This window comes from Strongylocentrotus purpuratus, unplaced genomic scaffold, assembly GCF_000002235.5.
Source record: "Strongylocentrotus purpuratus isolate Spur 01 unplaced genomic scaffold, Spur_5.0 spur5_scaffold_9, whole genome shotgun sequence".
Lineage (NCBI taxonomy): Eukaryota > Metazoa > Echinodermata > Echinoidea > Camarodonta > Strongylocentrotidae > Strongylocentrotus > Strongylocentrotus purpuratus.
Window position 1 is genome coordinate 8,743,326 of NW_022145615.1, and position 72,089 is coordinate 8,815,414.

Here is a 72,089-nt window from a genome sequence, read left to right on the forward strand (position 1 = left end):
CTTCGGTCTGATTAGAATCTATTTGGTGGTCTTATTGAGGTGTTAGACCCAGTTACAACGAAACTTACAACAGACCGAAAACAATTACATTACCTTGATTGGTATGGCAAATTAGACTGATGTAATAGCATGCATTCTACCATGGACCTACAACAAACATATCCATCTACTCTTGCGTTTTACCTACGATAGACGTATAGTATCTAGTATAGGGCGGATCTTGGGACACCCCCTTCACGACTGCGTAGCCCTAAACATAAATGACACGTACGAAAATCATAGAATCGAATCTTTAACGGTAGCGTTATGTAGCCTATCTCCCTTCGGCAGCATTGTGACATTTCCCCGTGTCTATGCAACTCTTGATATGCCACTGATTATGTTCTACAATCCGGAGCCTTTTGGAAGAATTGGACCGACCAGACAAACGTCGCCTGGCTGGCAGAAGGGCGTTAGCTCAAATTTCAGGTAAAAATGAAGCGTTAAGCAGAAGGGCGTTATCACTAAATCGCCTCAAACTTTTTATAAAACTGACTTATTTCCGAGAAAAAAAATGTGGCCGTGTTCTACTATAACATTTATATTAGTCTTTTAAGTTTTAAACCAATTTTCGGGACGGAAAGCAGTTTAAATATAAAACAAATCTTTAAATGCGAATAATTCGAAAAGTAGTTTTCGAGTAACTCGCGCGCTAACGCCCTTCTGCCAGCCGGGCGAATAAGAATGACGTTTAAAATGCCACTACGAGCTTACCACGAACTATTACGAGCATGATACGATCTCAGTATGAGGAAAAGGTGGAATAAAGTAACATGATCAAAATTATATCATTACTGTTGCATAGGGAAGACTCCACGAGCTGAATATGTCGATTAATGTCTCTTGTGTTATTACACCGGGAGAGGGTCCCATTTTGGTATGGGCAGCAGAATCAACATTGATTTGATTTACACTCACCCAAGAGAACCTTGGGTTCCGGCAAGTTGTATTCTGTTCTTATCTCTTTTTTGTTTCTTTCGTCTTCTTATTCTCCTTCTTCTATTCTTACTCTCAATCCGCCCCTCCCCCTCCCTGTTGCCGCATGGGTTCCGTTCATCCCGACAGACTCTCTTGAAAAAGCTTTTATTTTTGTCAATTAAGAGTGATCTGTCCCTTAAGCCTGCCTCCCTGTCTCTGTGTTAGCTCATCTTGTTATACCGTCCTCATCCGTGCAAAGGTACCGTCACATATGACTTCTGCTACGACACGAGGCATCCAGTGCATCACTGCACACTCTTACCATGTTCGCGTGGCAAGGAGGGGGCATTGGACCAGCTGCGATGCCTCCGGAACAGGTTGAATGTGTTGTTAGTTCAGCCCATATGTTAACGGGCCTCTCGAGCCTTTTCCCAAGAAGGATAACAATTCATCTGTCAAGCCAAGCACATTATGCGTTCCTATGAGCTCTCGAGGAAGGAGAAGTTGTTACACACTCCTGACGTCATCGACCCCAGACGTTTGTAAGGGAGGTCTTTCATAGCCAACATTGGCGGGTTGGGATGGGGGTAGATGTTGTGACTGGATACCCTTTGATGTTCAAAGAGGCACGAATGAGATGGGGCATGTATGGTGAATGCATACAAGCCCTGAGTGCAACGGAAAGGGGAGATCGATTCTTTCATGACCGTCTGTGAGGGCCAGAGAGTGTGTAAGGAAAGGAATGGAGAGAGAGAGATCAGGGAGACTTCGAGAGGGAGATAGATGAGGGAAAGAAAAGCAGAGTGTAGATTTAAAATTAGGTAAGCGGAGAAAGGGAAGGGGAATGAAAGAAGGATAAAACTTAAACATTACATTACCATGATAACTGACTTAAAACTGACAGAGAGAGGAACAGATACAGCCAAGATACAGAAAGCAAATGAAAAAGAAACTAAAGTCAGTGGGGGCGGGGGAGGATTAAAATTTAAAAAATATGCAGAGACGACAGAATATGTTGGAGAAGAGAGGAGAAGGAAAGCAGAGAAGGTGCACGTGAGACAGAGATAGGGGGTAAGGTTAAGAGCAAGGGAGAGATAGATGGAGAGAGAGAGAGAGAGGGGGGGGGGGGAGGGAGCGAGGGAGAAACAGGAGGAGAGAAGGGAGAGAGATTGAAAGAGATGGATTGATTAGTCGAGATGAAAAATGATCGCCCTCGTGCATTCGACCCTTCCAATGTTTCAAGCTGTCACTGAATGTTTACAATGATTTCTAGAATTTCACGCAAGTTGCGCTTGTAAACGCTGCCAAGCTATCTCCACTTCTAAACGTAACAAAACCTTGCCGCCCAGGGGAAATAATTTCCAATCTCTCATTTGCCTGGAAATGCTCTTCTCGATGTTTCCAAATCTACCGTCAAATACGAAAGGAATTGAAGCAAAGCATGGAAAGTAGTCAAATTTGTGTGCGTTAAACCTACACAAACAGCAAACACAAGAACTTAATGTCATTTATATACGGTACATTTTTGTTGTTGTTCTATAGCATATTAAAAGTTGTAGGTAATTTGTAGCTAAGATGCCTCTTTTAATTATATACACAGTAAAGGAACAGCTGTATGAATCAAACTTAATAGCATCTCATGTCATGATTTGCTTCGTAGTCGTAATCATATAGGTCTCGTATGGTTACTAGTTTAAAAAAAAGAAGAAACACGTTTTTTACAGTCCCAACTACTCCGATTATACTCTTTTCATTCTCTCTGATGGCGTATAGAACCAGACATGGTAAAAATGATAGCGTTGAGACGCTGCTTGGAAATGTTGACTAATTTGTATTTGCCCGTAGCATTTTTCCTTGTCAACTTGTACAAACAGTCGGTCTGAATACACCTAAGGACCTACATTGGTTCGCAAACAATAATCATGATAATTGCCGTGCACATCACATTTCAGTCAATATCTAATTTAAGAATTAATGTCCGATAATTGACATGTTATTACCCAGTTAAGGATGAAATTCCCCAAAGTTGATCGGAAATGATGTGTAACGAACCCATCCTCAATATATCAAACAGAGGTAGAGAGAGAGAGGGTGAGAGAGTGAGAGACGGAGAGAGAGAGAGAAATAAAGCGCCTTTCCGCAATCAGTGGATGGTAATTATCGAGTCAAAATAGGCGCGAAATCAAAAGAAGATGTGAACGTATTGATCGTCTGCGCTAGCTGCATGGAGTAGATATTGTGTCAATGGTTCTGAGAAATGTTATTAATAGATCTATTCAAGATACATCATGTTTGATAATATGATGCACAATAGAGTATACTGATTAAAAGTGATGAAAAGCATTGTCTTGGGGAAAGTGGCATTAGGGTTCGAGGACAAGGCAGTGCATCGTAACCAATCGTATTAAAGGGAATCAGCCTCAGATGTGTAATTCTACCTGCAAGATTAAAGCTGGCAGTACCCCATAGAGTGTACGTAAAAGGATTATGCTTAATTTTCTAGCACTTCGATGTAATTTAAGATCGAATATAAATTGTTATGATTGTAACAGTTTGAGATTAAATCATTGTAATATTTAAATGTTTATATCATGATTTTTCGTTTTACTATACTTATTATTGGTGATTTACCAACAAAATTTAAAAGAAACGCTTGGAAGCAACAGAATATTGACCGTTATATTTAATTGAATTTCCAATGTCTCTCGTACGGAAACGTTTTATCAGAGCTCATTTCAGATGTGTACATTTAGTCATTTTGTGCCGGTCGTTATTCGGCCTATATAGATAAAATCAAATCAACGAGGAATTTTCAATAATCCGTGTGGTAAAAGTCGAAAGACGTCATTGGAATGCTCAAGGATCAATAACCCTTGTTTGTCTTTCCCCGATCAATTTTCCACAGGATGTTCGTTCGAGAAAAAAAAGAGTGTTATCTTCCGTATTTAGCTATCAGTCCATATGGTGCTTTCGTGGCTTATTATCATACTTGTTGCATGTACAGTGTCAGTGCTCATGACTGTGTGCATGCGCTCGTGTGCGTGCGTCTTGCGTTTCGATCCGCGCGCGCTCCGAGGTAGAAATCTGCACGCAAGTCGTTGACTCTATCTACCCCCGATTGCAGTTAATGTCAACCAAATAAAGCAATTTCGCCCCGAGCTTACACGGAGTGAAGGGTAGAGAAACAAGACAAGGTTCTGAAATGCTAAATACCAAATCTCGACTGGTACATACGAACCGAGGACTGTGCTTGAACGGGAAGGCGCTGAAATCCGAAATCTCATTTTCAGGCGCTTCAGCCGACCCGGAGGGTTGTTAATGAAGAGCATGTCTTCTTGTAGGTATGCGTGGGCACATTGAAGAGTTAAGGACCTTTTTCTTCAGTGGCGGATCCAGGGGCGGCCAAAAAAAAAAAAAAAAAAAAAAAAAAAAAGGGAAAAAAAAGAAAAAAAAAAAAGAAAGAAAAAAAGAAAGAAAAAAGAACGCACGCTGGAGAGAAACCCTTTCAAGTGCAAATATTGTGAGAAGATATTCAACTCATCTGGTAACTTAACCAAACACATGATAACTCTGGATATAACTATGTATTAAACTGTTACTTGATTTAAAAAGACGTTATCATGCACTGCTTTTTATGGTCTCCATTGTGTTAATAGATGCCAGGAAAACATCACTTACGGGGTTCAAATAAACACCCCCCAAAAAATCGGCTCGCCGCTTCGCGGCTCGTGGACGATGCTCCGCATCGTCATTATTTTGGTCAACCCCCCCCTTAGCAAAAAGCTAGATCCGCCCCTGTTCTTTTAAATCAGTCTGCTTTCAAGGGAACGATTCATTTCCATTTTTCCCTCTTAGCTTTGTCTCCTTGCCAGTGTGCTGTTAGTGAAGATGAGCGTAGCAATAAAATCTTATTAGCGTATTATGACAGTACACAATTCTCTTTTGCGATGAGATGCTCATATCTTGGTTAATATAATAACGCTTGGTTTAGGATTTGAATGTGATAGTAAATTGGTCCCATACTCACATGACATGGGTAATTCCTTTTTTTAATTCGAACTATAAAGATAATATGAAATTATGATGACATTTCACTGAAAATAGAAGAAGAAAAAATACATAACAACATAAACACACACGGAACAACCGAGAGTACTTTTGGAACGTTTCAATCAAAATTCATTTCCCATATCAGAATTATAAAAAAATAAGATGCAATTGTAGAGGTGTCGTGGTCGAGTGGATATGTCACCGGACTGTGGATCACAAGGTCCGCGGTTCAAGTCCCGCCGTGGCACTAATGTCTTTTGGCAAGACATTGATCTACATTTGCCACTCTCCACCCAGGTGTTAAAATGGGTACCCGGTAGGATGCGAAAGCTAATGTGTTTTGATTAGCAATGGCGCTTGTAAAATTTCGACTGGCTGGAAAATGTGCAAACATTGTGTTGCGGGTAAGCCTAAATCCGATGACCGGGGTAATAATATGTTCCGCGCCTAGAAACAAAGTATTAGGCGCATTATAAATGTGGGCTATTATTATTATTATTATGATCAATCTCACTCATAATATATAATAAATATTAACAAAAAAAAACATGGACAAATTGAGCAGAGGCATGTGATAAGAGGATAATATCAGAAATGATGACAAGGTATTCAATTTTTTTGATACTGGATTTCATTTACCTCTCCATCAATCGATGTAGCGAAAATAATGTCCTATTTAAAACTTGGACACGCACCCATTATTGATTACACCTCTATTTCCCCTCTCAAAATAAACCCAATAGGAAGCTATGACGTATGATGTGTTCTTAAATCTCATTTTATACGTCTCTCTCTCTCAAACAACACAAACACACACACACACACACATACAAATGCTTTTGTTCACAAAAGTCTTTTTTTGTTATATGAAAGCTGTCTTAGGTTCTTGGAAACTCTTAATTCGAGAGTTTCAAGGAGAAAGATGGAATTGTTAATAAAAATTGACCTCTCGTGTATTTACTTGCTTTCTACTGCCTATAATTATATTGAGAGCCTTCAAAATGTAACCGCGCAAATTTTGAGCGACCGACTACGTAATGACTCCACTTATGTGTAAAACTACATTATGCACCTATTGCCGTGTACATCAAAGGTTATTTTGACCCCACAAAACTTGTGGTAACGTAATGAGCCCACGACACGCCCATAAAACCTCAGTTACAATCCGTGAGTGGTCACTAATGACCAAGGCTGTAGTAGGTGTGTCTTTAAGAAAAATTAATGCAATATTTGTTTTTTTCACAACGCATTTATTTACCATCCTTTTATTCGCTTTTCTCTCTCTCACCTTCTTGTTCTCTTTATCGCTATCTCAGTGTCTCTTTCTCCTTCTACCTCTCCTCCCTCCTCTCTCTCTCTCTCTCTCACCTTCTTGTTCTCTTTATCGCTATCTCAATATCTCTTTCTCCTTCTACCTCTCCTCCCTCCTCTCTCTCTCTCTCTCTCTCTCTCTCTCACCTTTTTGTTCTCTTTATCGCTATCTCAATATCTCTTTCTCCTTCTACCTCTCCTCCCTCCTCTCTCTCTCTCTCTCTCTCACCTTCTTGTTCTCTTTATCGCTATCTCAATATCTCTTTCTCCTTCTACCTCTCCTCCCTCCTCTCTCTCTCTCTCACCTTCTTGTTCTCTTTATCGCTATCTCAATATCTCTTTCTCCTTCTACCTCTCCTCCCTCCTCTCTCTCTCTCTCACCTTCTTGTTCTCTTTATCGCTATCTCAATATCTCTTTCTCCTTCTACCTCTCCTCCCTCCTCTCTCTCTCTCTCACCTTCTTGTTCTCTTTATCGCTATCTCAATATCTCTTTCTCCTTCTACCTCTCCTTCCTCATCTCTCTCTCTCTCTCTCTACCTATATACATATACCGTTTACAACTGAATTATTCATACCCTTACAATTTTTTTTAAATTTGCTTAGTATGTGGGGGAAAAAGGATTTTCCTTTTTTTTTTCTTCATGAGAATGTAACAAATTAATGCTTGCATCGACAACTTTTCAAAAAAGGCCCTATTTCTGAATCTACGAAAAACGAAAAAAACAAACATCAAATTTACAACGGGTATGAATAATTTAGTTGTGAACTGAATCTGGCGTAATGTCCCCCTCTGTGCGGATGTATGTCGTTCTCTCCCTTCCTGTTTTTCTGGCAACACATCCTTCAGGCCGGACTAGTCTCCGGAAGTCCTTTGCTCTTCCTTCGCCATCCTTCAAGAGCAATCTCATTGAATAAATCACCACTGCTGCTCCTACTTGTACTTGTTGCTGGTTAGATGACTGCATTAGCTGTCCATAGTCAAACAGGTTGAGCGTTCGAGTATGGAGGAAAGCCGACGGTGTATAATTACTCTTAATATATATACGTTATTTCTGCACTAAGAATTCAGAAATTTGTGACCTGTAATAAAATTTCATACACGGGAACCCATTTATGAAATAAATCTATTCCGTTATCAATAACTAAAAAACTTAAAGTTTGTGAAATTTTCTGTAGAGAGCGAATCAACTTGGAGCGAATACAGAGTTGCCGAGTTGTGTTTAATCGATCGCGACTTCAAAAAATGCATGACTTTTAATTTTTAATCGGATTTTGCTAAAACTTGCACTGACATGTTCTTCTCATTCTTCTGCTTCTATTTTAACCTAATATCAGGATAAACTTCCCCTTTAAAGTAAATAAAAGGGGAATCACATACAGTAAAAAAAAAATACGGGTATGCGAGAGATGACAACCACAAAAATATATATGCTTTTTATCTTACTGAAGTTCTGAAAGAGTGCTACGCATATAGGCTCATTCACAATGACGTGGAAAACATAAACAAACTACAAACAACAATTAAACAAAACAAAAACTGCCGCAAGTTTTTTTTTTGCCGTGTAAATGAAATGCAACTGCTTGCACCAAAGATCCAACGCGACTTTCTAGAGCTAAACCATCATTTAAAAAAGAAGAACCAAATAACACGGCCGCGGTTTACCACTGCATGTCTGGACGAGGTTTGGTAGAGGACATTTTGCAATCAAAGTCTTGCGGAAGCCATAATACCGTATCGGTATATCTCATTCCTATTACACACGATCATTGAGTCGTGCACCATGTTCATTTAACTGGTCATCTGACACATCGTGTTCATTCGGCTTTTAAACCTGGATTAGACCCGATTATGACTTGGCTCCATTTGGGTTTTTATGTAATCCTATTCGCTGTCCATACGGTCTCTTCTTGCCGCGTTACTTTCCAACCTGTCCATACGGTGTGTAATATCTGAGCATTCGTATAGTTTTAAACGCGGCATTAGGACATACAAATTGAGAACAGTGAAGTATTATCGCAAAAAGTGATTTTCGAAGCAGATTTTAACTTAGTAAAGATATAAAATACCGTATGAACAGACTCATGGACACATCCTAACTTTCGATCTTGAGATTGCGAACATTTATGAATAGCGTTTGCTGATTTAGCCTGACTTATCTACCCATCAAGTCAATCTTCTTTTTTTTGGATAGGAATATACATTTCTAATCATGCAGCATACATCTATACGAACATTCTCTATTCTATGAAAACACATGTACATCAACATTAAGGAAAAGCTTGGAAGTACGATATCGATGTGTCATGAGATAGCCTAATGTAATACATACCTTATTTTCCTACACAGAAATATTTTTCAAAGTTCATAATTTACGGTGCAAATGATTACAAAAAGTGGAGGCTGAGAAAAATGGTAATGGTGTAATGCTGAATTTTGAAATTTGTCTGTGGTAAAATAATTTTATAAGCAGAATAAATATTAATATGCATTACAGCGGGTAGATAGTCTACTTATTATCCTTTAACCACAATGACATTTTATTGAGCATGCCTTCTAATTCAAGTTAGAATGTCGATTACATTAAACTAGCCAGAGAATGGTGTGATTATAAATGACTACGAACAAAAATTCTCGTAGCTCTGGTTTTAGTTTCATTAAAACAAACACATGCAACCCCCAACGTAGCTTAGAATTAGACATTGAAAATGTGCACATTTTGACTGAAAAAAAGTATTAATTTATCCATTTCGCATAATGACTATTGCATTCCTCAAACGAGCGGCTTCAATGCTAAACGGGATTCATAAATCCGCTATACTTTCTTACAGAACGTAAATTTATGACACCTTTAGGCTCTGTTCTGCCCTAGTATGACGTCATCGTGCTTCATCATTTACAAGAGGTAAGTGAATATTCCGTTGTCATGGGGATATTCAAGCTTGGAATTGTCTACAAGTGAATTAGCGAGCTTTCGCGCCCGGGGCTCCCAGTCACATCATGTATGTATGCGTTGAATACTGTCATCTGATAACGATTGTATATTAATATTATGCTCGGGATGAATGATGAGTGATTGTGACGTCATAGTACGGTCGAGATGGTTTTGATGGGTAGTACGATTAGTCTGTTGCCGAGCTAGAAATGCACGTTTTCAGTTCGTGTTTCTTGTCTCGAGTACGTACGTTGTGATTCATCACGGTCCATCGTTTCTTTTCATCACTATGTATTAATTTGTTAAAATAAGGCTCGTGTTGGCCTAATTATATAGTATTTATATCATTTTCACTCTTCTTTATCACAATGAAGTCGTACGAACTGGGCCCCGTTGCATAAAACTTTTAACGTAGCGTTAAGCCCCTAATTTAGCGGTAAGTCCAGAAACAGCGTTAAATTTAAAGTTAGCGTTAACTTTCCATTGCATAAAGAGTTAACGTAGTTTTTTAGCGGTAAGCTCTTCAGAAACAGCGGTAACTTTACTACAGCTATGAAGGTAGCGTTAACTACCATCAATCAATTACGGTAAGCTTTCATTCCAAGATGGCAGCCATACTACATGCTATACAGCACGCCGCTGCTCTAAGAAGAGAGAGGGTATTTCGGGACCGGAGGCATCCCTTAGACCTATACGACGACGAACAAATGTTCAAGTTGTATAGGTTTAGCAGGCAGGGATGCCTCCACCTCATTAACAGACTATCCAGAAGGATCCAACATAGAACCCAGAGAAACCACGCGTTACCCCCAAGCTTGCAAGTTTTCGTCGCTCTTCGTTTTTTCGCCACCGGCTCTGTGATGGACTGCACTAGCTGCATCCATGGCATACACATCTCTACTACATCTAGAACGGTGCGGAGAGTTGCTTTAGCCCTCGGCGAGCTCCGGGACGAGGTATTTATTCATTTTGTTAATGTTTTTATGGCATGAATATGATCCATTCTTAGACTTTAAATCCTGAATTAATTATGTGAATGTGATCATTTCACTTTTCATGGTTGAATTGGCAAGAAAATCACACATTTTTACCAATATTCATTCCTTAGAATATATACCCAGTACAGTGTTCATGAGGCAAAACCCCATTTCGGTAGATATATGCCTTAATTCGAGATCTTTTATCCATAAATGAACTTTTTAAATAAGTTCTTTCAAGTCTCGATTTACAAAAAAAAATAGCCCTGTCGTTGCTATGGGGTCCGTCTACCGTCTGCAGCTAGCCCAGCACCCGCGGAGCGATAGCCGACTGGCGTATCGGCTGCGATGGCACCGCAATTTCCCCCATTAACTCTTGGAAGAATCATAATTTTCTCATCCTTATACCAAAAAATATTTAGATGACTAATCTAGATCAATTAAATGGCTTACGGATATATATCAGGGTTACTGAAATCAAATTCACGTAACAGAGATTTTATGCAATTGTTGTTAAAGTCACTGTAGTCTCCACCCAAATGCAACGAAACTTTTTTTTGCGACCAGTCCCACATGTGGAAATTCATGTAAGGCACGAAGATTCTGTACTTACCCGAAGGTTTTGAGTGACCGAGTCACAAACTTCGAGTTGGTTTAACACTATAGCATAATAATTTGTCAACACGGTACTGCAAAAGTACTCTCAAAAGTTTTGAAATATACACGAACGGTTTTTTGTAAAATTGTTCACCTCTGCTGATCGCAGGTAGATCTAGAGGCTTAGCTCTCTTTACATCTTCCGATCCTGCGCCCTGCATCGAATTAAACGTGTAGCGAGAATTATCTAAAGTTAGACACTCAAAATTTTGTTGTGAAAATGAAAGACGGCTGTAGCTATGGTGTTGTCAATTTGTTTTCTTGATCGTGCATATTTTTTTTCATATGATCGTGTCTATACCAGTTGTTTCGAGACGTTTACCAAATGATGAATATAAACACTTTCATACTCCTTACTACCTAAGAAATCCATCTTTTTAAGAACAAATCCAGACGTTTTTTTTTTAATTGATAAAGCAAAATTAAAGAAATGAAACGGCTGATTTGTAATAAAAAATGGGCCATATGATAAAGGATACATAATTAAAAAGTTATTTTGGATTAAAACACGTGATATGGCATCATAGTGGGAGTTTTTTTCTAATTTCATCAAATCAGTGCTGTTTATATAATGTCTTATTCATGAACTATATCAATAATTGAACATGAAACACTTGACTAGCTCCCCCTGAAAAAATTCCCTTATCATAACAATTCGTTATAGTGAATTGACTATGATGAGAAATAGTACTATACAATAAAACATCCATGGTATATCAAATTAGATGAAAAATCATTCACTTTTTTTGTTGTTGAATATTAACGCTATTTACAGTCTATGAATTTGAACATTGCCAAAAGTGTGACATATATGACAACAATTTAACACATATTTACTCTTTACCAACAGGTGATCAAGTTCCCGGAAACCATGGAAGAAGTCAGAACGGCACAGGTCGATTTTTTTAACCTCGCTGGAATGCCCAACGTTGTCGGGGCCGTCGACGGGACTCACGTTGAACTGCATGGGGCTCCCCTCGACGACGAGTACATCTATACGAATCGGAAGGGCAAGCACTCCATAAACGTCCAGCTTATTTGCAATGCGAGGTACAAGATAACCAACGTGTGTGCAAGATGGCCTGGGAGCACTCACGACAGCCGAGTATTGAGGGTATGTGACGGTTTTATCAGCATCTCTGATCACTATTATCATCACTGCCAATATCATGATTACCATCCTACTCATCATTAAAATCATTATCACCATCATCATTATCATCATCAATCATCCATTTAGTCTATATTAATAATTTTAATTTCTTAATTTAAACAAATAAATGTCACATTGATATTAAAGAAATATATTAAAGTACTATGTAATGTCTGACATCTTTCTCAATTTGTTTGCCATGGACTGAGAGAAGCCCAAACTGTATTTGTTTTGTTTTGTTTTGTTAATCACATTTTGCAAAGATAACAATAATGATACATTTCTTCATAATTCAATACACAGAACAGTCGCATTGGAGAGCGTTTCGCAGACGGAGAGCTACCTGGCATCTTGGTTGGAGATTCCGGCTACCCCCTCCAGCCTTGGCTAATCACCCCACTACGGGACCCACAAGGCAATGCTGAAAGAAATTACAACAGGCAAGTACTCAATCCATCACGTTCACTCAAATCTTTAAAGTGTTACTTACAAATAATCAGAGAGCCCTTCAATGATTAAAAGTGATGGAATGTATCAGTTTAATAACATAATACCAACTATATTTGTACAAAGTACATCTCAAAATTTGAACATAGATCATAATACCATACACTTTATATACATTTATAAATTATGTTCATTTGAATATAAATAATGTATAACTTAAAAAAGATAAATAAATATTTAGATCTTATAATAGTATATAATTATATTGGTACAAAATGAATACAATTGTAGTTTGAGTCTTTGTTAATGATGTAATAAAGGAAGAAAAGGTCTTGGCAAGATAATAGCATATATTATATCGATATTTACAAATGCTTTTTCTTAAAGGGTAAGTTGGGTTAATAAAGATCCTGAGAGATGTAGCATGTACCAAAAATTGATTACTACAGTGTTGGATTATTTATTCATTATAATATTTCTGACTACTATGTATACAGGGCACACTGCAGAACACGTGTCACCATAGAACAATTGAATGGGCAATTGAAAAACAAATTCAGGTGCCTGATGGGACAAGGGATCCAGATGTCTGCACCAAGAGCATGCGACATCATAATTGCCTGTGCCGTGCTCTTTAACATCGCCAAAGACCTTAAAGAACCGGAACAAGCCATCGAAGTGGAACCGGATGAAGTGCCACACCACCCCGCAGATCAGAACCAACTGACTGGCATTGCTCTTCGAGCAGAACTCATCAATAATTACTTTTCATAAATGTCATAACTTGTTTGCAAGCACTATACAGTATATTTCAATGTGAATGTATAGATTTAATGCTGTATTTTATAACAACAAAATACAGTGATCATAGTTTTCTGACCTCCTAACTAATTTTAGTTGGTTAAGAAACAAGGTTCTGTCAGGTTAAAGATTGACTTGTACCTAACTGGTCTATGGAATTTGCAAAATAGTGCAATTTACCATCTTCCCTTAAAGGTGGAGTATACATTTAAAGGCTGAAAATATAAACATGTGTAAATCTGAGAGTAATCAAATGATAAAACCATCTAAAAGTTCCTCTTAAAAATATCGGAACTTGGAATTGTCTTTGTGGAAGTGTTTCTACTTAGGTTCTAATATTTCAGATACTTGTACTGCACAGTGGTATGTTTTGTGCCAAGTAAAGACCGATTCATTTTCAGTTTGGTTATTGCAAGAGGTGGAATTACGATGTGCACATATTCAAATGAACTCTTCACATGTATTGTTAACTTTGAAAAAGAATTGAATCATGCACTCAACGGAATCTGACAATAAAGTCTTAAAAATTACCAATATTCTTTGTTTCTTTGTTTCTTTGTTTCATTTGGATTCTAGGTCACTATCAACTTTAAACAGACAGGAATAATCTGACATAATTGAGATTCATGCCGCACATGACAAAATTAGATTTTGTCTGCAAAATGTACAAATTACCTTCTGGTCAAAATCTAAAATACATTGTTTGCTGAGTGGTCCTCTGTCACATCAGCTTATCTGCTATATGGTAGAAGAGGAAATTCCTGAAAATAGCGTTTGAATTCAGCAGGGAAATTTGTGTATGCACTTATAAACAATCAAAGAAACCTTGTACGAATTCTCTTCTCAATATGCAACCAATGTAAATGCTCCAATAAAGGAGTTGCCCTATCCTGCTTCCTTGCTTTCAAAACAATCATGGCGGTATGATGTTGGATGCTCTGCAACCTCTCAATATTTGTTTTATTCACATTAATAAATCTAGGGAGTTTAAGTAACCTAACCTACTAAGCACAAGCGATCGAATAGCATGGCTACAAGTTTCTTTGGGGAGTATTTTTCTTACCCTACATATATTACACAGATGAAAGTTGAGCGATTTACAAAGTGAAATTGGGAAGACATTGATCATGAGGCATCAAAAAAGGCACCAATAATGTTTGGAAGAAGAGAAAGAGATGGAGATGGTTTAGGAGAGAGAGAATGGAAAGGGGGAGGTGAAATTGTACATAGTTTGAAGAATACCAAAAGCGTCTTACCAAATATTGAGCAGGAGAATCTTGATATGTTTGAAGTCAATGGAATCAAATCAAATAACGGTAAATTTTCTAAAAATGAAAAAAAAAATAAATCATTTTGCACAATCATGATTTGATGAAAAGTATTCTGACATCACTGTCAGCATACTTTTCATCAAATCATGATTATTTTTCAACAAATCATGATTTTTTTTCATCACTTCAAGCTTCTCCTGCTCAACTTGCAGGAGACGCTCTTGGTACTCTTCGTACGACACCCCGTTAGACTTTTTCACTGTTTTTTTTCCACCAAATTTTGTCTTCATCTTCCCCCTTCTGGGCTCCCTCTCCTCAACCATCTCTACCTCATCCCCCTCCACCTCCTCCTCCACCGCTCCTGCCTCCTCCCCCATGCTCTGCAGAAGCTCCACGGCCCCTGCATTTTGAGACAACTGTGAAGAAGAAATGAAAACAAAGCCAAAACTAAATTGTAAATACTATTCCTTTTTTTTTGGTCAAAAATTTGAAATGGAAATTGCATGGTTAGGTGTTTTGCTTATTCTCAAGAAATTCAGAGCAGTTGCTCTTTTTATATTAATTAACAAAAAATATGTATGACAATTATACATGGAGTAAAATTGTGAAATAAACAATATAACAAATACAGGAAATATTTGATCAAATTACCTTTTCAAAGAAAAAATAAAATTACATTGATAAATTGTAAATTCCGATACACCCTCTACATTTATGTGAGGGTTTTTATGACTCTCCTGTAATAATCAATGTTTACCGGCAGTGGTGAAGCTCCAGTCTCGCTGGACTGAGGCAAGATCCCCTCCTTGACTTGTCTTGTCATCGCACTCAGCACCATCTCATGCCTTGGATTGAAGTCGAACGCTCCTCCCCCTGGAGATTGAGAAGACAAAACAAGAAAAGAAGAAATAGATAACACATTATAGAACTTCTCAAAGATATATAAAATGTGTTTTTTTTTTTTTTTTAAGAATTAAAGGCCCACTGCACTACTTGTAGCTACTTGCGCCCTCTATATAACAAACAATGCCTAATCGGTGATCATTGGTCCCCCATGATCCTCTTTTTCTTATGTTAACTGAGAGCTGAATTGATGAGATAACCACCTGTCCAGTGACCTTGCAGGGCGATATAATCCCTCCTGTAAACTATGGCAGATAAGCTTTAAATAAGAAAAATATTGAGAATCATTCAATGACTGTCAATACATTCTTACATATGTATTTAATTTAAACCAAAACAATTACACTGACCTTTAATTAGACTACAGTAGGCATCACAGTGATGATGGCAATTTTAGTGTGATATGTATTTGACATGAAAGATTTGCAGAGTTGCATTGTTGTCAAGATAGACACCTTACCCTGAGCAATGAAAAGATTGCTTAATAAAAAGCACATATTTACTTGGCCTTTAAACAAATTCTGTTTGAGCTGTGTAATAAATTTCTATGCAAAACTCAAAGACAGATAACAACAAAATAATTGTAAAGTGGCACAGATTTTATTTCACATCGTAATTTTTATTTTTAAGCAAAAAGACTCACCCGTCTTATTGCGGCTGTCTCTATATTTTTTGGCCTTTGACCTGAGGTCGTTCCACAACAACCTCAAGTCCTTGCCCGACCGGTTGGGGCAACCTATGGCCGCCATGGTGATGGCTGCCTCCTCCCACGCCCTTTTCTTCCTCTCCTGCACCTAAATAAAAATAAAGATTGGAGGTAATATTATAGTTTCAGGAACAAGAATGCAATAGCACTCATGCAGATGCACATTTTATGTCATTAAAGTTCTAATCCTTGCAAAAATACGTTTAGACCCTACTAAATGTGAAAAAGAATCATCCCGTAATACTACAAACATTACAAATATTAAATACAATTAAAAGCATCAGTTATATTTGTTTCAGTTTCAAAATGCCCCTTCTATATTTTGCAGTGATTGGTCTCTTCACGCCCCAAATCTGAAGGGGAGGGTCTCACCTCAAAATAAAGTCATTGATTTAGGAGGGAACGTAAGTACCATTATTAGCACGTAAAATTTTATCATATCAATTCAGAAGTCTTACCCGTTCGCTGCAGTTTCCTGCCTTGCCGAATAGGATGGCACATTTTCCCTGGACAAACCTGCATAGATGCTCGATTTGGCAATCGCTGTAGTTTCCTCTCCTCTTTGTTTGTTTCTGCAAAGACCAAAGTTACATTAACCTTGAAGTGTTATTCATTCGTTCATTGTTAAGAAATCATTTTTTAATAAATTTGTTGCTCAACATGGGGGGGGGGGGGGGGGGGGGTATAGAGCACCATATTTTTTTTTTAAATTAACACCCCCCCCCCTTCCTCTTGAGCAAAATTTATTAAATATTAAAACAAAACAAAATATCGTTAGGGGGAGGGGCCGGGGGGGGGGGGGGGGGGGGGGTTCACGCAAACCCCTGAACCTCTATTTTGACAGAGGTGCAATTACATTATATACGCAACAATATAATCTAGAAGGGTAGACCAAGATCTACATGTATAGTGCCCAATGTCTGTCACAACTGACACAACACACGCACTAGCAGGCCTAGCTCATTTGTAGCTGTTGTTAAAAACTAAGCTATGGAAAGCACTCGAGTCTTGAACTAAACTAAACTAAGTAAAGCAGCATATTATTCAGCTTTTAGTTTTGGGTCTAACTCAACTTGCCCACATCACTAATTCAATTTAACAACACAGAGTCAGCTTGAATTCGGTTATCATTCTTCTTAGTCTGTCATTCAATGTCAATGACTCATCAAGTTGAAAACCCAACTTTAAACCACTTAACCAGCACCTTAGCCTAGGCTTAAGTTGGTGGCCGCACATGACGACACACCTCCAGTTTAAACACCTTTACGGCGTCTTTTGGAGGAATCCTACCAAGTAACAAGTACCTGCATCAATAGGACTAAGTCAGTGAGCTGAGACTGAGTGAGTGGTTCATTAATAAAATAATAAAATTGCAACTTGAAATCAACTGCTGAACTTAGGTCTAGAAACAGAAAAATAATCAAGGGAAATATATCGAACTGTGACTCTGCATCGTAAGGAGCATTGTTAGTCGTTTGAAATACCATGGATGATGTATTTCGATGTTTAAATTAATTAATAGCAGACCTTCGCGGACGTATACAACAAGCAATGTACGATACGCACACACACAGAGATGCCGTTGAATCGCCCCAAGAGCTCCGGGGGAGATTCGCGGGACCATCCCGTTCGGCACAGCTGCATCAACACACCACACAATTCATCACCGACACCGTAACAAAAACCGTCATTATATTCGATGAAATTTGAAGAGATTCGCACTATTTACGAATTCAACATGACTAACAACAATTCATTTTCATTTCTGAAGTACTGCAGTTTACAAAAGTGGATCGATAAATTATAAAGGCGTAAACTTACGTTAGTTGGGGACGCCATTGCACCACACTGAACTTCGGTTTCTCAGAACAGTAGCAGCTGCAGACGGTCGACAAAAAATAAACATCCCGCTCGCCGATCTGCGCATGCGCCTGCTTGTTTCGATCGATTCAATGACGTTACTATTATAGTAGCTTACTACTCTTTTTATGCAATGGAAAATGCCAATTATAGTAGCTTACCATTAATTCGCCAGCCAATTATGGTAGCTACTATAGTTTCAATTATGGTAAGAAAAAGTTTTATGCAACGGGGCCCTGCTGGTCATCATTATTGCCAACTCCCTATTATCATTGCTTTCGCATCTACAATATTCCAATTAACGAGCAGTTTTTAGTCGCATATATTTCAATAATTGTTTGACATCTTGAGGGTACATCTTTGCTGTCAAAGTATTTTTTTTATTTATTATCAACTAATAAGAAGGGCAAACAGGCAATTGCTATAAATTCTCAGATAAAAATAAGTTAAGGGTTAGAAAACGGTTATGGTAATGATTTGGATTGTAGTTGAACATTGCATTTATCGTATATGATTGGAAGGAAGGGGATTACAGTTGTCTTCATGTGCCATATATTGCTAAAGTGTTTTTATATTACTTTTCCTACTCGACTATCTGCAGTACAACTTCACCCCCAATCATATACAGTGAACAACTAAATTATTCATACCCCTTGTAGATTTGATGTTTTTTGTTGTTTTTCGTTACTCGAGAATAAAAAGGGGACTGGTGGCATTAATGGCTTTGTTAAATGCTTATAAATGTAAGCTTTGATTTGTCACATTCTCAGAAATGAATAATGGGACAAACCTTTGTTTCACATACTAACACAATTAGAAAACTTGGTAAGGGTATGAATAATTTAGTTGGTAACTGTATGTCCACGCGTAACAAACAACAAGAGGTTACAAAATTATTGGTAATGATGGCAACTTAAGCAAAATATTTGGCTTTTAATGCACATCGGCTTATAATACACCAATAACGACAATAGTTACTTTTTAAGAAAGTAACTCGAGATTATACCACTGTTGACGAGGTATATCATGCAATTAGCGATATAGCGTAGCTGAAAGGCTTGTGAGGTTATCATTTCATAATACGTCACAGCGTAAAAATTGATTAGTGAATAAAAACATAATTTACAATTTCAGTAAGTTTTTTCTTCTTTAAAACTTTTTGAAAAAATATTAAAATGACTAACTGGTGGCCTGGTCAGGTCAGGGGGCGGGGCTGATTTTTATATGGGGACTAAGACATCCAGTTGAATGAAATAAAGACAGAACATAACCATCGAAACGAGGACGGGGTATGGGAGGAGTCGTGCCATCTGCCTTTCATGTTTTCTTTCCAACTTCTTTGTTTCTCTTTCCTTTTTTCTTCTCTTCCCCTTTTCTTTGTTACCATTCGATGTTGAGATGGGGGAGGGGGCACAGAGCACCCTCGCCTCCATTTGTTACAATGCTGCTGACACAGGATAGATGCTAACATCGCTTTACTAAATTACTTATATTGAAGCTACTTTAACGATAAGACCAGCTGGACAGAGTCTAACGAATTTATAGAAAATGATATCATAAACGGGTTCTGAATCGAGGGGGATGAAAGAAGATGAAGAAGGAGAAGGAAAAAAGGGTATTGGCTTATGAGTCCCCGGATGCTATAGGGGTAATGAGGCACGCGCAGTTCATCGATCTGGCAGGCGTATAGCTTTTCCCATACTAGACGATATGACTACATTTCTGCTCATTTCTACTCTGCCGGTAACTCCTGTTTAACGAGAAGTCATTAAAACAACACTTGGTACAGGAGGCAATTGGGAAATGGAAGGCACACTTCGCACATAGCAGTGTCGCCTCCAGAACATAAGGGTAGTTGGAGTACCCCCCTCCCCTCCATTCCAGTTTTCAGACCCAGACAAATCAAAACATCTTAAAATATGTACATGGGGTAGCAATATTTGATTTGTGTTCTGCCTCAGATGGCATTGGAATGTTGAAAATATGCATCAGTATGCCCTCTTAAAGGGACCCGGTAACTTTGTCTCAGATTCTGAAAACATATTCTGGATTTAGCGCATGATGCAATGATAATTATAAACCTTTAGGTCAGTCAGGAACCCCGTGACTTTTACAAGCCGATCGCCTGTCTGATTATCAAGATATTTATGATTGGAATTACAAATTTTGAAAACCGTTCGCCTGACGGTTTTCATAAACACTACAGTCTATTGGGGAAAACGAGTATGGTAAAACCGGTCACTCAAAGATTTTTACTTTTTTGAGGCACTTCTTGATCATTTTGAAGCGCAATTTTTTTAGGGCTTCAATATTACATCGTATCATACACACTGATAACACGTAGGGCCGTGCATCTCAGATTTAACATTGTTAAACGATCCCTTTAATCTGAACGATGTGGCGTATTACGTCGTTGAGCAGACGTCTGCTCCCATCCCCTTTGTATATCAATTTCCAGGAAAGCCTTTATGTAATCATCTTTTGCTGGTAGAAATGAAACAATTCAGATTCGTAATTATTTCTTATTCATAATGGATGGCCTTTCGATTGAAATGATATATTCGAGAAGGACGATGGGAATGGAAAAATACAGAAATGTATTTTAATGAGCCTGGCCTTGTTTCGACACTATGAAGCGAGCATATATTTACTTGGAATAAACTGTTCGAAAATGTAACGGTATCATTCCATTTTGAATACGGAGTAGCTATTATTTCATTTGTGTCGTTGTACATTTCCATCATTTCTGAATTTGAACCTTGTGGTTCTGCATAGTAAGCTTTATAATAGCTTTTGTCTTCCTAGTTTGCGTTTTGCCCAAAGTTCCCAAAAATATTTTTCTTTTGCTTATAATAATAATAATATTAATATTAATAATACTAATACTACCTTGGTTTGAAACGCGTCGAAACGCACGTCATAGGACGCACATAAACCTAGGTTTGTCGTCAAACCTCCTTTGTGAATTCGGGCCAAAATATTTGCTTATGGAGGTATATACGTGTGTATTTGTGCATGAGTACTTGAAGGAAAAAAAAAGGTCATTTTAGGGCTTCCCAGTAAATTACATTTTTAAGGTCGTTACTGGATGACGCGCCATAATGCTATATGATCAAAAATAATTTATCTCAACCTCCAGACCATACTATGACGTGGTTAGGGCTCGGCTTAAACACTTAAAATTAGAAAAAATGGATTCCATACATTCAAATACTGAGTTAATAAACCATGAATACTAAAATTAGTAAAACATAAAGTGATATAGTAAATGTGATATTATAAAGTAACTTGTCCCGAAACTTAACATTAAATTAATAATGGAATTTAGATGTTCTCATAAAAGGTTCTACAAATTTGCTTTGTAGACTTAAAAATCCATATTAATCTTTAACTGTTCGAACTTAAATCTTGAGGGAAAATATGGTTTCGATTTTTGAATAATAACGGATTTGTAAGGTTGATAGTTTTGACGTCATGCTAACGGTACGGATCTCTAATTGGCCCGCACTTTTAGCACGAGAAAAAAATATGGCTTCTAAAATCTAGATGTTCTAACAACTGTACAGTTTGCGTTGCTACAAATTTGCCAACAACTGATTTCAGTGGCGTATTCATGATTCGTCCACCAAAAAATGGGGGGGGGGGGGGGGGGGGGAGGTCAACAGTATGTGTCCGATTTAAAAACAAACATTTACTCAAATATGGGAGGGGTACACAACTTTATTAGGACCATAATTATAGGGATCTATCTTTCTCCCTTTTTGTTACAATATCGCACACGCGTGTATGAAGTTAATGGTATTTGTCGTCAGAGCGGAGGAGGAGGAGGAGGGGGGGGGGGGAGGGGGGAAGGTGGCCCTTGGGCCCCTGGATCACAACCGGATCTATAAAGCTTGAACAGGTGCAGTAGAGAGAACGAAAGTTACACAAGTTTAGAGCCTGCATGTTTTCTCGTACATGGCTTAGCTTGTCGTACAGTAGTTACTTCAAAAGATGCTAGAATAATCAATACTCATTTCCTGATGATGATATTCTAGGAATTATTTATGATATACTTTCTTTTTGTTCTCATGATCCAACTCTTTTTTTGGCATTGTTGTACATGGACGGAGGTAGAAATCAATATGAATTTCAAGAAGACCACAAGAAGATAACTATTCATTTGAATGATTTGAACCATTTGGATTTGTTCCCACATGTTTAAATTGAGCTGATTCGTGATTATGAAACTTTGTTTAACCCGAAATACAATTTTATTTTCGGTAGCAGGTTTAGGGGGGAAATGGAATAGAAAAAATGGAAACGGAATACTATTTTTATGTATGGGTAATACACCATAGGTAATGCCACCTTTCCTATTTCACTTCTGAGAACAGAAATATGAGAGAGGGCCTAAGTGATATTCAGAAGTCAGTGCAGGACGTCCGGACTTTGAGGGGGGATTTGGAAACTGGTTCAATAGAACTTCACATTGCTATTTATTATTTAACTCTGATGGAATGATATTGTTATAACTTGCTCTCTCTCCGCCTCCCTTACACTCTCCCCCTCTCTCTCTCTCTCTTCCCCTCTCTCTCTCTCTAACACTTTCTATTGGCATTTATGTTGTACATCTCCTCCCCATCTCTCTCTAAGTCTCTCTCCCTTTCTTTATCTATAGCTCTTAATGTAACATGCAATAGAGAGAAACAACATTAACAAAAATAAAGGAAAAAACAAGAACAACAGTAACAACTACAAACCAGAATTCCACTTCTTCACGCTGTTCCACCCACGTTCTTTAGGCCGCTGCCCCTTGCATGCCCATGATTCGTCGTCACCGCAAAATTACACCTCCTGCGAGCTAGCTCAGCAACTGGTGATATTATTAGAGTCGGGCCCAGAGTGCTTGGCGCTGTTTACGATTTTCGATTTCTCCCCCTTTTTGAATGCATTATTCATCTCGTTCAGTGCTCCAATCTCGCCCTATCTTGCCGCTTTCCACCATTCCCACTCTCCTCTCTTTCTCCATTCTCCCCCTACCGTCTCTGTCTCTGTCTATTTATTTTACCCCGTCTCTCTCTCTCTCCTCTCTCCGAGCCTCTCTTTCCTAAAATCTCTCTCTCTCTCTCTCTTTATCTCTATCTATCCTATACCTGTCAATTTAAAAAAAATTATCACCTATATAGGCAAAGCCGATGCGATTGAGGACAGTAATACTGGGTTTTACCTACATTTTTCTATTGTAAACTTCTGTCCAAGTTTTGCCACTCCAGAGCGGTTGGGTGACGAGAGTAGGTAGCTGTGCAGCAGGGATATTGCTTTAGCAGGAGTAGAGCGATGTGGGTGCTCCACCACCCCCTTACATTTTATTTCGACAAAAAATTGTATATAAACATAATTTTATCGTCAAATTGTATTTGTTAGAACACTTTTCTATAACTCGGCAAACTTTTGGCCTGAAAAATGCTAAAGCTATTCTTTATCAGTATCGCTTTTGGTCTTAATCTTTATTTCAATGGCCACAGAGTAGTTGTCTAAAAAAAAACCTCTTGAAAACTTGGCAAGTTTACGGTCAGTAAACATGGGAAATAAAAATTCAATATCGACACTCGAAATACGACACGATAATAATGCTGTCATTACAGATTAACCAACATATCACATAAGATGTCAGATGTCCTTTCTTTCCTACTCCAAATCGGTGCCATTTCTATAAATAAATACAAGAAAACCCTGAAATCCTTGTGTAATCACGAAGAGATTTATTTTGCTTACGAGCGCCTTTTATGTCATGTGCGGGCGTGATGGTGTTTCGGGATTTTTGCCTCTTGGTTTTGCCGCCTTTTTGTGCATATACAGCCAATGTCATTTGAGACGGTTGGATTTTAAGCCAAGAGAAAGAAGTACTGTAGATCTGCTCCCCGACTAAGTACCCTCTCCACTTATTCGTGGTCCCATTTATGCTTCCGCAGTTCCTCATCATACCTTAACCGCCCTCCTTTCTTCTCAATATTCACCTCTCATTCCGGATCCCATATACATTTAAAATTCTCGAGTCCCGTGCTCGGCAAGGAGTGTTTAATTTTAGCCACAATCTCTCTCTTTCTCTCCTCACAAATCTCCCTTTTTCATCCCTCTCACCCGTCTTAACATTCCGTCTCTTTCCCTCTCTCTCGTCCTCTCCCTCTCTCTCTCTCCCCCAACTCTCAATGCTAAAGGGCCGGTGCGGAGCGCTGTCTCAACCTTCTCCGATCGTGTTAGCCAGCGCGCTGTGGGAATCGCACCAAACGAGATTTTTTATGCGCAAGGATCCCGTGCGATGTGTGGCGCTCTCCGTGTCGGCACGGAAGAGAGCGCATTAGATCACCGTGACTCGGTTGGATGAGCGCGGGTGAAGGTAAATTTACCTCGATATTGGGAGATTTGTTCGGATTATCCAGACAACAGGATTTGGAATTGCATTCGTGACCGGTTTGTCATTTTTGGCGACAACTTGTTGGGCGTATGTCTCACGGTGTGTGTTTTTCTGACCGTGCATAATACTCGCTTGAGCTGCATTGGATAACATAGTGGAATGGTTTACCAAGACTGCCTTTGTAAAGGAATCATACTCTACTAAGGCTCCCTCCTTTGTAAGTATACAAAGCCTCTCCTTCACGTTTGTTCGGCTTTCAAAAAAGCCATGTTAGTTTTCTCTTCACCATATATGTTGTACGGGACTTCTTGTTAATGTGTAGCGTAAGAACCAATACAAACCTATCAAGTGGATATCAATCTGTATGGAAAGCAAAAATACACGTATTACAATATGACAAGGTTGAAGCCCAATATGTTTTGTTTTTAATTAAAACAGCTCTTTAAATAGTGAGTCTTGTCTGACAACGTGTTTTAGTTTATTGGTCTCGATATCTTTTCATGAATAAGAAGAAAGTGAGGCCATTTTTTCTTCACATATGATTTCGTTTTTCCTTCGTGTTTCGTGTATCGTGTATAGGGCTATACATGTCCGTTAACATAATCCACTGACTATAGTTCCTACGTGGTGATCTGTCAGTTATATACCTGCATATTTCTTCGTTTTTGTCGATATTTTGTTTTAGAATTGTCAAAACATTCGTCTCCGTTTCACGGATATTGGTTTACGTTTACACTTTGCTTAAAATAAATACAGGTAAACAGCTGCTTTAGCTGGCGATTTTGAATCTACGTGTACTGCTTTCTTAAGAGATACAACGGCCACCAGGATGAATGTTCACAACGGCCACCAGGATGAATGTTTCTCTTCTTTTCATTTTCAGTAATACATATTGCACGCACCATTGATACATAGTTATGCAAATGCATTCAGCGATATCAATCATGTTGATATGTAACGCAATGGGGAGGAGATAAAGTAAGGGGAGATAGTGGAGAGAGGGAGAATGGGGATAAAATGTACATTTTGTTGTATAGTGTATACATACACATGCTCATACTGTCTACAGATAGGCCTATAGAGAGAAAAATGGCATTGTGTTTATTCACAACCATAATGGATCTTAAAGAAAAGATGCAGATTTGATACAGGCAGGAGAAAATAATATCGAAGAACAAGACAGATAAAAAATGTTGTGGACAATTTCAAAGAAATAAAACAAAATAAAGTAAGGAGAGAGAGACGATGGGGGGGGGGGGGGGAGAAAAATCTTTAAAAAGAGGAGAGAGAGAGAGAAAGAGAGGAGATATGATAATGCTGTCCAATATTACCCTTTTGAAATACTGCATTAAAATATTTGGTGTAAAACATACACGAGTTCTCAAGTATCTAATGTCTTGCAGCTGTGACATTGTTGAGCTCTTCTTCTCATGTCGAATGCATTTTATCGGCTTATATGTTTCGTCAATATAATATATGCCATTGACTTGTACGTCAAATCTCCTTAATCCCATTAATTCTTTTTTGCGTATACTGTATCCAGATGCTGATGGACTTGTCTCGTCATTAATCATAACGTGTTGTAATTGGCTGCATTCAGGTTGTGTCAACGTAATGATAGTTGCTATTTCTCATAAAATATAGAATTACAAATGACATGCCACTCGCTTCTTTGTATATCAAATGACATACGAGTACGAGAGATGGAGGAAGGGGGGTGAGAGAGAGAGAAAGAGAGAGAGAGGGAGAGAGAGAGAAGGGGAGGAGAAGAGAGGGTAGAGACAAAGAGAGAAAATGATTATTAAATCCTAAAATTAAAGAAAAGGGGAAAAGAAAGTGAGAGAGAAGGAGAGAGAGAGAGAGAGAGTTGACAGAGAGAGGGCAGTAGAAATGAAAGAAAACAAATTGAGAAAGATAGAGAGAGATGGGAATGCAGAGAAGGGGGGGGGGGGGAGCTAGAGATAAGAACAAGATATGAGATGTGTTGTAGCAACAACAATTCATTTGCATTTCGCCAGGCGGAGAATTTGTGTCATTGAGCCTTCAGTTTTTATCAGAGGTTCCATCACAATGTACTGCACTTTGCATCGAGGTACATTTATTCCTTTCCTAGCAACAGGCATACTGGACCTCGTGTGTTCATGGACATGTTTATTATAAGTACATGCATCTGTACGTGTAATTTAGAATTATTCAACGTTCAACGAATGACCCTGTTTCTTCCATACACTAATGTGCTTCTTTCAAAATGAATTCAATGTCAACGCAGAACAGCACTCTAAATCGAGGTTGTCTATCCACTGTTTAAGACAATTACCTCAAAGCATTTAGGCTTATACAATTATCTAACACTGTATATACCACAAATGAATCGCGTTTAAGTGTTTGCAGATGATCGTAAATTGAGCAATTAAATTGATGGGATCCCATTGATTAGCTATTGATTAAACCAGAGCGTGAGAAAGAATGCACGTTTCAAGATCAACAATCAGATGACACATATTTGCTCGAGATCTCCCACGTACGATGACATTATTTATATAATTGTTTATTTGAGAAAAATTGCAAAGTCAGCATTGCCAAAAAAAAGCTTTTTTAGAAATCTCACGAAACGGAGCGTATATTTTTGCCCCTTTTCAATCTTTGCAGCCATTCAAGTGCTATCTTCAACCGCAGACAAAAGCTGCTGAGTGCTGTTGCCTGGAGCCAGATTAATGAATAATAATTAGATTATCGCTATTGATAAAATTGATACAAAACTTTCCTTTCTGACACTTTCAACAATATAAAAATGATATTCATATCGGCTTATGATCATGGTAATAACATGATGTTGGAATGCACCCTTATGTATAAAACGTACTCTTGCCCTTTTCCAATTTGGTAATTACACATCCAGATGGATTACTATTGATTTTATACCCCATTTGTTAAGAATTTATTAATACGTTTAATTGCCAACTCGACTCAGTTTGATGAGTAATACTTAAAATCTCACTACTTGTTCATTCCATATCTTTTATAGTCTCAGTCTCTTTGTTTCTCTCTCTTGTTCACTCACACACGCCTACACACACACACACACACTCTCTCTCTCTCTCTCTCTCTCTCTCTCTCACACACCCACTCTCTATCTCTCCCTCTCTCTCCCTCTCTATCATTCACTTTCTCCTCTTCACGTCTAATTAGACGTCTCCATCAAGCGTTGAATACAACATACGAGTATGTAATATGTATATACATTTAAGATCATTGTTGCAAGTAATTATAATGTGATGATAAAATCTCTACTCTCTCTATCTCAAAATCGAAATCAAAATTAGAATAAAAATCTAACGTCACCTATGGTAACTGGGATAATATATGTTAAAATCAATAATTCAGAGTACACAGTAACAGTTACAAAGGCCATAATCTATGTTATGTATGGAATATTTATACATTTTATACATGCATTAATCCATTTGTATCGTCTCCAAACCAGCAAGGGTGAATTCTAATATTGACCATATTAAAAATAGAAAGTGCAATCAGCTGGGGGCATACTGCAATTTTTCCGTGCATTGGCCATAATTACGAATGAGGAGATATCGGGATTTCCCCTACGTTCGTAAACATCGTCGTAATTCTTATGTAAATCGTAATTGCATACATGCATTACTACGCTTTATCCATCCACAATGGAAAATGTTTGGCCTTTTAAAACAACACCCACAGAAAATCAATTTTTTATCGACTCTGGCGCCCCTGCATGTCATTAATTTGTTAGTGTATTTTTTTTAACTTCTGGATTGTAAATGAAACATGTAGTGTGAGCCTATGAATATACTAAAACCATAATTGTGTAAGTTTGAGGGTTTTTAGGGGAAAATCATTTATTACCCTTTTGTCTTTATTTATACCCGTCCAGATTGCATTGCATTTAATGGTGAGACAAGAGAAGTGTGTTTCGCTAAAATTATCCATTATGATTGCAAAGAGGAAAAGAAATGAAAAGTTTAATAATGACAAAAACACATTTTAAATACAACCCCTGTGTCATATGAAGAGATATTTAAAATGAGAAGTTGATTAGCAGAAATGTGGCCTGGAAACTTTTCCACAACTCGCACGTTTGTGTTTAGTGAGAAAAATGGTAGACATTTAGAAAAGTGACAATTTCGCTGTTGAGCAGCTATTATCATAGACAAATGAAATATTGTCAATTCCCCCCCAAAGTAGCAACAAAGACAGCAGTATATAAACAAAAACATGTAATAATTTATGTGGAGAGAATTGTCGTATACAATATACGTGTATTAACTTTTATTTTGTTGGTCTCTCTTTTAGACCTTGAAAAACATACACTTTGGACATTATTTTGATGTAAAACAAAATGTAGTTGATTTATTTTTTAATGAGTAATGCGCACATGATTAGTTACATGTGGTCGAATACATATAGAAAGATTTCTTATTTCTGTTTATTTGTTTACATTGAACATTTGTTATGAAAAATAGAACATCATAAAATCTTTTTTTTTTCGAGTTTGATACCTATAAGTGATCGGTCGAATACATGTAGGGAGCCTATTAATTTGTTTACCTTTTTTAAAATCTCTTTTTCTCTTTTTTTCTATTACTTCGAAAAACCCTCAATATTTCGTTTGAACGTACAACAAAATATAACATTTTAAAATCTTCGTTGAGTGAATTGTTATAAGTAATTTCAACCAGTCGAATGCATGTAATAAGATTGTTTTTTCCTTTGTCCTTTTACTTTGAAAGAGCCGTCAATATTTCGTTTGAATGTAAAATAAAACATTTTATGAATCGTTATTAGTGATTTATACTAGTCGAATGCAGGTAATAAGACTATGTATTTTTATATTCCTATTGACCCTGATAGGGCCTCCGACCTTTCTTTCCAAACATTTGATGAAAAACAAGATACAGCGATGAAAATGCAATCACCATCTCGTAAACGTGAAAGGTCACAGACGTAATGTCTTCTTCTGACTTTCTTTCTGCAGAGTTTTATTTCAATTTGCAATTACTTGTTGACCTTTTCCCCTCTTGTGATAAACACTAGAAGTATGCAGAAAAATTGAAATCTTGAATGTATATAATTCGGGTATTTAAAATAGTATTTGAATTGATAATAATAGCAACTATCATCAGTCGCTATAGTATTATATATCAAAGTATTTTGCAAAAAAGTAACTTTTAAGGAAATTTAAGTCAAAAGTGTTTATTAATGTTTCTTGTACGAAGACATGCATGTCGATGTAAAAAGATATTTTTTTTCACAATATATATTCAATATGCAGCGATTGATTTTTTAAGGAAAATCGCAGAACTATCGAAATTTTTCATCGGAACACCATAATAATTGTAAGAACCGATATGCGCATATTATGCAAGTATACGTATATATACCGCGAGGGGTATTAATAAATAATAGAAAGAGTAACAGCACCCTTGAGAAAGATAACGAATCTCCATCGTCCTTCACAATCTTGTGCAAAAAAAAATCTCCATGCATGGTTTACCTTGCATATTATAGCACTGCGGGTAGTATGTGTAATTGCCAAACTGTGAGTACTTACTACGAGAATCGTTTTTAGCATGCAGTTTATCGTGTACTCGTGTGCTCTACCGATTCTATGCGTGATGCATAATAATTACAATTTTAAAGGTAAATGCTGTCAATGCCTATGGCCATCGATTTAGTAAAGTATTGCTTTTGTTGTTGACCCAACTGTAATTTGTAATAACTTATCAGTAATTAATTTGATACATGACAAATGTATCAAATGCCCCTGGTTATGGCGATGCCATAACCAGGGCCATCGCCAGATAGGGTAGGGGTGTCCTCCCAATTCTACTATTTTCTGATGGCAGGTGGCAAATGTAAAGGTGTTGATGACTTTTCTTCTTTTTTACTCTGTGGTTTTGGGGGGAGATGTGAACGTCCGTCTGCATATTTGACAGCTCGTTATTTTCTTGTCGACATATTTTGATGCCTTTTTATTTGTTTATTTGGTTTATGTTAAAAAAAAATTGTCGTGTTTATTCTTGTTTATTTTTATTTATTTATTTAATTAATTAATTTATTTATTATTTTTCATTTTTCATTTTTTTTTGGAGGGGGTTGCTTGTTGGAAAATGTGTTAATTACCTTGTCCGAGAATTTGGCCCAAACCCCCCGTTCGAAATATTCCCTGTTCTGGCCGTTACTCAAATAACACTGTAAGAATATCTCACGCTATCATGATGAGCTCTCATTAATATTCAAATATTTTTTGGCAAAAGGGCTGAACGAATCATATTTTCCTCGTATAGTTGGCTGCAGTGTCATTTTCTGTGTCGACAAATTACCATGCTAAGCTAACCCAATACATTAATGAAATATATTAATCAATTTCGGCATTAGACAAATTCAGATTTGTTTTACGGTTGACTGCGCAATTTTCGCAAAATCGTATTCCATATGACATATTAACGAACCATATTCTAGACTGCAACAAAAAAGGCGACTCGGTGTGATTTTAGCCATTTCTGTTGCTGTTTCAAGTAATTCACAGAGCTTAGTCGAATCCATAATAGGCAAAACATTGTCAAACAGTAACATTTTCATTCAAAGTAAAGTCAACTGTTTAGTTTAACTAGTTCCACTGAACAACAGCTTGTTACAAAGAGAAAGAAATATAATAGGTTATAAGCCATGAGGCATCTGTAAATGACAGGTTGTATGTTACACCGGATATACTCTTGTGAGATTAACACAAGTAGGCATGACATTAACTCAAGCAGAATGTGCAATTTACAATAAGCAGGTATGCAACAATAGTAAGCTTGTAAATTACAGGATGGAAGAAATCTACAAGAAATAATTGAGTTGATTTCTTGGCCAAAGTTTTTAAACAAGAAGTAAATGTAATTGACAATGGGTCAGTGACTGGGCATAAAGCTCCTCTAAAGTGTGAGAGCCTCATATTCGCCAAAAATTTGATGGAAAATTTTACTTAAATTGAATCGTAATGTGAAAGAGGATGTTATTTTCCCCCAAAAAATGTGTTCGAAGACACATGTTGATAAACGAATACATATTTTGGGTTTTATGTTGTATACGCAGAAAACCCACATTATGTATTCTTACATCAATATTCGACTATTTGAAAAATTGAGTCTGTATTCCATCCCCAATAATCGTTGACCTTTGTTCTTACAAAACTTTACATTAAATTATAGTGTACCAATGCATACAAGCATAGAATATTACATTTTGTTAAATAGTCCAAGTTAAATTTCAACTCATAACAAGATAAGAACATTAAACACATACAAATACTTGTTATAGTCACATACACTTCAATATACATGCAATATTTCTGTAAATAAGTGAGATACAAAAAAGGCGGAATTTGATCAAATTTAGATAGAAGAAGCCAGCAGAGGCCAAAGGCATGTTGAAGGATAGCTCCATGCTTAAGTTAAAATATCATTTTTAAAGTATTAGAAAAAGAAAATATAAATAAAATATTAATATGGATATTTTACAATAACATGTTCTCTCTTTCAAACGGGAGCTAACAAAAATCTGTGAATAAGGCGCGCCGCGAAGAGTCAGTTGAACTCGTCCTCCTTTTCAAGACATTGTTAAATGAGAATCAATGAAAGGCCAGCCGGAATAAAAAATATTTGTGTTTGTCTGGTGTCCCGTGTTTTTTTTAAACATCTATTGTCGCAAAAAATGAATGACGTCAAGCAACGAAAGGTCCTTGATTAAAATGCAAGGTTTTTATTTCTGAATACACAATGCAAGAGTGATCATTAAGCCATAAACATTGCAGAATTTTATTGAAGGCCAGACGCCTAATATTTTATTGCTTATTGTTTATTTAAAACGGCCCACTTTTTACATTTTAGCATTTCATATTAAGTGCGTAAAATTAAATCAATGGCCTGTGGTGGATCCATTTTTTTGTGGCCGGAGGCAAAAGTCTGAAAATGTGTATTTTTGGTTGTCTTGGGGGGGGGGGGGGGTTAAAAATTGCACAATTAGGTTTATAAAGTTAACTGTGGACTTACGTGTACCCAAAGTAAACCAGTGCCAGTTGTTGTATTCGTAAGTATTCTCTTCATTAATTATGAGAGGAATTGTTATTGTTTAAATCCTAAGATTGATGTCCTTGAGTGGAAGCCACTAAGGATAGCATACCCTTTTCCCATCCTGTTTGTTCATCAACCTTGCAATAATCACATCATGCACTGGATGCTACATGATATAATAAGAGATGCAAATTACTATGGATGTAGTTGCGACATGAAATAACGATGGATGTAGCTCATTATAGGTACATTAAGAAAAATACGAATATTTGCCAATAGATGTTGTATGGTCACATTATGTTTGATTGGGGTCTTTGTGATAGAAAGAGAGAGAGAGAGAGAGAGAGAGAGAGACGGGGAGAGACAGAGAGAGAGAGAAGAGAAAATAAGAAGAAGACGAAAAAGAAAGAAAAAAGTATAGGAAGAAGAAGAAGTTGTAGAGAATTATAACTCCCAGTCACGTCCACAAAAACGACATCAGCCCGATTATTGACCGAACGAAAAATTACAAAGACGTTCGGCTATCGATCGTGTTTTAGTCAGTCTGGCGGTATGTATGACCGGGGTTAGAGTAACTAAAACCGAATCGCAGCCTGAGAAGGAAGCCATGTTACAATTCACGATGTCCTTCCCTGTCAAAACAAAATAATTAGAGACGATTTAAAGAAAAAAATGAACGTGGGAAGACACGACGTAAAGTTTTTTAGTTTGTAATTACTTTCGACAATAAATGGTCACTATTAATTTTGTTTCAAATACACTTTTACTTGCTGTAATTACTGTAATTTAAAAGATATTAAATAATATCAAATGAATATTATCAGTATAGGCTTACGGTTGTACCATGTGAGAGAGGGGGAGGATTGGGGAGTCCTGAAAAGGACAGTTGGTAATCTTTCTTGAGCTTATAGTTCTAAAGAGAACTATAGCGCAGGTTGGAGAGGATGGGTAGCAGGAATGAATATTGTAATGGGAAACCTAAAAACTGCAGAAATGGCTAATGAAAACAGAGTTCCATTTTATATACATAAGGAATACTAAAACTTCACAATAAAAAATAATTAAAGTAAATAAAATGAAACCTAATTCTAGCTTGTATCCCATAATAAATTGAGTATCCTAAATACTATATGCACTATCTTTGAGCCTTTTTTACACTGTAAAAGTTGGCCAAAAGTGTACGTATGTGCAGACAGTAGGAAAACAGTATAGACATACTGTAAACAAATATAAACGAAATCATGAAATCACGGGGAGAATGTGAAGTTTCTGGAAGGAAGATGTTTATGACGATTAAGTCTCGGAGGAAAGGAAACGCGGAGAGGAGGGGGTGTCCATTGTCAAAAATCGATACCCTCCTCCAGTGGTATTTACCAAGTCATCGCAACCATCGCACACCAAGACAGCTGCATCAATGCTCTCCGCGTCACTTCCAGCTCAGAGACTCGGATAATACCCCCTCTCCATCTCATCTTCATCTTCCCCTTTCTGCCTCTGCCTCTTCCATCTTTCTCGTCCCTCCTTACTTCCACCTCCGCACTTCACTACCAGCTCAAAGACTCGGATAGTACCCCCTCTCCATCTCGTCTTCATCTTTCACTTTCTGCCTCTCCCTCTTCCATCTTTCTCCTCCCTCCTCCCTTTTCCCCTACCTCCGCACTCTGATAATAACCTCAAACGCCTTCTCCATCTCATCTTCATATTCCTCTTTCTTTCTCACCTCAATCTTTACCGTCCCTTCCTTCCTTCTTGTGTCTCTTCCAGCGCAAAGACTCTGCTAAAACCCACCCTCTTTCTCTTTCTCTGTCCCCATGTTTCTTTCTCTCCACCATCATTTTCATCCCTCCCCGAGCAACTTCCAATTCAAAACTTCTGATGTTACCCCCCTCCAATCTCCCTTTCCATCTCCCTCTTACCATCTCCCTCCCTCTAGCCCCCTTCTTTTCGTACTCCTTGCGTTACTTCAAGTTCGAAGCCTCTGCTGATACTCCCTCTCAATCGTCCTCTCCATCTTCTTTCTCACTCTCCATAACCCTTTTGCTCCTTCTCATTCTGCATCGTTCTCCTTTAATCTCAATCTTTCTTCCTCTCCATTTCCTTCCTGCTGCCTCTTAGTTTTTCTCTTTCTTCATCTTTCTTGCCCATTATCCATCCATTCTTCCTCCCTCTCTCTCTCTTTGCTTGTTTAATGCAATGCTTTTATAACCCATCTATAGTTTTCTGCGTTTGCTCTGGCTTAAATTCATCTTTCGAGTGTCCCCGTCCTTCTCTCTCTCTCTCTCTCTCTCTCTCTCTCTTTATCTCTCTCTCTCTTTCTCTCTCTCTCTCTCTCTTTCTCTCTCTTTCCCTCTCTCTCACCCCCTCTCTCTCTCGCTCCCCCGCTTCCTACTTTTTCGCGTTGTTTACAAGGAGCCATCTATATATTTCTCACATATCTATGCTCGTTCTAGCGAATATACATGTGTCGCTATAGCCTTCATCTTTCTTTTTTTCCGTCGAAAATCAATGGCATGATTTACCATTAATTCACGAAAACGGGGGAAAATAAAACGAGATAGATCAGAAAGAAAGAGAGAGAGAGAGAGAGAGAGAGAGAGAGAGGGAGAGATCAAATGAAAAACAAACGTCGTGCGGGAATTTGCTTTATTGATCGAAAAGATCGTACTATCATACGAATTCATTTTAGCATGCTTGTAATTTCTCCTTCTTTTCCCTGTTGGTGAGTTTGAGATATTATTTTTCTATGATTAGATCGTCTTGAACGGTGCATTAAACAAAACAATGACGAGGATAGAATTTGTGCATTAAAGGTTATTTGCTCGAGGCCATTCATCACACTTTACGCTCTCCCGTTTGCCCTCCTCCGTATTTTCACTCCAGACGGGCTCTTTTGAAGGAAAGATAATAAATTCGGATGGTACGGTATCTTAGAATCCCGGATCATCCCCTAATTGCAAACGTTACCCTTTATGATACAGGCAATGTAATGGAGTATAACTTTCTCTGTAATTCTCGAAAGGTGAGGACCAATTACAGAATATAATATGAGAGATAGTGAGGGAAAGAGAGAGACAGAGAAAGAGAGAGAGAGAGAGAGAGAGAGAGAGGGGGGGGGGGGGGTTAGGGGGGGGGGGGGTTAGGGGGGGGGGGGGGTTAGGGAGAGACACGGAGTCACTCATACTTGTTTGACACCACTATCTATACGCCGTTACATGACAACTTGTTTTGAATGTATTGCACTGTGTTCGCATGCAACATGTTGACAAGACGAGGCTTTTGAAGCAAGAAACGATGGGTGATAAGAGACACAAAAAGACAGAACGAGATACATAAATTTAAAAGAGAGAAAGAGAGAGAGAGAGAGAGAGAGAGAGAGAGAGAAGGAAATACATACAGATAGACAGACAGAAAGATAGAGAGTGGGAGAGAGCAATGGCGAACAGAGCGAAAAGAGGGAACTAGAAATTTGAGTCGAGTGACGAGGAAATGGGTAGGACATTTGGCGCCATGCAGTACAATCGACCAGCAGAGCGACTCGACCAAGATTCATCAAGAGAGAGAGGGGGGGGGGGGTGGGGGGGGGAGAGAAAGGAAGATGAAGAGACAGAAGAAGAGAGAGAGAGAGAGAGAGAGAGAGAGCGACTGAGAATTGCAGGAACAGAAAGTTTGTCATGCAACGAAAATCATCTCGTAATCGCCATGTAAAGAGAAGATGAAACAACGGGCAAGCGTGATTGCATGCAGAACGGCTATATACATGCACATTTGAATGGAGGCATTATGCTCGTTTTGCTAGTGTTGTCTGCACGTATGCAAATAATAAGCCTTGCCCTATACGCGCCACTATCTTCAGTGAACGTCGGAACATCAATTCTAGAAGATTGTTGCTCAGAATTCTGTAACTGGGCGATACTAAGGCCTTCTGTCAAAGATTACCCCATTTTTTTGGCGGAGAGAGTTAGCCTGAGGCAATCTATTCTAGAAATTGTGAGGATATTTCTTCATTAAATATTTAGGTGAGATAAGTGATCACCATCATGACGGTTATCCATTACTGCAGTTCGACAACTGAGTCTGAACTTTGTTGGCGAAAGGTCTGGGTGCGTTCGGGTTAGAACAAAAACAAAAACTGAGTTCTAGTTATAAGGGTAATTAATTCCCATATACAGTCATAAGTAGAGAGAGAGAGAGAGAGAGAGAGAGAGCATCGTTATAGTCGACGCAGACATACATGTATGGACATTTTCAGTTTTAATTCTACAATTCTATTTCTCCGTAATCATGTATATTCGTACGCAATACAGTATGATACAGCATTTGTGTTGTCCATTTGATATGGTGTTCTATATTATGCACACACACTTCTCAAGAAAATCATCAGTTATGCATCAGGAAAAACTCCCAACTCGGAGAAAATGCATGCCTTTCCTAATTTGATTCAGAGGGAAAACCTTCAAGTGCGTCCCCTCAGATAAAAGCGATCAGGGGTATCGTTTTGCCAATATAAACGAAGAAACGAACTTGGAAAGTAGGTTTATTACTAATTTGAACGCGAGCTCAAGTGCAATCAGTGAGGTATGCTGTGTAGGCCTAGGGCTCAACCTTGGATTTTTTTTCCTTCGATGCATTACAAGGCAAATAGGAACAAAAATGAAATGAAAAATAGAACCAATGCTGTAGAAAAAATATGTAATGTCAAAGAAATATCTGTTATATATCTACCGCAAAATTGCCTGACAATATTTTAGAATGAAAACTATTTGGGAGACTTTTTTCAACAAAGACACAATGTAGTAATGCCATGGACTGTAATGCGGCTTCTACTGATTTTCTTAGGAATTTTATAACACATACTATCCAAGGTCACATTGACAGAGGAAAAGAGTAAAGCATACGCCTTCAAAGTTATATAAGGGGGGGGGTGTAATGGAAACAGCATCGAAGAAGAAAAAATATAAGCTGGGAAGTTATCAATGACACATTAAGACAAGGTCTGGTATGTCAAAGACTATTTTCATATATTTCACTAGTAATAAACCAAAGAAAGTGAGAAAATCATAAAATACATTCTCGTCGGTGTACACGTACATTTCAACAAATCGAAGGCTTGCAATTTAGATATCAAGTGGCCCTGATTTCGTCGACGATTCTTGTTATTTAATTTAAATTCGATTTCGTGGAAACATTTGAGAACGATGGATGAGATATGCCACCCCGGGAAAAAAAATTGGATCACGATTCCTCTGCACACCTGCCAATCAATAACACGCAAACCTAAACTAATAATATTGTTATCATCATATTCATTTATGTATTCATGTATTTATTTATTCATTTATTAATTTATTCATGTATTTGTATTTTTTTTACAGGCCAGCATTGTTAGTTAGAAAAGTGTTTTTCCACATTGTCCCTGTTGGCCTAGACAATAATATGATTGAAGATTGAAATCATAAACCAAGTAATTGCTTAATGCTATTTACATGTAATCATAGGGTTTTATCTTTTCAACTGTTACAATATTCATTGACTTTGTCACATCAGATGATTGTAATCCCACCTTTGTTTGGCGTCCATCATTAGAAACTCGTAATGACATTTGAGTCATCATGATCAAGATGATATTTCCTGCTCGTGTTGTATATAGATGATTCTCCTTGATAAACGCAATCAGAGTACATGTATCTGGGGCACGGAAGCTAATGTATCCTTATGAATAAATTAGGGACGCAGCGGCTCTTTCGTGTCCGTGAGCTGCGCAGATCCGGAGATTTAACCCTTGGGGTTTCTATTCTCACGTTGTTGTCTATTTCGTGTTTATATTCTATTTTCGCAGTTGTTTGTCTTTAGATGGGTAGGTAATGGGCCGCGACAGGCCATGCGCCTTTTCTAGGGGTCTTTCATTGAATAAAGGCGGCGCATAATGTGATTGTGAATGTCGCGGGATGAAAAGGTCAAACTTGAAGGGAGGAAGAGGGATGTCATCCCCTGTCATCGTCGGGGGGAAACGGGAGGAATGGAATTGGAAGAGAAAGATGGTGAAAGCAAAAAAGGCCCTATATACCAACATAGATCGAGAGATGGGAAGGATGACATTGGAAGAGAGAGAGATGATAATAGCGAAGTTATACCACCTTGTAGATGGCGAGTGAGGGAGTGAAGGAGTGAAGGAGAGAGAGAGAGAGAGAGAGAGAGGGAGAACAAAAAAGACGGACGGAAATAAAGAAAGAGTGAGAGAGAGAGAGAGAGAGGGGGGAGCTAAAGAGAGAGAGAGAGGAGAGAGAGAGAGGGGGGGGGAGATAAAGAGAGAGAGAGAGGAGAGAGAGAGAAAGAGGGGGAGATAAAGAGAGAGAGAGAGAGAGGGGAAAATAAAGAGAGAGGAGAGAGAGAGAGAGGGGTGATGAAGAAATAATAGGGACAATTGTTAACACCACTTTTTTGAAAAGATATAGCTTTATACAATTAAGAATTGTCTTGGGGCAGATGCCATTTCCCCTTGATCATAATTGTGTGTGTGTCTTCTAAAGATGCCATTTTTATTCATTAACTGTGGCTACGAACATGATAAAGGGAACACTATGTATGATAACATGTGGTATCTTTGACTTCGCATTAGCCATTTATACCAGCACAATATACGTTATGATTGATGTGTTTCAGATCCGCAACCCTCTTTGTTGTAATCCGCAGAACTCAACATTAAACTGGTTGAAAGTGTTAACTTGTTATTGAATAACTTTGTTACCTGTTAGCTTATTAGTGAAAAATTCCATTTTCAAAGTCAATTCCACAATTTTTGTATAACTTTTGTAGTCTCATTTCAATGTTTATTTTAATGAACAGAAATGAAAAGAAGGCCCGAAAGGAATTAAAATGAGATTTAGTATTGACGCAGATTTTATTTACGCTGGTTGCATTTGAAATTTGATTTCACACAGGCCTGTATAAAATATCGCCAGTCTTGTTATCAAGGTCATGAAAAAGCATAGCAAGTATCACTTAATAATGAGGAAATGAAAATGAAGCATTGTAATGCATAACGTCTCTTGGTTATTACAAAAATTAAGTTGGCATGTCTGGCACCTATATTTATGTTTGGATGTATTGTTCATTTTAGAATTAATGTATGTCATGATAGACAAGACAATTAGATTTTGCCTCAGACGTAAATTTTGACTTCTCATATGCTGTTTTTCTCTGCATGGCAATAAACTCTTGTTTGCTGTCTATCAATTAAGATTTTAAAATTCATATCAGGGGGTGTCAATGACACTTTATACAGTCTTTAATGTTTGCAAATATTCTTTATTAGAAGTTCCCGGAGCCCGCAATCTTGTAATAGTTATTCAAGAGCACGGGTGGTAAGACCACACCATCTATCCAAGACACACACATAGCATCAAGTGGTCCACGCAACGATAAATGCCTCCCCTCTATTCCTAACCGCCCATCTTCCGAAATCCCATCTCCGAGGAGGAACAGAAAAGATGCGGTAAGCCATCCACGTTCTCCGATGTCGATGGACTTTGAGAGGCTCTTAGAGCTATGTATTTATTCTTTCTTGGATGTCACTATGTTCCAAGTGATTAAGATATTCCGTCGCACGATTTTGGTGGCGTCTTCAAAGCTCCTACAGACCACCATTTCTGTACAGACTTGCCTGCAGAGGTACATGAGGTATCATAGGTTTTCCCTGGTTGTTGTACTTGATTGACTGGGAGCTCAATTTATTACATTGTTTTCTCCTTTCTTATATCCTCTGAGATACATACACATTTTCTCCGTACATGTATTTCCGGCTATATTTCTGAACATGCTGATTTTTATTCTGAATCATTGTCTTTACCATTCTCTCTCTTCTACTCCTCTTTATTGAAATACCTTTTCCCCTTTTCGACCATTTTACGTCAGCCCCGTTTTCTAACCCCTTTCCCTCTCCATTACACACTTTCTGACTATCCTCCGGTGTCTTGTTTCCTCACGCTCTATCTCCCTCTTTTTCTCTATCTGTACCCCCCGCGTTCTACCGCATCTCCCCTCCCCCTTTATCTCTTTTCCATCAATTTCCCCCTTCGTCCTCTCAGTTGTCCGCTATACCCCTACACACTGAGAAATAAAGGTACAGTTCTGCTGCAATAGCATCACCCTCTGTCAAATACTGGTAGACGGATGCAAATCTGCACCCCAATTGCATCCTTATTTCTTCAGTGCGTACCTGCTTTCGTGTCAGATATTTAGTATCCCCCTCTTTTCCCTACAAACACCGTCCTCCTTCACAATCTCTACGTCCACATCTTATTTAGATCTCTCTCTTTTTTTGTTCTCTCTTTCTCTCTCTCTCTCTCTTGCTGTGGCCCCTCCATTTGCACACTTATTTCATATTGCGTATCAGCTTTCGTGTCGGATATTTAGTATTTCCCCTCTTTTCCCTACAAACACCGTCCTCCTTCATAATCTCTACGTCCACATCTTATCTAGATATCCCTCTCTCTCTCTCTCTCTCTTACTCTTTTTTTAATTTTTTTTTATCTCTCTCTCTCTCTCTCACTTGATGTGGCCCCTCCAAATTTCCCTCTCGTCTCAATGTACTCCCGCACACGTGGCTATATACCTTTTCCTTAGTGAAAGCGCCTCAAAATCTCCCAAATAGCCCTCAAGCGCTTATAAGGACCCCAACGAAAGACGTCTCCATACTTCTTCAAAGGCGAGTCCTGGACAAACATGGTCATGAATGTTAATGTAGAAACATGTTGATATTAATGACCGAAGGTTATGCTAACTATATGTTTATTGTATAAGGGATAATCCTAATAATAGCGTTTCGTATATAGGATTGTTAGGATCAGCAAAATGTAATTAACTTTCAAATACTTCGTATCAGCCGTACGGGCTGAACAACACCAACACAAATATGTACGTATGGGACCTTGTATTTTGTGGTGGCCTCGTTAGAATCAATATCCACATGTTTCTTTGATTAATAAATGTTTTAGCTATTAAATCTATCAGATTCATTAAATAGATATCCGTTGTTGTAGTAACCAACGTTAGATATATATTTATTATGCGTCTTGGGAGCAAACTCTTTTTCTCCCTCGTGACTCGAATTCGAAATTGCCTTTAATTTCCTCCGCGGAACATGATGGAATGCTTACCGTCAAGTCATTCATGTTTGAGCAATCTTGCTTGCTTGTAATTATAGGAAGCAGAAGAACATTGTTTTCTTTCATGAAAATTCATCATGGGGGCACGAGTGTCAGTTCAATAAGGAACTAGCAGAGATACGATGACATACAAGGGTGAGGGGGGGGGGGGGGGTACAAGCGCAGTCTGCACCCCCTTTTTTTTATAGAAGGGATGGATCCAGGATTCTATTGCAGGCGAGGAAGGGAGGAGACAACGCCGTGGACAGGACAAGGACAGAAAAAAAAGTTATCACGATTTCAGGTGCCTTTTTTGGATGCGAGAACATTTGTTATTGGGGTGTGGAATACACATTCGTTGTGTTCATAACATGTGCCTTTTATGGATCGGTTTGCGTGGGGACGGCCCCCATCTACCTATCTTCATAAATCAAACCCTCTTACTGAAATATTTAATGAAATTCTGGATTCTAAACTCGACCTCCGGTTTTAACTCAACCTGGTGAAATAGTAAGTTTTTCCTATTTTTTTCACTCTACTTAGGACAAGCCATGGATTTGCCGGAATGGGTAAAAGACTCGCGAGTAATTTATTAATTTGAGTATTCTCAATTTCTTTAAACACTCGCAACATGTTCACAATACATTGTACCCTTTTTTAAAAGCATATTCGAATCTGCCATTTGCCAATTTCTTTCATGTTCATTTGACTCTTTCCGTGATCGAAGGCCGAATCACGTGTTACATTTTCTATGAATTCCATCACTCTCGTCTTCATGAAGTCAATTTGCATCTAACCGCTCGGGAGGATAATAATTATGTGAAATTAACATTTATGTTTAATTACTTTAGAGGAGAAAGATGGCGAGCGAGATTTGATCGCCCATTCTTTCATAATTATGTGTTGCTTGTTAAGGGCACCAATCACTCCTGTTACTAAGCAACTATTTAATTCAGATTTAACTGATGTTTCCGTTTGAACCTTGTTGGAATTATGCAGTCATTGGCAATGGAATTGGCTCCAGTTGGTAAAGGCGTGGTCGGTATTCATCTATTTTCTCTTTATTTAATTGCTCTCCTCGAGACGGAATAGTTGAAAGGAGGACAACAACATACTAAAATGTGTCATGTATGTTCTTTATATTTTTTTCTTCTTCGAAGTTGATTTTCAAACTTGTGTCATTGTGTCTCTGCAAAAGCAGTCACATTTTTTGATGCTGTTGCGGCTGTTGTTGCTGTATTGTGCCCGAAATATAAACAAACCCACATCAACAGCAAAAACACCTCAGAAGCAAAAGGGATGAGAAAGTCTTGAATGGCCATTTATGAGAATGCCAAACGACGAGTAGACGTAGGATAATTCTGGCAGCCTTATACCATCGAGAGACGTTCATGTTTCAAAATCACTTTAAGTACTTAATCGACATTGATTGTTGGAAATAAATCACATGATCCTGTATTCTTGTTATCATTTCCTGATAATGGTTAAGAGAAGGGAAATTATTTCTACGAATGAAGAGTTTGCAATTTAATGGGAATTTTTTATGACGATTTTACTGCCCTCCATTTCGGATTGGCTATCCATTTCACGAAGTGCGATCATTTTGAAATGTTTGCACTGCTTTATGGCCGGATAAGAAAGGATCGTGGGATATGAGATCGTAAACATGTCGCATGAGCGGTCGTTCTTTATTCACATCATCAAGGAATCCTAAAGCCGTGCTCTTCAAAAAGTCCGGGAGATAAGCATCTGTCTTCACCTGTTTCGATATTTCTCCGCTGGCACAGATTACTCCGTAATCCGGTTGAAATGCTATGATGTTTACATACATGTACACGTCCTATCTACGTGATGAAAGGCAGGGATGGTGTTTTTGTTTTCCCGCCTTATCCACTCTCCTTCCCCATGCAGACGATGCCCGTCCGTTAAGCTGTAGTATCGATATCGTCGAATCGATCCGTATCCTCATCGATAGGATATGGAGCAAGCACTTGAGATTACACGTAAAATGTAGGTCACTGGATATTTCTTAAATGGTTCAATTTCATAGGAGACAGGTAAGGACATAGGGTCGATGTTAGCTTTAGCTTGATTATCGAGAAACAGATATTTGCAAATATTTTGGATTGTTGTGCAAGAAGTAGAAAACTGAATGGAGACAAAGGGAAAAGTGGAATGCTGTCACAGATTGGAAGCATTGCGGAAACGGAAGGACCACCCCCTTCTTCCCTGAAGAAATAGTCTAATAAATGGTTACACGATGATATTGCAAGAGAAAGGTGATGGTGAATGGGCAAATTTCCATAGTTGTTATTTTGTGGTCCCGTCGAACTTCTACTCAATAATAAATCAACTACAGAAGTTGCAGACATTATTTTAGGGAATCTTCTTTGGCATTCGAATAAACCTCGTAGGACATTGAAATGCAGGACAATAGAAATTGATTTTATATTATTTTTCTTACATAATGACATTAACGAATATAATGAGAAGTAAAACACTGCCAATATCTGAGAATGGTTACCTATAGTTCAAGATTTCATTCTTATTTGCGAAATAAGAGTGCCCTTTAAGCCAGGAGCGTGGATACTGCGCCTAGAACGTTTAGCCAGTACGTCAAGCAGATGCGTTTAATATGCCGGACCATTTCTAATATCAGTTGTACACAAGATGTCATTTTCGTTTGCGCTAAATTGTCTGCGCCAGCCACGCGTTTGAAAACAATTAGCCCATACTCTATAGATATCAAACACATTTTGTGTTCATAAGTTTTTGAACAATGCCACTCTGACATGGTGTGCCGAAGACCCCACTAGTCCCTGATACCATCCTACCGCAAACAATGGCGTCTCATAATATGCACGATCGTCAGTGGGCACTGCGCGTTCTCAAGCGAGTTTGGCGTGCTTGGTGTGAAGGGTTTTGAAAGTTACCCCCTCTGAAGCATTGACTCTTTCTTCTTGATAGGTGTTATTTTTTTAGTATGAGTAGGGTCGATGTCAAAGCCTGGCAGATGGTCTTTGATGAGATTAATTCCTTGATTGCCTTGCTGCACGTGAATGCTACCGATATTGAACTGATGGCCATGTCCATACCATACTTTTCATCGATTCTAACCATACCGTCACGCAATATCTTTATCTGACATGATATCATAATTATTATGGACACGGTAAACTTCGTGCTTTATAAAACAGCGTGTTTAGTCGGCAGTACAGGATCTTTATTAATTTTCTCCACAAACCGGTGTGGTTATAATGACAGTATGGATACACCCCGAGGGTTAGATGAAAGGACATGCATTTATCAAGGACATTAATGTCAGTTAGATCTGGGATGTAATGTGTATCATCTATGACATCTGAAGGACATTGCAAAGTATGCACAATCATAACAGGCACAATATTACTTATGAAACAGGGTAGATTAAATAGTGGGACATAATTGATGCGCACGGTTGACGTTGGAGTGAACTGACTCTCATACGAGAGGTCCCGGATGTTATTCTTGCTGGGTGTTGTCGTTGTTTTGTTGTTGTTGTTGCTGGTTTGGCTATAATGACTTTAGCTCTATACCAGGTGGTATCAAGACGTTCTCGGGACGTAACAAGTTTTCATATACGTTGCACGTTGTCTTGATATTTTACAAACATCACAAGAACGTTGTTTTTTGTGTCTTTACTGGGAAACGACTAACATCGTTCATAAGCGAAAGTAAAAACATCGGCAACAGTGCGTGGCGTTGTACTGAGCGGGAGAAAGCACACAGGTTCTAAAGTCCATATCCCAGTGATATGATATTCAGCATTTATATACATTGAATAGAGGTGTCGAGTGGGTTAATCACTCTACTTTAAATGCGAAGGTCGTGGATATGAGCCCTGGAACGGCACTAGTGGCATTTTGCAAGACATCTAACTACATTTGTCACTCTCCACTCGGGTGTTTAACGAGTGCCCGGTAGAATACGAACGTTAATGTAGCTAACTTGGCAAGTGTACACTTTTAAAATGGCGCCTTGCAGAAATACTCCCCAGGGAGCGGATAAGCACTTGAATCAAATGATCGGGGTAATAATAATCACAATGTAAAGAGCTTAGAAACGGAGTACGAAGCGCTATACAAATGCGACTATTAATTTTACTTAGGGAGTGAGATACAGTTATATGCCAAGACAGATACGGAGGGACTTAATATCCCTTCTTTTTAGATATCCATCGTGACGATCTTTGCAACGGAATATGCCTTAAGGATCAATTACAACACCTTGGTTCGACGCGTGTATGCTTCAGGCATATTAATAGTTGGGCTCAGGTAGGACACATGTAGAATTTGGCTTGTAATATGGCGCCTGGCCAGAATACTCCTCAGGGAACGGAATGTGTGCGGATTAGCAATTCAATCCAATGACCGGGGTATTATTAATCACGATGTCAAGCGTTTAGAAACGTAGTATGAAGCGCTAAACAAATTTGACTATTATTCTTTACTAAGGAGTAAGATACAGGTGTATCTAAAGGTCGATATATACACTGGGACTATAGTGAGCTCTACCATCGCGGTGATCTTTGCGACGGTAGATGCCTTACGGATCAGCGCAAAAGCGACCTTGGTCGGACGCGTGTATGTTTACGGCATATCAATGACAGCTTGGAGATATCTCTCCCTCCAAAGACATCATCAGCAATTTGCAGTGATGATGACTTCGTACAGAATGATGACGTGTCTACCCAAGGTGTGAGTTAAAGGAAATAATGAAGTATTGAAAGATGTCAGGAAAGCAAATTGAAATAAACTCACATTCGATTTAGATCACGAACACAGTTATTATACATTTGGGACTGCGCGGTCTTTTTTTCTGATGTACCCGCGATTGGCTCATTTTTCTTAGCTCTGTGTCTTGAGCAGCAGTGTATTTTACTGGAAATTAACTTCTGTGTTCACTTGATATAGCTTCAATACTCGAACTTTTATTAAAGTCATTCCTTTTTAGCCTGTACAACTCCGTTTCAAGAATGTCACCTATATACCCACCAGTAATTATTCTGATGTTCATATGACGAAAAGAATCCTGAGGTAAAAACATTCGAGTTCGGGTGGGGGTTGCTTGCCGAGTAAGAAAACAGGCCGGGGCACGTAGTAAACATGGTGCGTGCATTAATGTTGCAACATTAATGTAAAGGTGTAAGTCAAGTTAAGTCAACCCGCTCCTGCCACGGGGCATTGGAGTCATATTTTACTTGATCGGTATTCAGCTCGTCCATGTTGATGCCCTACTTGAAAGGGTTTGTTACGCCAGCTGAGGCGGTAAATGGATGAGATAGGAACATGCAGCGAATAAACGCTACCTTACCAGCAGGATATGAAAGCGGCTTCTAGGGGACTTCACCAGAGGTCTAGGGGGGAAAACCCCTTTCAAGCCCTTGCGATTATATACGCGGAATTAGATGGCTTTAGTGGGTCAAGTCCAAGGTATTTGGTGAATTTGGTTTCCCGTATGTCACAAAGTACTGTAGAGTTCTGGGCCCCGTCGCATAAACAGTTACGATTAATCCCAACTTATTTACGAGTGATATCAATCGCAACTGTGTACATAAACCTAGGAGACTGCTCAATTGCGATTGATTAGAGGACTTGTGACTGATTACGATCAATCGCAACTCTTAAAACGACGGGGCCAAGAACATATATTGTTTTTTTTTTATTTCGTATTTGGTGTGATAACAGCTCTAGTAAGGCTTTCAACTTGATACCAGCGTCAGATATATACTAATGTGGTTTGTGCCGTACGGGATAAAAACTTGGACATGTCCTGTATAGCAAACTAACCGAAAGGATCCAATGGGAATTAAAGATAGAAAGAGGTGGTATCTCCTGTCCGTTGCACACGAGGCGTCCATTTGCTGACGTTAGACTGCGTCAACAAATCGCATGGTCTTTGACGCATCATGTGAACATGGCATCGAGAGATATAAGACTACAGGATAAAGAGTGGAAATATTTCTTTGAGTTTCTCTTGTATGCATTAATCACTTTTAGAGGCTTGCTTAGCATAACATAATTATGTACGACGGGCATAATGATTATTGCACTCAAGGCGTCATTGGCATAAAGGAGAATTCGGTCAGCGACAGGACGACTTTTTAGGCGCCATGTGAGATTGATACCGTACTAGTGCAAACTTTTCTTTGAATTTAATGGCTTATGGGTTAATCGCTTTCACACGCTTGCTTGTCCTAACATTTTAAGTTGTGACCTTCTTGGTGACAGCATGGACCACTTTACATGTATCTTCTGCATGGCCCCCCTACGCAGAGTTGAGTTCCTGCGCCGCGCCATATTCTGCAAGAAACTGCGCACACCCTACACTTGTGTTGACGAAGTGCTGGAAGTAATTGTGTTGAGAGGGGAACCGTAGACGTCAGGGCCACAAACAGAGAGCCTTTCTCAAACTCGGTTATCGATTTGTAACATGAAGCATTGGAGTTTATCAAGAAAGTAGAGACGGCAGGAGACGACCTGGCAGCATCTTTTTGTGATAGAGCCACACTGTGATAGAGCCACATTATTATTATTGATGAAGCTGCGTTGTCCGGATTGCTGCAAACCCGTTTTGACTGAGGTCAAAATGATGTGTCCTTCCAAATTTGGGGCGGGGTGGGGGGGGGGGGCAATACTTAGTCATGCCTCCTTAAAACTTACTTAGAATGTCTCAAGTACACCACAAGTAATGTCCCTGCTCACATTTTTTTTACCCTAGATCTGCCATTGTTTTTTTTGTGGCATTTTTTTGTTGCTTTGTTTGTGTGTGTGTCTGTGTGTGCAGTTTAGATATTTAGCGGCAGTGGCCCTTACCCTTTTACATAGTTATGGATTCACCCTATTGTCCTTTCATCTCCCGTGCACCATTGTTTATTAAAGTGAGCCTGTTCACATTCTAAAATCTTTTGTTCGCTTGTCATCATAAATATAAACTGCAATTATATTGAACATAATTATGAACATAGTCTTGATTGGTATGTTATTGTCGGCCATTTTGAATGGTCTACGCTCTCAAACTGTGCGTACTTCGTATTTTATTCCTGCCTCATCATCAACATATGAAAGATAATGGATATAGGATACTTTTAGTTAGCGCTGAACCTTTGCAAGTATACTAGAGTGCATTTCGACAGTGTGTGTAATATGCGGGGGGGGGGGGGGGGGGTAAATATAGCGCTTCTCTATGAATCAAGAAGGTGTTGAGCGTGTGCATAATCAAAATAATGGTCAAGTCACTTGGGACGATTATGAATCGGCTCGAGTCCATCCACCGACAGTCAGGTCCTAATGCACCGACGAATAATTACACGGAGAAGTAGATAGATGCGACTGAGAGCATGCTGAGAGAAAGAGGGAGAGTCGGGGTAGAGGGGTAAAAGGGAAAGGGAGAGATTTCATGGGAAATACTTTGGTTAGGAATAGAAAGAGGGGATGGGGATAATGATAGAGTGGGGATCGATGAGGCCGTACAGGTCTTTGGTGAAGGAAAGAAAGGCACACACACAACAAAAAAGGACCCCCAAATTATGCTCTTCTACCCGTACCCCGTCAGAAATATTAGACGAAGAAAAAAAAGAGGGACCTTAAGATATATTTCATTTTAATCATCAACAAAATTCTATTCAATTTTGCCGCCGCCGCCCCCCCCCCCCCTCTTAAAAAAGAAAACGCCCGAATCCGCCACTGCCTTTGAGAGCATTATGTATATGTATCAAGGATTTTCGCTCCAAGCATAATGCCATGGTCTTTGCGTGTGGGATTTTTCCATTAAATTATTGTTAAGTGCACATTTTATAAAGGCTCTTTCCTTCAAATGTTAAAGTCACCGAGTTGACGTAGACTGCAAGGTGATTGATGCAATACGTCCATCGGATTCAAGTTGAACAGTATTAAGTGAAATCTAAATGAAATTTAACGAAATGACAACAAAATGGTTATCAAGGAGCGAAACATATGTTATTTTAGGTGGAAATCATAATCCAAAATATTTATAAAAAAAATCATCCCCTCTCCCTCTCCCTTCTGCCACCCCCGTTCTCTCTCTCTCTCCCTCTCTCTTGCTCTCTATCTCTCTCTCTTTCTCTCTCTCTCTCTCTCTCCTTCGTCCCTCTCTCTCTCTCTCTCCCTTTCAATGTTTTATCTCTTTTCCTTCCTTCCTGTACCTTTTTCTCCTCAGAGAGAAGAATAAAACAATGTATTGTTCATGTACATGTTCTTAGTTTGGCAATTTTCTATATATATATATATTTTCCGTGACAATATTTTGCTGAGAAATCACTATAAACTACATACATTTCGTCCGCTCGGCAACTGTATATCATGCAGCACTTCCACGTTTCGTTGACAGTCTGCCTTATGCTAATCTAAGTCATATATTATGCTAAAACAATAACTCGTCTGTCTAAAATAATCGTCCAATCTCCTCCTCATAAAATATAGATGAGTTTATTAAGATGGATATCCAAGACGAGAAATACTGTAACATATGCCCCTTAACATTACGCGTCTAATTAAGGTCGCGTCCCCGCAACATATATTACAATTTGTGTCCTTAATGGTATTGTATCCCTTTGCACACCCCAATACAAATAATGATAACGATTATAATAATAATCGTAATAATACATATAATGTTTATAATCAAGGTAATGATAATAATAATCGTAAACATTGATGTAAAGAGGATAATAATAACCATAATAATAGTAATAATAATAACACTAATAATATTTCTATAAAAATGGAGATGTTAAATTAATAATTAAAATAGTATTACAAATGTAGTACAAATGACAATGATAATACTAACAATGTTATAATTGTATGAATACAATGGAGTATTTAAGAAAATACCGTTTAACAACTTCCATCCAAATACAAGATCTGAAACCTCAGTATTCATGGAATAATCAACCATTTTATATTCCTCGTTTGAGTTCAGGGGAGTTGCCAAATATTTGCTTTGATAAGAGGCGCCATATTTTTAACAAAATCAATTAATAAACAATCTGTTTCATATCTAATTAATATGTTATTGTTAAAAGAAATCCGTGAAATTAAATATATCTTACCGATTGATTTTGTCCTGGAAATCGGGTTTGTCTTCGGTATACAAACCCATTTGCTCAAATGAATTGTCACTTCAGCAGAATATACATGTACATGTATGGAACATAATATGACCGGAATTTAAGTTGGTAAATTGCATTGCTGATTATTGCCAAATTGTGTGACGTTTGAAAAGGGCGTAAAATGTGATTGAATTGGAATGAGAGCAGGCATATTCAGATTATAGCTCAGTATAATAATGACAAGAAAAAGAATTCTTAGGCGGCCTGATGTCTCCCAAAAACGTTGAATATTTGATCTATGCTCAAAAGCTTAATTTCAATAAGCCATGTCTTTTTTTGAGCAACCATTGAACCATTGCGTCATCTGTCTGTCCACCAAATCATGAGCTACACCAGAAACCTTAATTCGCATCAATATTAATCCACCCTTCTAGGTAATACCATTATAAAAAATAATCCAATGTGTTTTTGCCAGTGTTGCTTCTTAAAAGGACCCCCCCCCCCCTTCACCGTAGGCCAAGGTCGAATAGTGACACGTATAAATTTCCCTGGAGAAATTAGTAAATTGCTTGATATTCGCCTTGAACCAGAAACCTCAATTGGCCTAGTCGATGATTCCTTATTCGTCGTAACTGTTTTCTAAGATGTATCGTTATTTTACACAAGCTATACTTGTTACATTTATATTGACTTGGCCACTTGGGTTATGCATTGCGCAGGCTTCTTATTATAAGGATAACTGTTTCATTTTCTGTCTGTCAGCCAAATTATATCCTAAACCGGAAAGTTTCCTGTCTTTAAAAGGTTTTAAATAAGAAAAAAATTGTCGGAAAAAAGTAACATGGACTTCGTTCTTGTTTTCATTTTTACTCAGGATATAGGCGATGCAGTTTACAGTGTTTCGTGAAGTAAAATTATAGCTGTGGTAGAATCCGGGTGAACTCATTTTGGTGGAACCTTTTCTAAATCGAATGCAATGGAACAAAAATGGCTTATTGTTTTGTCTAACAGAGATTTGATTTCTACCATGACTAAACCAATACGAACTGCAAATTAGTAGATAGGTATGATGTGAGTTGAGCACTGTTTATCACTTGCCTCATATCATATTAGCTGCATTCTTTACGCCTTAAATCGTGTGTCTATTACTCTTAATTTGCTTAGTCAAATATTTTTTCAAAATGTTTAAGATATACCAAACAAGTGCATTTGAATGATAAAAGTGATTTCTTCTTCATTGAAATACTATTGGAATGGCAAATACCCCTTGGGCTCTCGCAAACTTTGTCAAATCAATTTGGGAACAGAGCCTCTTCTTTCTCTTTGTGTAAGCGGCTGGAATTTCAGAGCAATGGAACCTAATATGCAGATCTATGTGTATTGAGTTGAATTTTTTAATCGAATTCATTCATTTTGATGGAACCATTCCTACATTGAATGCAATGGAGAAAAAAATTCTAACAAAGTTTTGATTCCTAACATTCTAAATCCATACGAACTGCAAAATAGTAAAAACGCATCATGTGAGCTAGCAAAATGAGTTTTACCTTCAAATCTGGCTGATGGAACTGGTGCGAAATCGCCATGCTGTGCGTATAGCTTTTCTATATAGTGCATTGATTTAAAATGGCGGCGAAGCTTTACATGAATCGATAGGACCGAAATATAAATACGTTTAGGAGGATGGTCTGATGTTGTGAAAACAACATTAAAGAAAACATCTGTAATTTACTTCATTTCAAGTCAATGCTTTTTCGTCATTCATTCGTGAATATTTCGTACATTTGGTACATTAGCATATTTATAGACAATGGACAATAAAGATATTCAACCAATATGTTTGACTACACACACAAAATTGCTATGTTCATTCTTAAAATGTAATAACTTTAGAATAAATTAGGAGTAGACAATATTCGGTACATGATGTTAACAACAAATTATTTCAATCTGGACAGCTGAAATCCAGATTTACACCAAAATTGTTTAATTTTCAGGTTCTGGGTTTCTCTTTTACTTTTCTTCAAGGCTATGTGAAAGATACCAGTAGCCAGAATCAAATTATTGTTACCCTTTTAATGATGGTTCTGCTTAATCTTAAATAAGTTCATGAATTATAAAATCATCAATTAATAAATTACACATGAGTTGTTAATGCATTACAGAAGCCACAAATAATAAAACAGCCACTCATTCATTTGTTTTGGTAATTTTATTTTTATTTGTAAGGCAAGACATTCAGTATTTAAAAAAATGCTTAGTACAAATAACATGATAATTTCAGAAATACAAACACAAAAAGAAAATTACAAGATATATGACACTTATTAATACAGTAACATTGATGGGATATGATAAATGCTACATTTATTAACTGAGCACTAAATGGTATAAGCGTTATACCAAACAACAGAGAACTAAATGGTATAAGCGTTATACCAACCTACAGGGCACTAAATGGTATAAGCGTTATACCAATCTACAGAGCACTAAATGGTATAAGCGTTATACCAATCTACAGGGCACTAAATGGTATAAGCGTTATACCAACCTACAGGGCACTAAATGGTATAAGCGTTATACCAATCTACAGAGCACTAAATGGTATAAGCGTTATACCAATCTACAGAGCACTAGATGGTATAAGCGTTATACCAATCTACAGAGCACTAAATGGTAAAAGCGTTATACCAACCTATAGGGCACTAAATGGTATAAGCGTTATACCAACCTACAGGGCGAAAATTTAGCAACGACTCAAAATACTTTAAATCTTTTTTGATAAAAATTGACATTTTTTTAAAATTCTAAATTTTATTTTTTTCCAAAAAATAGGATTTAAAAAAAAAAAAAAAAAAAAAAAAAAAATTGATGCATGATATCAAACAAATATATCCCTCAGCAAATAGCACTATTGGAGTCACCTCTTGCGCATAGTCTTAACCAGAACCTCTCCAGACAGTGTATATTTGTATACTACAGAGCACTAAATGGTATAAGCGTTATACCAATCTACAGAGCACTAAATGGTATAAGCGTTATACCAATCTAGAGAGCACTAAATGGTATAAGCGTTATACCAATCTACAGAGCACTAAATGGTATAAGCGTTATACCAATCTACAGAGCACTAAATGGTATAAGCGTTATACCAACCTACAGGGCACTAAATGGTATAAGCGTTATACCAACCTACAGAGGCGTACGCAGGATTTTTTTCAAAGGGTGGTTTTAAAATCTGAAAATTGCGCCAAAAATTTCGCAACAACTCAAAATATTAAAAATCTTTTTTGATAAAATTAGACATTTTTTTTAAATTCTAAATTTTAATTTTTTCCAAAAAATTAAAAAAAAAAAAAAATTTAATTAATTTTTAATGCATGATATAAAACAAATATACCCCTCAGCAAATAGTACTATTGGAGTCACCTCTTGTGATAGTTTTAACCAGAACCTCTCTAGACAGTGTATATTTGTATACTACAGAGCACTAAATGGTATAAGCGTTATACCTATCTACAGACACTAAATGGTATAAGCGTTATACCAATCTACAGACACTAAATGGTATAAGCGTTATACCAATCTAAAGAGCACTAATTGGTATAAGCGTTATACCAATCTACAGAGCACTAAATGGTATAAGTGTTATACCAACCTACAGAGGCGTACGCAGGATTTTATCCAAAGGGGGGGGGGGGGTTTAAATTCTGAAAATCGCGCCAAAAATTTTGCAACGACTCAAAATATTTTTTTAAAAATTTGATAAAAATTGACATTTTTTTTTAATTCTAAATTTTATTTTTTTTCACAAAAATGCGATTAAAAAAAAAAAAAATTAAATAGATTTTTAATGCATGATATAAAACAAATATACCCCTCAGCAAATAGTACTATTGGAGTCACCTCTTGCGCATAGGTTTAACCAGAACTTCCAAAGGCAGCGTATTATTTGTATACTACAGAGCACTAAATGGTATAAGCGTTATACCAATCCAAGGAGCACTAAATGGTATAAGCGTTAAACCAATCTACAGAGCACTAAATGGTATAAGCATTATACCAACCAACAGGGCACTAAATGGTATAAGCTTTATACCAACTTACAGGGGCGTACGCAGGACTTTTTCCAAGGTGGGGTTTTAAAATCTGAAAATCGCGCCGAAAATTTCGCAACGACTCAGCCAGCCTGTGAATAAGCAGGGGTGGGGGATGGGGGGGGGGGGGGGGGAGGGGGTTAAGACTACATCCCATATGCAAACAATTTTGAGATAAATTTATACTCATACGGGAAAAAAATGTTTTACATTTACAGTTGACATGGAATTAGTCTGTCTCTCCTCTGATATTTTCTAGATAAGAACTAGAATAAAATATTTCAGTGCAGTTTCAGGGCGAACAATTTATCACATATACATGTTACTTAAAACTTAATGTTCGAAAGTTCATTTGTTATCTTAGTGATGATTTAAAAACAAATCTTTTTAAAAATTGAGTTGTATGCTTAAAAGAGAAAAATTGAAATTCCTTTATTTCTATTACCAAAATTTGTCTTCAATCACTAGCGTCATGAAAATCCTTGCAGAATTGTGTGTTCATCGAAAACCATATGTCAGTACGCACTCTATGTGGAATATTGCCATCAAATTGGGGGGGGGGGGGGTCCCAACACTATAGAAGGGCTTTAACTAGGCCTGAATACCTACTTCAAATAATCCATATATTTCTCCTTCAATCGAATCACTAACTGAGGTGGCAGTTTGTCTCTTGCTGTCAGAGTGAAAGGAAGGAGAATTACACTATCCCTTGGAATGGTCTCAACCCAAACCTGCTTCCAGTCCCGCTGTCCTGTGACAGCAACCATCATCTTCTTCCATTTTGTTGCCAATGTCCCTGTAAACCATTCTAGTACAAGGACATCCTCCCTGACCTTGTCCACATCTTGTCCTTGTCCTATCTGTGGTCATTGTGTGCTATACGCCTCGCGGTAGGTGGCCACCATATCTCCCTCCAGTATTTCTGTCCTCTTGAGCCTTCCTCGCATTGGGTCCAAGATGAACCTGAGCAAACAGACAAGCATAAACCAGGTGATTGAACAAATGAAATGTATAAAAGCTGCACTATATGAATTTATTATTATTATTATTATTATTATTATTATTATTAATGTGTAATATGTGCGCATGTATTAACTATCCGTACATGTATCTTTGAATAATTGGAAGTTAATTACAAGTTGTAGAAAAAATTAACTGCATACAGTTGAGATATATGGCTTCCCATATGACACAATTGCCTCAGACTTATTAACTTTAAAGGGACCTGGTAAATTGTTTAGATAAATAAAAATACTGCTAAGATAGGACTTCAATGCTAGCTGTACAATTAAAGACAATCTGAAAGTTCGAGTGAAAACAGAACATTACCAACAATTAAAATGGGGAAAAACTGATCTGATTCATTTATAAATTCTCCCAACTACATTATATTAATTAAATTGAATTCAAGGTTAATTTAAATTGTTACAAAGCAAGGTATACATGTATAGACTCTTTATACCATTTTAAACATTTGAGTCATTAATGATTTTGAAAGCAATGTTTTATGTCATACTTACAAGGAAAAACAGTTGGGAGAATTCAAAAATTGGCAGGGAGATTTTACACATACCACTTTCAAAGAAAAGCTTATAGTTGTGGTTTGTGGGTTTTTTTCAGGAAATTTGCATTTTAGAGGGTTTGTACAGTAGTAGGAATATAATAAGTAACATTTCATATTAAAATTAAGCATTTTTTGTCATCAAACTTCAATAATGCTACCAGTTCCCTTTAAACAGTAATCGCATTTAAAGATACCCAATTTGATAGAAATATATCTTTCAGTTCTGGTTGTATTAGCATCTAATTGTTTCATGAACTTTGACCAATGATCTTTCTACCCCAAAACTTGATCATATCATCCTGACATAGCCATACATGCCAAATTTGTGTATGCTCTCCTAATCTGGTCTGAAGTTATTGCGTTAACAATGACATAAAGCCTTCAACAGTGCCAAATATAGAGGTTTTTGTTTTCATACTGTATTTACATTAGGGAACTGTAATTTATGGAACTAAGATAAGTATGGTTCCTAATGTGTTCCTTCTTACATTTTCAGGGGTTCAGGGGGCGACAAATCAAAATTTGAGGTTGCAAAAGTGAAATGTGTTTTAGGTTGCATCAGAAAGAATGTAATAATGAAGTTGAGCACTTCTATAGTATAATGGTAGTCTATGATTGATGTGATAATATCTGCATGATAGAAAATACCTGTCTGTATGGTTTTTCCTCTGTGATGTCAGCATGCACTTGCTGCTGTGGAGCATTCACTGGTTGAGTGCCTGCTAGCATTAAGTCGCAAATGGGCCACCTCACTGTTGCATCGTCTTCTGTAGATGAATAAAGAAGTGCACAGAACTCATCTTGTATTCAAGGAACTTAATAACATAGTTTTCTGTTCACTATATAGTGCGTGTACAAATATCAGATATAAATCCATAAAAATTAAGCAAATAAATTGAGTATTATACAAAATACACAACAACTAGAGATTTCGCAATCTGTGTTGCCGCCCAATGGAAATGCATCCGCTGGCAGAGGCAGCGATTTTGGTGTCTTCCTTATGTTCAAAGGAGGGACAAAGACTGCGCAAAGCCTCCGCCATAGAGTGATTTTACAAACCAAACCAGAAGAATTTTTTAATTCAAGTTTGTTTGCAATCCATTAACAGGTTCTCAGAATATCGTGATTACAAGCTATTTTTCATATACATGGCTCTGCAAGACAAATACATGTCCTGAGTTTGATAGTAATCCATCTGTCAGTTCTTATGATAATGCGTTCACATGCTAATTATAGGCATACATAATTAGCCCCACAACATGACCCAGGTTTGGCGGGAATCTCTCAATCAGTTTTTGTAGCAGAGGCATTAAAATATTGATTCTTTTGTGAAATCTTTTAGGTCCAGCTAATAAGTAGTATAATTATTCAATTTTGGTTTTGTGTGTGAGATTCACACACACACACAGGTTGGTAAAAAAAAATCTTAAAGAACGCGAAAAGAAAAACACCCTTTTTTCAAGTACCCTATTGCTTTAAAAACAAAGAGAAGGCAGCCAGCTTTTGGTTTCCTTTCAATTTAATGACATTGTCAAAGTATTGCCATTATTGCCAAGATTTTTTCAATAGGTAACATGAAATAGGAAATTGCAATTAGCCTAGGTTTATAGAATATAGAGATTATTTAAAGGGATTTATTCACCTTTTTGAAGATAATGAGCTCCATTAAGAGAGAGAGAAAGGCAAAGACGTGTCGATTCTTGTTCTCCCTTGCTGTCTTGTCTAATCGGAGATACAAAGTTGGTGGAAGGGAGTCGGTGCAGTGGATGAGAATGTTGAGGTTGCTGTCATGAAGGTATTCTTTGATGTCGATATGAGTGTGTTGACCACTTCCATCTACAATTGCACCAGTGATGTGTGTGTTGAGTTGGTCCGTGTGGCTTAGGGCTTTGGGTGCTGGGTGTAGTTGCGGTATTGCTGTGCAGTGTTGATCCATATCCCATCGATGATGATGCTCAAATATTTGTCTGGGCTTGCCTTCGCTTTTTGAATGTGCTTGTAGTATTTCTGTCTCTCACTGCTGCTGAAACAATAAATTAGGGAAAAGAAAAGCACTATTGAGGATATATTCAGTACATATTGTTGAGGATTCACAGTACAGTCAAACTTGTCAAACAACCTTCCTGAGGAAGCTGGCAAAAGTGGCCTTTGTGGACAGGTGGTCATCATAAAGAGGTTCAGTAACATGCGAACCGCTCTAAAAATTGAAATTTTTAGTGATCTTTTTAAATAGTTGAGCTTCAAAACAGGGTTGACTGGAAATAATAACATATTTAGAGATCAGGGTCCTTCACAGAATTCCTAGATTTTATTTCTTAGTACACAACAAAGCATGAATAGAGGCCTACGTGCTTCTGGGGGCTTAACCCTCTGGACCCCATGCCAATTAGTGTCCTGCCAGTGTCACAAATAAGGTATCAAATAAGCTCATCTTACTGTTATTAAATGCCTAAAACCCATGAGCTCCCCCTTGGCCCCACCTAGGGCCCTAAGGCGAGCCCCTGGATGCTCATCTGGTGGTCATATTTAAAGCCTAAAACCCCTGAGTTTCTGAGGGCATCGCCCCCTGGACCCCACGTTATTTAGTGTCCTAACAGTGTCACAAATAAGGTATCAAAATATGCTCTTCTGAATTAAATCCCTAAAATCCCTGAGTGCCCGGGGGCTCTGCTCCCTTGTCCCCACCAGGGGCCCCAATGCGGGCCCGTAAATACTTATCTGACCATTATAAAATGCCCCAAGATCCCTGAGTTTGATGGGGCCCTATTTGGTGGTAATTTAAAGCCTAAAACCCTCTCAGTTTCTGGGGGCTCTGCCCCCTGGACCCTAGGCCAATTAGTGACCTGCCAGAGTCATGAATAAGGTATCAAAATATGCTCATCGACCATAATTAAATGCCCATACCCCTGAGATCCTGCCCCTTGACAATTTTTGGGCTTTGCCGTAGGCCCCACGCCAATTTCCGCTAAGCTCTACCTTTGAATACTTTAGCCTTCCCCAACCCACATTTTTCTGCTTAGGTTGATCCTTCACGTCTGCAGGTGCGAAGAAAATACTGATCGAGACAACAAGAACAAGAGATGGAACTGAAATCAATCTACATGATCATTTGTACGGTAGCAAAATTGTGTGTTGAAAAAAAAGGAAACAAAATTTGCATGAAGGAATGAAACGGAATAGAAATACCGCAACATCTTGTGTTTTTACATCAAAGACTTAATTCCATGATGCTAAATTGTAGGTCAACAATTAAAAATATCAAAAAAGTACTTTCGTAGGATGGCATCCTACTATCGATTTGTAATCACTACCTGTAATAATAAAACTCACCTATGAACCGTTTTTGCTAGTAGTAGAATCTTGATCTCACAATTCCAATCACCTGGTACCAGGCTGTAGCACACACCGGCTCTAGACCAATGCTGAATGAGAACTGAAAGCTCGCATCTTCAGCTTGAGAAGAATGAGTCCTGAAGTACTTCAGAAGCTATATCCGCTGATCATACAAAGATTTCTCCTTGAAGGCTGAGCGGGCTGCAGCTGCATCTGCTCGTGTCACTATCACCAGGCAATCGAAAGAGCAGCATCTTCCACCGAAAACAGACAATAAAGTCTCACCACCAGTTTTGACTAAATAAAAGGTGCACAGAATAATTTTGGCTGATATAATAATAATAATATCTCCTTTCACATTAATATGTTACAATTTAAGTGAAATTTGGCCATCAAATTTTTGGCATATTTGGGGCTCCCAACACTTCAGAGGGGCTTTACCTTTATATATTCTACCGGTAATCAAAGATATCTAAATTTCATATTCTTCAATCAGACTCTTTCATTTCTCCTTTTCAAAATTAACAGAACATGTTTTCATATAAATTTCTATAACACTACTGCTATTTTAAAATCACCAAATTTACTTTCTGCAAAAAAATTCCAGCTTGGCCTCGATGTCATTTAGTGTATGTTAATGCAACACAATCAAAATGGGGAGGGGGGTACATTGTGCATTCACTCTCCTTTTTAGAGCCATTCATGGAATAACACATACCTGAGTTACTGGCAGAAAAAGGCTGGGCATCCTCATCAGCATCACTTTCAAACTCTAGCTGTGACAGTATTTCCAGGGGGCTGTAGACCTGTTAAGTTCAATTCAAATTATCAAATACAGTAAGCTACATTTATATCTGGTCTTATAGCATTTTCCTTATTAACTAGCAATCTGGATTCTACTTGTACCCATGCCATGGTAGAGTATCCCTTTTGCAGGTTATAACTGCTGTAGAATTTTGCAGGAATTATTCATGAGTATTTAATTTTCACATACATGAATGTCCTGTCTGTGAAATGCAGAAGTTAGCAGTGACCTAGAATTAAAATGAAGCAATGAAATCTCTTTACTTTGTAGACTTAACATTTAGACACTTTGGAGTGACTGACTGACTTCAATTTTCTATGTTAAAAGCTTACATAAAATGATCTGTGAAGGGTATCATTTGTACACAACACAACAGTGACCCACTTCATGTAAAGAACAAAATTAAAATGATTTTTTCTTTGCTCAGCACAAAATGTAAGACTATGCAAGTATGCAGTACTAGGGTCTGAAACATCAGAATGATTTATTGGAGTAGAAAACTGCTAACAATTACATAATTAAACATACCGGTAAAGGTTATTTCCAGTGCTAATCTCTTAAGAGGAGCTTTTAGTTAATATTATTACTTGTTTAACATTGAATTTACAAAACTTTATATTTTGAGCCTGCAAGAGGGACCCATCTCCTTTTAAAGGCCCTGCATGGGTGTCATGAAATTGTAATAAAATTCCTAAAGATGACACTACCCTATCATCCTTTCAAATATAGGAACTTCTCAACACAGCTATGAAACAGTGTTTACAATGTAATATTCTGAAGAGCATTTTCAGTGCCTTAAATGTTAGTTGACAAGTTTCTAAAATATTCAACTCCCTTGTATTATTTCTGATATTTCACATTCAATATTTAATACCCTTCCTGCAATAGGAACTTCACAGTTGTCCCAAGAAAAAATAAAGTAAAAAAGAAATGTAAATAGGGCTGTTACAACATTCACAAATCACAATTGGATTTAAGACATTACAATTATTGGCATTAAAGGGAGTAACACTTGCATTGCCCCTTCAGCCAAAATTAAATTGAAAGAAACATATTTAGTTTTCATTGCCACGTATAACTTTTGTCTGTTTAATTCAAATTTTTACAAGAGATTGAGGAATATTTGAAAATCAGGGCTACCGTAATTCCTTCAACCAAACTAATATGAATTTCTGTTGGTCTCTTAAGGTGGAGAGGGGCTATATTGCGACACAACTTTTTCAATTTGAAGAAAATAAATGAATCTATTCACTTTTTTACTTCTTCAAACACAGATTCATTAATTTGCTCTAAACAAAAGAAAAGGAAAGGTTACAATGCCAAAGAAATTAACCTTGAAATCTCATCAATATTTGGTAGAGTGTGCAAAGTGAACTGGTACGTGGTAGCGCACTGTTCATAATTTTAAAAATGATACATGAGTAGCTATTACTGAAGAATTCATGTACATTATATCATGTCAATGTGTGTGCTAATGTTAATCCCGACTACTCTCTAGAGTCTAGATCAACATTTCCAGCTCAAAGTATTTCTATAATAAGTACTAACCGGGTTTCCCTTCTTTATTTTGTCAATTTGGTACTGGACTAGACCTACTAGAACTACTGGTATAATTTTATTTTTTTATTAATTTAAGGCAATAGGGTCTACCGGTATACAAATAGGCTAGAGACTAGAGTGTTTTCCTTGGCTTAATTTGCCTTTGGATTGGTGATGGATCAAGCATTTTCTTTCCAAACAATAAATGATAATCAATTGATCATATTGCAATTGGAAAAGTGTCAGAATCTTTAGCCTCAGTCAGGACTCGGGTTAATAAAAGAGGCAGAATAAAAAATAGGTGATAATTTGATCTAGGCCTAGAATAGATCTACATAGTTTTACTTCAGTATTTACTTTAGTTACTATATAGCTAGTTTAGACCTATTAGAGTCTAGGCTAGTATAGAACTTAAAGGGCAAGTCCACTCCAAAAATAAATTAATTTCAATAGAACTGAAAAAACAGAGAAACCAGTCAAAAAAAAGTTTGAGCAAAATCGGATAACTAATAATAAAGCAATGAATTTTTATTTTTAAACGACATGAAAAACTTTGAAAATCACTAGACGAATTGGAAACTCACTCATGAGTCTGTGACGTCATTGCCTCACTATCCACTTATTGTTTCCTTCATATTGATAATATTAATTTCCATAATTTCCCCTAAAAGTAAAAATCATATTTTCTCACACCATCATTCTAGTTATAATAGTAATAGGCCCTATGGTATCGCTTGGATGCATTAATATAGAGGGTTTTTTTTTAAATTCTGTTAAATCATGAAAAATGTGAATTTTGATAAACTACATGTACATGTACATGATATAGGCCTAGGCCCTATATCAAAAACATTGATTTTGAATATACAATATTCAGAAAATAGTACCAAATCTTAAAAGTTCATAAAAGATTTTGTGAAATGTCATGCACGCTATATTATTAGATCTAGACTAGACCTACACTGTATACAAATCATATACCTGAGCAAAGGCATGGCGAAATCAAGTTTTTGGGGATAAAAAGGGAAATTAATAGGATACAAATATATAAAGCAATTAGTGAGGCATTGACGGCATAAACTGATACCCAAATTGGCAATTTGTGTAGTGATTTTAGTTCCACAGTTTTTCATACTTTAAAAAAAAAATCATAACTTACTAGAAATCTATTCCTTATCGGTTTTTTAGTTTAATATCCGATTTTACTCAATTTTTTTTAAAACTTTACTTTACTTTACTTTAATACACGGTGGTGAACAGGTATTAGGTCTAAGCCTGTTCATCGATCCACGATTCTTCCATGGTTACTGCTATTTGTGGAGGGAGGAGGCTGTGTAATAACATAAGACAACAGACAACACCTAGACTAGAGTCTAGACCGGCTCATACAGAAGGCTTGCATTCTTTGACCAGTGACTATCAAGTCTATTCTTAAATGAGTTGACCGACCCAGCTGCCACGTTTTCTGGGAGACCGATCCACAGCTCCTTGCTAAAAAAGTATTTTCTTATCGACTATTGATCTAGCCTTGCATATTTCTTTTCCAGTTTTCTAGAGTGACCTCGTTTTGCTCGGTTTCTCTTGTTTTTCTGCATCTAGACTCAAGGCCTATTAAACGTAAAAATTATTTTTGGAGTAGACTCAGTGTCTTAGACTTAGTCTTTAACTTAGTTCTATCTATACGAGTGTAGGCCTATATTAGTATAGATACATCACAGAGCACCCTCTCAAAACCATGCATGATGCAGTCCTGGGGCAGTATTCTGAACATTGTTGTAAGTTTTGTGTTATCTTTTGTTGTATCTTCAAGAGATAACACAGCGCTAATATAGTTGTAAGTTGGTATTCTGAACATTGTTTTATCCCTATGTTATCTCTTGAAGGACCGCCTCTATCTTATCTTTGACCATTGATGACACGCCCATTTTTATGGACCCTACCAATCAAAATCTATTTTAAATAAGCATGATAAGTAGGTCAACCAATAGGAATACTTTATGCCATATCTGAAGATGCGCCTAGCGCATACTAATCTTGGGCGTAATTAGTTATTTGAGCACTTATTACGCGCGTCATCATTATGCGCTGTTGAATGTGGATCATGAAGACAAATCACGCTTTTACTATATTGGTTAAGATGAGAGCATTAAAGTCGTCATATCCTAGCATGTAATATCTTAGAAAGTTCTCATCTGTGATGTTTACGGTCAACACACAATCTTCTTCTAACTCGTCTATTGGCACGAAAGATACAACAACCCCCTACCTGTTGTAAATATTGTTGCAAATACCATGCAAGATAAGATGATTAAGATAAAAGATACAACAACTTTCAGAATACCAATTATCTCGACATATTATCTCCCGTGCGCATATGCAAATGAGGATTTAAATGCCACTTTATTAATAACATGCACATTACAAGCGCACCAAAGTATGAGCGCAGGCGCGGCCAATAAGATGAGAGAAAAGATACAACAAAAGATAACACAAAAGTTACAACAATGTTCAGAATACCAACTTTATCTTATCTTAAAAGATACAACAATATTAGAAATAATACCGCCCCTGGGCCACTTTTCATTTATAATTAAGCCTGCCCTTACTGTAGTGTTAGTGTTAGGCCTTAGCCTAGTCTAGATATTAGTTACCAGATCTAGATAGAGTCTAGTAGTATAGACCTAGGGAATTATACTCTAGCATACTATATGCCTGTAGAGGTCTACTTAACATGCTCTAGGCTAGTAGTAGTCCTACTCCTAACTAATCTTAGTTAGGAGGCTAGGCATAGAGTTCTTAGAAAATACAGATTTTCTACGTACCTGGCCTACATCTGCACCACTCTCTGTAGACTGTACTTGACTAAAGTTGGTTGGAACTGAGTTGCCTGCAACTAGTACTAGATCTAGCTGATTATGATAAGCTGAGTGCAGTGGAAGCCTGTAGATTTCAGCTCTAGATTGCTAGAAGAAGGCCTTGAATAAGTTAGAGTTGCAGTAGTAGCTAATACCAATCGATGAATCTCACAAAAGAACTAGAGCCAGAAACAATGGAAAAGGGTCAGCTGCTTTTGTTTTCAAAACATGAGCCTCTTCAGCGCGTGATGCTTGAGTGATTACGAACGAACCAACTTCAAGATTACTACAGTACACACACGAACACGTACGTACATACACACATATAGGTGGCGCGATCGTTGGCTATTCATTCCATGTTTGCATTGTTCTCACCAGCTAGCCAGGGCGGATCGTGAGAAAGTATAGTTGTTGTTAACTGTTGTTGTTGTTTTAAAGAATGTGTGAGTGTCCGAAAAAGGATTAGTGGTATTAAATTAGCCTATGAATGATTAAATAAAACACTTTCGGTACAGTGCTACCAATTGAATTTAAACTAATTAAATGATAATTGATAGGTAAAACATCAATATTAATTTAATATAGGACGATCGATCTACTGCAAAGACTATTAAATATCTCGATCTATATAATATAAATATATTATGCATGCATGGGCGGCAGGGCAGGGGGTACAGCTTTGACAAAATATCAACAACATCAAAATATTAAAAATTGTCGTGGTGCATATAACAATAAATCTCAGTTTTCCTCCATCAAAGTATTTATTTTTCTTTTCCTTTTGTCTAATTCTTATAATTCTTCTCTCTCTAATTCATCGTTCTTAAATTTGTCTTCTTTAATTACAGACACAGTTCTCCTGTCTCCATTCGCATGTACAGTATCTTAATTAGCTAATACATCTTCTTCTTCTTCTTCTGCTGCTGCTTCTTCCTTTTGGCAGTGATACATAATTTGGGAAATACTTCTATACATTGTTAGCCATATAGCTGGATGGCGGCGTGGTTCTTTCTCAATTAATTAAGATCTACTTTTTTTTTTTTTGGTTAAAATATTAACTGTGGTCGACTCGTACTCGTTCACATCCAGAGCTGTTTACTGTAAGAAATTCACAATAAATTAAAGCACGGAGTAGCTATATTAGTAGATCCCTAATTATGGTAGCATAATCTGTCATTGTTTTTATAACTAAATGGGTTCGGGACTTGAGAGCTCGGGCACAAAACAAAATTTGGACACTTGCTGACTGGAACCAATTTAATGGTCCATTCCGAAATTAAATGGGGGACGGAGTCTACTGGCTTATTTTTTTTCTTCCACTGCTGATGGGGTTCTCTAATTCTAAAATTCCATATTATACGCTATGCATGTGATTACAATAGGATATAGGCAGTGGTGGATCCAGGTTGGGGGCATATGGGGGCACGAGCCCCCACCCTGGCAAAAAAAAAAGTATAAAAAAGATGGTACCGGGTAACCACACTTTTACATTTAAAAAATGGGCCCCAACCCCTGGCAAAAAAAAAAAAAAAGAAGAAAATTAAGATGTATACCACAATTTAGAATTCAACCCATTTTTTTTTGCTAAAAGGGGGGGGGGGGCGGGTGGATGTTGAATAAATAAAATAGTGCTCAATACCCCCCCCCCCCCTCCACAAAATGCATTTAGATTCAGACAGGGGTGGATCCAACTGGCGGCGAGGATGGGGGCCCAATTCGTGAGAAAATGTTTAGCGGCGAAAAAGCAGGAGGGGGGGGGGGTGGGGGTAGTGCGCACTACCGGTAAACTGTTTTTGTTTATCAACAGCTAGGTGGGGGACAGTAAGCAATTTTTTAAAAATCAACACCCCCCCCCCCCCCCCCCTTGAGCGACCCTCTTAATTCTTGTTTTGTGAATAACGACCCTCTTCTACGATTATGAATAGCGGTCCTTACGAATAATGACCCTTTTCTCATTTTATAATTAAAGACACCCTTATGAGTAACAACCCCAATTTCGTATTATTGAATGGCGACCCTCTTCTCATATTATGAATAGCAACACCCTCTTCTTTGGTTATGTTTAGCGGTCCTTTATTATGAACAATTAATAATAAATTCTGACCCTTTTCGCAAATTATGAATAGCAGTCCTTCCAAACAGCGGTCCGGTTCTTATGAATAGTGGCCCTTATGAATAGCGGTCGTTATTGCAAGCAGACCCGTTTTATTTTCCATATTGTCAACAGCACAAATGTCATTGTGCCTCAAAAGAATTAGAAAGGTCCTTTATTTTATTTTGTTACGTGCCCCTCGAAACATCACCAATGAATATAAGAGGGGGTCTCAAGGGTGGATCATAAATTTCCAAAGGTGAGGGGAGGGGTCGAGGCATGAAATGAACGTAATTGCGAGCGCAAAGAGCAAAGTTTTTTTGGGGGTGTGGGGTCAGGGGCCTACTTAAGGGCCCAAGAAAATGTTGGACCTTAAGATGCTCTATGGTACATTCTGAGGCATTTCTGAATGCGTAAACTGAACGTTTATATTATTTTTTTTTTTTAGGAAATTTTAGGGGGCACGTGCCCCCCCCCCCCCCCCCCCCCCGTGGTTACGCGCCTGGTAATTGTCGACCTTAACTAATGCAAATTATGAAAGAAGGCCTTAAAAAAGGAATACATCTTTTAATGAATGAATATTATTATTCATGTAAACAAAAATGAGGATGAAATAATGATCTGAAAACTTTTACCGGTAGGAATTAAATTACTATAGTGCTAGCTTAAACAGTTTTGATAACCATATGATGACCCAATAATTGATTAACCCCTCATACAACGTTTTTTTGTAATGTTACATTATCTCTACCCCGCAATAATTAATCTCACATCATACTCTGGGTCTACTTATAATAATGAAATTTATTTTCCTTATTCTTTAAAAGGGGTAATTTTCATATTTAGTGTGTTTCAGTTTTAGTCTAGGTAATTAATTTTGAAAGGGCAGCTAGCAATCTCTAATATTGTTAAATTTATCATTGCTTCGTCTCAATTTGGTCAAATCTCTCCATCATGAGATTCTTGAAACTTCTTGACCCTTCCTAATCCTATACCAGTTTCAAAGGTCAAAGTAAAATTTCATGATGTTAGATGAGATCGTATATTTCATGTGCATTATGGTCTCCATCAAAATATAGCACAAAATTTTACACACGTACACACACGTCAAGTACACATGTGAATATTGTTTGACAACAAAACGCTTGAATGAACAGTAGGCTAAGTGGTTGTATGCGCATTAGGGGTCTGGTCTATTGTTACTTGTTGTACAGCGCCTTTGTTTATGGGAGGATTAAAGTTCTATTCAGATCAGATCTTTACAAACTTACTGACTTAATCCCTATCATTCAAGTATCATCGTTGTGGACAGAATTGGAATTTAGTCTTCATTTTGTATTACATTAGTTTGGCCGGTAGGGGCGTTTATTATATCACTTCGGACAGCGGCAAATTCAAATTCTTCTGTGAGTACTGAGCTGCATGATGAGCTGAGCTGAGCTGGGAAGATTTACCCAGTGATTCAAGTCATTCCTGTCGAAGTTCAATACTGTAAGTATTAATTTAGACTATGTCAAATCCTGTAGTTAATTTGAGATCATTTAAGGTATAGATCTAGACCTATATATCGTGTAGAGTAGTACTGTATTTTGATGAAAAGGGTTACGAAATTTCAAAATGGCTGCCCGCAGCTCAGGCCGCATGAAGTTATGTATGATGTAATCAAGTGGATATGAATCAGGGCTAACTCGGCCCAGCTGCAAAATCTAACCATAACCCTAACCCTAAACCTGTAAAAAAATGAACATTTTTGCAACTGGGCCGATCTTCTTTGGCCCGAAATAGCCGGACTCCAAGTGATATCATTATAGGGGCGCGGGATTGATTGTACTTGTAGCCATGCCTAGACTATAGACCCTGTATGAATTGATGTAGGTGGCTATGATGTATTTGTATTCTAGAGCTGAGTTGATAAATTAGGCACATTTTGAAACATAAATGACATGTAAGGTCAAGGATACATGTTATGAGGTTATCAGGCAAGAAAGCCGTATATAAATTACTCTGTAATGCGAAGGATGATTTGGGTATGATTCAACCACAAAAACTGGCAATAGTGGCATGGTTAATTGAGTTGTATAGAATTCGACTCTGCATGACATTAAAGAGAAGGTTGAGTTCTGGGAAGAGGTGAAAAATAATTTGTGAGCGTTATCATTCTTAATTATGCAACTATAGAAGAACGTCAGATAAGACATGTTCCCTGAAAAGCATGGCTCTTCAAATGCCTTCATATTCTAAATACAGTATGTCATGTAACATCGTAAAAATCTGGGGTAGGATTTTTACGCCACGTGTTTGTGTAGTCCCATATGCATCTTTCTGTGTACAGTGTTTTAACTTTACCAAGACTTGGCCAAATTTCTTATCAATTTGATGATTCCAGAACCTTGCAATATATATACACACAAATTTGTATATGCTACTGTAGATAATCAACCTTTTCTGGTCGATTCCACTTTCACAATGCAATCGCATGACGGCCAGAACTCAACTTCAACTTTAACACTAGTGACAGTCAGTAGGAGGTGTAAATCATGTATGTTCAAGAATATTGATGAAGTCAAGATAAAGCAGATGCACTTGAGATTGTTGATTTATAAGCAATTAAGGTATTTATTATTGTTTGTTTTATTTGTTCATTTACAGATTGAACAACACTTCCTGAAACTTCACATCATTAAACGCCATGGTATCCTAACACAGCATTTAGCAGGAGACGGTTGGTGGGTGAGGGTGTTTGTGCTGCATTAACGTCAACAATCATCATGCAGTCAACTATCTTCTTCCGTTCATACTTTGGTTTGCTTTTGTTTAGTGCTCTGTAGATTGGTATAATGCTTATACAGTCAAACCTGCTTTAGTGACCACCTGTCTGGAAAGACCACATTTTTGTTTCCCTTGAAAATGGTTTCTCATTGAAACATGTATTAAAGGAACCTGTCTACAAAGACCACTTTTTGTGTTTACCTCGGGCAGTCGCTATAGACAGGTAAGACTGTATTATTTAGTGCTCTGTAGATTGGTATAATGTTTATACAGTCAAACCTGCTTTAGTGACCACCTGTCTGGAAAGACCAAATTTTTTATTTCCCTTGGAAATGGTTTCTCATCGAAACATGTATTAAAGGAACCTGTCTACAAAGACCACTTTTTGTGTTTACCTTGGGCGGTTGCTATAGACAGGTTTGGCTGTACCATTTAGTGCTCTGTAGGTTGGTATAACGCTTATACTTTTTAGGGCTCTGTAGGTTGGTATATCGCTTATACCATTTAGTGCTCTCTAGATTGGTATAACACTTATACCATTTAGTGGTCTGTAGATACATTTAGTGCTCTCTAGATTGGTATAACGCTTATACCATTTAGTGCTCTGTAGTATACAAATATACACTGTCTTGAGAGGTTCTGGTTAAAACTATGCGCAAGAGGTGACTCCAATAGTACTATTTGCTAAGGGGTGCATCAATTTTTTTTTTTATTTTTTTTATTTAAAAAAAATGTCAATTTTTATCAAAAAATTAAATTAAGATTTGAAAAAAAATAAAAAATTTAACTCCCAAATAGTACTCTTTCAAAGCAACCTAAAAAAAGATGAAATATTCCTGGTCATGTGACGAGTTCTTAACCAATCAAAAGCCAATACATTTTTGATGCATGACATAAATTGGTATAACGCTTATACTTTTTAGTGCTCTGTAGATTGGTATAACGCTTATACCATTTAGTGCTCTTTATATTGGTATAACGCTTATACCATTTAGTGCTCTCTAGATTGGTATAACGCTTATACCATTTAGTGGTCTGTAGATTGGTATAACGCTTATACCATTTAGTGCTCTGTAGTATACAAATATACACTGTCTAGAGAGGTTCTGGTTAAAATTATGCGCAAGAGGTGACTCCAATAGTACTATTCACTGAGGGGCGCATCAAAAATTTATTTAATTTTTTTTTTTTTTTTTTTGAAATCCTTTTTTAATTTCTTCAGAAAGAATTTTAAAGAAATTACAATTTTTATCCAAAAAAATTAAAAATATAAGATTTGAAGAAAAAAAAAAAATCACAAGATTTTTCAACTCCCAAATAATACTTTTTCAAAGCAACCTAAAAATAGATGAAATATTCCTGGTCATGTGACGAGCTCTCAACCAATCAAAAGCCAATAAATTGTGTATGCATGAGATAAATTGGTATAACGCTTATACTCTTTAGTGCTATGTAGATTGGTATAACGCTTATACTTTGTAGTGCTGTGTAGATTGGTATAACGCTTATACCATTTAGTGCTCTGTAGATTGGTATAACGCTTATACCATTTAGTTACCGTTTAGTTCTCTGTAGATTGGTATAACCCTTATACTTTTTAGTGCTCTGTAGATTGGTATAACGCTTATACCATTTAGTGCCCTGTAGGTTGGTATAACGCTTATACCATTTAGTGCCCTGTAGGTTGGTATAACGCTTATACCATTTAGTGCCCTGTAGGTTGGTATAACGCTTATACCATTTAGTGCTCTGTAGATTGGTATAACGCTTATACCATTTAGTGCCCTGTAGATTGGTATAACGCTTATACCATTTGGTTCTAATGTGTATACTATGTATGGTTTAGGTATTTTATCGATTATTGAATATTGTCCAAAGGATTAAATATGACATTTGTAATTATGTTAACTGTCAATTGGTGATTTAAACAATAAAATAAAAATCTAATGTATGTATGGTTTAAGTATTTTATTTATCTTTTTTATTTCTTATTATTTGATAACTATTGAATATTGTCCAAAGGATTAAATATGACATTTGTAATTATGTTAACTGTCAATTGGTGATTTAAACAATAAAATAAAAATAAAATGTACCACATGTGCATAATGAATACAATTTTCTGGTCTGTATTAATTGCTTTGTGTTTTAAGACGAGTAACATGGAAAGGGAGTGAATGCATGGTCATGGAAAGAGAGTGAATGCATGATCATGAAGAGAGGTTGAGAGAAATATCATTTTGTTCTTGCACAAGATGGGAAA

General features: G+C 37.5%; 2 protein-coding genes and 2 long non-coding RNA genes across 4 annotated transcripts; 1 reads left to right on the forward strand and 3 right to left on the reverse strand.

The window, feature by feature from the left end:
* The first annotated feature begins 9,638 nt into the window (after positions 1–9,638).
* On the forward strand, positions 9,639–13,821 carry LOC589724 (putative nuclease HARBI1). The gene is made up of 4 exons (XM_011672826.2): positions 9,639–10,208; positions 11,737–12,000; positions 12,343–12,479; positions 12,984–13,821. The coding sequence occupies exons 1-4, from the start codon at positions 9,858–9,860 to the stop codon at positions 13,258–13,260; spliced, it is 1,029 nt and encodes a 342-aa protein (XP_011671128.2). The 5' UTR covers positions 9,639–9,857; the 3' UTR covers positions 13,261–13,821.
* A 24-nt stretch (positions 13,822–13,845) lies between these two features.
* On the reverse strand, positions 13,846–18,230 carry LOC105438530. The gene is made up of 5 exons (XM_030976990.1): positions 17,989–18,230; positions 16,626–16,739; positions 16,105–16,255; positions 15,316–15,431; positions 13,846–14,974 (listed from the first exon to the last, which is right to left on the reverse strand). The coding sequence occupies exons 1-5, from the start codon at positions 18,004–18,006 to the stop codon at positions 14,636–14,638; spliced, it is 738 nt and encodes a 245-aa protein (XP_030832850.1). The 5' UTR covers positions 18,007–18,230; the 3' UTR covers positions 13,846–14,635.
* Positions 18,231–55,140: 36,910 nt separating this feature from the next.
* Positions 55,141–58,209, reverse strand: LOC115920699. Its single transcript, XR_004062468.1, has 3 exons — positions 58,076–58,209; positions 57,082–57,200; positions 55,141–55,832 (listed from the first exon to the last, which is right to left on the reverse strand). It is a non-coding gene; the product is annotated as an uncharacterized LOC115920699 (long non-coding RNA).
* A 2-nt stretch (positions 58,210–58,211) lies between these two features.
* On the reverse strand, positions 58,212–60,569 carry LOC115920700. The gene is made up of 3 exons (XR_004062469.1): positions 60,485–60,569; positions 59,764–60,063; positions 58,212–58,453 (listed from the first exon to the last, which is right to left on the reverse strand). It is a non-coding gene; the product is annotated as an uncharacterized LOC115920700 (long non-coding RNA).
* Positions 60,570–72,089: the final 11,520 nt, after the last annotated feature.

Coding starts and splice junctions, on each gene's coding strand:
- LOC589724 (XM_011672826.2), top strand. CDS start 9,858: ATGGCAGCCATACTACATGCTATACAGCACGCCGCTGCTCTAAGAAGA. Junction 10,209..11,736: donor TCGGCGAGCTCCGGGACGAG/GTATTTATTCAT, acceptor CTTTACCAACAG/GTGATCAAGTTCCCGGAAAC. Junction 12,001..12,342: donor ACGACAGCCGAGTATTGAGG/GTATGTGACGGT, acceptor TTCAATACACAG/AACAGTCGCATTGGAGAGCG.
- LOC105438530 (XM_030976990.1), bottom strand. Junction 16,256..16,625: donor CAGGAAACTGCAGCGAACGG/GTAAGACTTCTG, acceptor ATTTTTATTTAG/GTGCAGGAGAGGAAGAAAAG. Junction 14,975..15,315: donor CTGGAGCTTCACCACTGCCG/GTAAACATTGAT, acceptor TCTTCTTCACAG/TTGTCTCAAAATGCAGGGGC.